The 72089-nt window shown below is 33.8% G+C and overlaps 2 protein-coding genes across 2 annotated transcripts; one reads left to right on the top strand and one right to left on the bottom strand.

The window, feature by feature from the left end:
* The first annotated feature begins 30435 nt into the window (after window positions 1-30435).
* LOC110733449 (probable 2-oxoglutarate-dependent dioxygenase At5g05600) lies at window positions 30436-38151 on the top strand. The gene is made up of 3 exons (XM_021913502.1): window positions 30436-31103; window positions 33928-34258; window positions 37864-38151. Exons 1-3 carry the CDS (start codon window positions 30607-30609, stop codon window positions 38110-38112), a joined length of 1077 nt encoding a protein of 358 aa, XP_021769194.1. The 5' UTR covers window positions 30436-30606; the 3' UTR covers window positions 38113-38151.
* An 18006-nt stretch (window positions 38152-56157) lies between these two features.
* LOC110733448 (protein SMAX1-LIKE 8-like) lies at window positions 56158-65385 on the bottom strand. Its single transcript, XM_021913501.1, has 4 exons — window positions 63768-65385; window positions 62107-62302; window positions 58290-59517; window positions 56158-57026 (listed from the first exon to the last, which is right to left on the bottom strand). Exons 1-4 carry the CDS (start codon window positions 64931-64933, stop codon window positions 56524-56526), a joined length of 3093 nt encoding a protein of 1030 aa, XP_021769193.1. The 5' UTR covers window positions 64934-65385; the 3' UTR covers window positions 56158-56523.
* Window positions 65386-72089: the final 6704 nt, after the last annotated feature.

Here is a 72089-nt window from a genome sequence, read left to right as displayed (position 1 = left end):
AGTTCATCTATATGCACTACCATCTTATAAGTTTTGACATGCTCTCTATTTTAACGCAGTTTCTATTTTATTTTTGTTTTGTTTTTGTTGTATTTCTAAAACTTATTTACTACCTCCGTTAATTATTATGTGCAACAAAGGAATATTTTATATTTCACAAATAATATCCCTTTGTTGCATATAATAATTAACAGAGGTAGTATGTACCTATTGTGCAACTTATAATTTGAGCTTATTATATTTTATTTGAACTTGATATTATATGTGGCTAATTATAATAAGTCAAAACAAGCTAAACATAAATAGCAAAATCTTGTCTAAACATATAATTACCAAAACGCACTTTCTTCAACATATCTTATCAGATACATGTGGTAATTATCTCATGTAACTTCGATCCCCTTCGAGTGATATACTTATCTCATGTACAAAAAAATTTAATTTAGGTAGCTTGCATCGTAATGGTGGAATCTCAAAGGTAAATAACAAAATACGACTTAGTAAAATGTCTATCTACATTAAGTCATAAACATATAATTAAAGACAGTTGGGAATGACATGTGAGATTATGAGGCCTTTCATATAGTCGCATAATACACAAATAGAAGATACCTCAAAAACGAGCAAACAACTCGATCTCGTTATACTAAAAAATGCATGCATGGAAGCCCATGATATTGACAAATGACAATACTAGTGGTACACTAGTACATGCCCAAATAGATGGGTATAAAAAGTTATTGGATACAACTCTTTTTAGAGTTTCAATATGATATTAGGTCACGGAACTAGCCACTTGAAAGTTAGAACGTCTTTTAATTCGGAAAAGATTATTGCTCGATTAATTACATATAGTACGCACTTAGGTACTTGTTAATTACTACCTCCGTTACATATTATTTGAAATGATTTGATATTTTATTTGTTGCAAATAATATGCAACGGAGGTAGTAATAAAGTTCTCAATATTTATTTTTACCAATGCAAATCCCAATAATGGTAACAGCTTCATTGCTAAGGGTTCGTTTGGCATTGCTGTGGTTTTCTGTTTTTTGGTTTTTTGTTTTCCAAAAGTATATGATATGTGTCCCATAATGAATCAAAAATTATATAAACTTATTAAAATTATGATAATTTTGAAAACTGACAACAGAAAAGTGAAAACACCCTTTTCTTGTTTCCTGTTTTTGGTTTTAAAAAAAAGGAAACTGAAAACCAAAACTGATGTCAAACAAACCCTAAACTAATCGATTCCTAATGCGTGATTCGTTACATGCAAACCAGGCCCATTGTCAAAGAAAAAAGAAGATGAGAGTTGAAAAATACACCAGCAAAATTCTTCTTATTGTGGTCTTTCCGATGAATATTGAGGTGATATGGGAGCTTGATGCTCGTACCTACCCACAAAACCGGCATATCGGAGTATCGACTACACACGAAAATGTTGATTTTTAAACAATATGAACATGCCAGCTAAAATTGTTATGTACGACAGTACGACTGTACGAGTACGTACATATAGTTGAGTAAAACTATCAAGTACCAACGAGGCCTAGGTGTATTATCGAAAACTCGAAAACTAAGGGCCTATATACAATCAGTTACAAGTTCGTGATATTTTTTTTTTTTTTACAAAAATAAGTCTAAAATTAAAAAGGTCCCTTGATTTTGGGTTCGGAGACTGCATTTAACAAGTTTGTTGCATTGTAACCCAATAACCGGCCCATTAGTAAAATTCTGGCCCACCCGATAAAAGACATAGTCCTATATTGCCATATTGGGTATGAATTTTTAAAGTACCTTTTGTTTTCAATTGGCCCATTTGTAGAGTTAAGAATACCCAATATGTTGTTTTTAGTTGTGTGATTGGCTAGACTTGAATAATGGAGTAATGGATCAAATTCTTCTGCACTGGACTTATAACAGTCTTTATCAAATGGCTAACAAGCTTCATAAAATGAAAACCATCCTATTTTTGTCAAGAACTCAGTTTTTGTCACTTATGAACTTTGATCTTGTGTGTTGGGTTGGTGACAAATATCACCCCCACGAGGCTACAGAACATAAGTTAGCCTCCGATGTGGAGTTGATGTGGAGGTTCGAGAAAACCCTCGTCAATGTCGTACTAAGGTTATGTTTAGTTTACCTTATTTAAGTACAATAACTTATTTATGATCAAATTTTAAAAAAAGTCACCTCAAATCTACCTTAAAAAAAGGGTTATCTCTATTGTTTATGTGCATTTTTTTTTATTATTTATTTATCTATAGCTATCTTTTGTTCCATGATGAAAAATTATGAAAATTACTTATTAAAAAATGCGCATGTAAACAAAACATAAAGCAAAAATGGAGAAGTCATTTTTGTTCCCAAGTCATTTTTGTTCCCAAACACAAACTTAAAGGGATGAGCTTCCCACTTTGACTAGTAATATATTTATATCACAATATATACACACACTTATAATGATATCCGAAGTATACCACAATCGCCACTAGTTTTATAAAAGCCAAGGACAATTGTTCTAGTTAGAAAGAAGAGTATATCTAATCTAGCTAGAAATTTCATGAGTTTTCCCTATAGTATTATAAGTATATTTTTGAAGGAAATTGAAATATAGGTTTTTCTTCTTAACAATAACATTTCTATGGAGACTTAGATTAAATCAGTAGATTGGATAATTCTTCGAGGCATTGTTTGATCACGTACATACTCAATTACGACTACATTTTAAAACTTTATTAAACTATGAGATATTTTAGTACATATATTTCATACACTACTTATTCATCGCCACTTTCTTAATCACAAGACAACTTACCTATAAAATTTCAACGATTCCTACAGTAAAATTTAAGGTAATAACACACTTGTTCCACCCCACACCCATAATAGAGAGAATGACTGGAATTGATCGACTTGAGAAAAATGTGCGGAACGTTTATGGTTGTAACTTCTCGTCAACATAATTCGTGGCATGCAATGAAATAATTATATATCATTGTCTTAACTTTACCTTTTTTTTTTTTCCCCTCTTCTTTAATTTTTGGCATGATCGATACCACCTTGAGAAAAATATCTGTCATGTGAACGAACAAGTAATAGTGTCATAGTGATACATATATTTGACGGTGTATAATAGAGTCACAACGTAAGATTTAAATCACAAAACAAAATAGATTCATGCCAAAAAATAGCATATTACTAATAGTTGCTTTCCTTATTATGCATTACAAATTTACAATATAATGACTTCGTGAGTAGTTGCAATCGTACAATCTTTTACTAGGACCACCACTTTATGCCAACTCTATGCCTATTCACACTTGATAATAACAGTTTTTTTATTTGATAAGATATGTGGTGTCCCTCGTATCACCTGAGGGATGGGGTGAGGATCGAACTCTGATCACACTAGGGGAAGATGGATGGAATAATCATCCCTCACTACTTGATCCTCAGATAATTATAGAATTGAAACCGTTTAATTTATTAATGCAATTCCAGTAAAAAAAAATAAATCAAAAAAATGTCATAGATGAAGATATTAAACTTCAATTCGTTGAAGAGAGTTTGATCAACTATACTATTAGCATTGTTTTATTAGTAAATCAATTGGTAAGAACATTTATTGACTTTAATATATGGTGGGTTGATTGTATCGTGTGGTCAGTCATCATGAGATTACACAGTTAGTGTTTTCTCCAGGTTTTAGATGAACTTATACGGTTTAATTAGGCTGTTTAGCTCAAAAATAGGTGCAAGTTCGTTGATATCTATTACATTTCATGCTGTCAAAGTATTTGTTCCAAACATATTGATTAGAGCACGGATGGGAGATAAATGAGACACATCTATGCAAAGGAGGCAACATCATCTAACTGATTCGAGATCAAAAAGGAAATTTTCTAACAGAAACGAACATATACACCTACAATAATTTTGATACTTAATTTTTGAACCAATTGTTTTAGGGGAATTTACGTACTGACGTACTAAGCACCGTTCCTTAAAAACAAAAAAATGTACAAAGCACCAAATTTTGGCATATACACACTGTTTGGCAAATAGCTTTTTGTTTGTTTTTTGGCTTTTTAATTTGATCAAGCAATCAAAAAATATGTTTAGTCGTTGGCTTTTCTATTGTTTTTTTTTTTTAAAGGTAAAGTAGTTTTTAGCTAAAAGCCAACAAAATCATACTCGTATTAGCCTTTTCTATTGACTTTTGACTCACCTTTTTTACTAATATAAACAACTAACAATCACAACTAATTTTGCCAAATAAGTAAACACCTTATTTAAAAGTCAGGCAAACTAGTTAACAACTAAAAGTCAATCGCCGATTGCCAAATACCCACATTTACCGTATTAATTTATTATTATGTACTTGTATTACATTACATATGCAGTAACACCAAAATAAATAAATAAATAACAAACAAAACATATACAGTAACAAATTTTACTATATACAAAGTATGCGAATTGATCATTTCTCCACGTGCATATATTTGAATTTCTGCCGACTTGTAGTTTATTTAGTCATAGACTTCGATTAATAATAGTCATATTCAATTATTCAAACTAATAAAAAGAGTTAATTGGAATTTGCTGTACTATAATAAATAATTTTTTGGTACGGAACATTATTTACTTGTTAATAGTAATTGTTTCGGATGAAAACAATCGAATCTCGGAAGATCCTTTTATCTTGAGGGAACTTGGTCTCGGTCCGAACGACGCAGGAGCCGAGGGTTTCCTGCACAACAAATACACGTAAACTAGCCTCGGGGGGGACGCCGAGGAAGGCCCCTCCGATGCTTAAGTCAGTATATTAGAGAGAGAAAGCTGTGCAAGAGTTTAGTTGCTTGAGGCTTTATTGTCTTACCAAGAATTGACCAAATTGTTGGCTTTTATACCTTGGCTAATGAAGGAGGCGGATTGGGCCCGGAAGTCAGTTGGGCTGGGCCAAGCTGATTGGGCCGTTGACTGACCTTGACATGGCTTTGAGGATGTTGATTTTTGACTTTAGCACATTTGGAGAGTTGAACCTTAACCTTGGGCTTTTAATTGGATCATTCAGTGACCAGGCCCAATTGGACTAAATTGGACCCAAACAGTAATAATTTAGTACGGATCATTATTTACTTTTTTTTTTTTTTTTAAACAAATTATCTACTTGTTAATAGTAACATAAAACCCGTTTTCTAGAAAATTACGCGAGATACTCTATTATACAGAACATGTCACTTAGGCAAATAATAAGGGTTTAGAATTAACCGTGCAAGTGTGCTACATTGCATTGTCTAAGTGGCCACTAGCCACAATTAAGTCTTAATTACGTGAAGCTGATCTAGGATTATCATTAGCGAGCTGAACTTATCACATAGTACCGATTAAGGGGAGAAAATCATATGTCCCATATTTTGTGTCCCATTGGTGTTTCACTAAATATGATTGGTTCTTAAAATATTTATTTGCCTTTTAAAATTTGAGAAGTGGGACCTTGTAATTATTACAACTAATAATATTAAGTGGAACACAAATGGAACATAAAAAATGGGACAGAGAATTTAAACCCCCGATTAAGTGTGTGTCTCATTATACTATCTTTTATTTTGTTTTAATCATGTTGCTTCTCTCGGCTACTCTACTCTGACTCACCAAGACATTTATCCTTCTATGGACAACAAATTTTCTTATTTTTACTCCTTGATATAGGACATAGTCTTGTGATGAGAGGACACTCTTTATTTTCACACCATGTATTTTACCTTTTAAGAAAATTATATATATATATATAGGGGAGGGATCCGGTGAGAATAGGTCCATATGTGAGAATTCATACTTATATGAGAACTGATTTTAAATTTAGAACATGTGAGTAAAAGTTTAGAACATGTGTGTAAAAATTTAGAACATGTGGGTTTTAGAAACGGGTTCAGAGTGTGCCGAAGGGTCTGCCTTCATGCTGAGCCGAAGCTGGACTGGTCCAAATGTGCTGAATGGGTCCAAGATCCCGAAGACCCTCACATGAAGTATGCCACTCCAATCGAAGCTGAAATCCTTAAGGCTGAGGAAGCCGAGGAAGAAGCTGAGAGGATGGAGTTGGAGGCTGAGCAGAGGGAAAGGGAGGCTCGGCAGAGTGCAAAGCCTGCTTCTTCTGCTGCTGGAGCTGAGACCACCATTGGGCCCAATGAAGCTGATCAGTCTGATCCTCAGGCTGAAGCATAGGAACTCGGGCAGTCGTCTTCAGAATCTTGCGGTTCATCATGCGCTCAACTTTAGACTTGCCGCTTTCTGAATTTTTGCCTTTTGTTTTTTTTTTTGCTTCAGCTTGCCTTATCGTACAACAGCTTATTATATTTTTATTTTGCCTGTACGTATTTCGGCAGCTGTTACTTTCCGCTTGTGGGCGGCTGCCGACTATTTTTGTAATTCAACATTTTTATTTCAAAGAAGTTCACTTTCTCAGCTTTCTTGTGTATTTTTTTTTCTTCGCTTTACCAGTCTTCGCACTTTACTGCTTTCTTTGAATGATCTTTCAAATATTTGCTAAGTGCAGAACTTCGGCTAGCGAGAATCATTTCTGCTGAGACTTCTTTTTGCCGTTTGTACTCGGATGTTTTCAACTTGTGAAAAAACTGACATAAGTATCAAACTTCGGCTGAGCTGAAGGGTATTAGATCAGTTGTGCCATTTCTCTATTTCCCTCTGCCCCCCAGAAATCTGAAGATGAGGTCTTCTGAATTCTGGAATGGCTGATAATTTTTCTCGGCTAAGCCGAGGATCTTTGAACACTTTGCTTTATTTTCTACATCTGTTTTTAAAGTACTGATTTCCCACCTGAGAGTTTTCACTCTAGAGATGGTACTCTTGTGACACTTTCTTCAATTCATCCAAGGGAACAACTATCCGAAACACCATGCCGGGGCAGCAGTTTATCTGAAGTACGAGGCATCATCATGCAATACTTCAGAGTTGCAACTACCACCCGGAACTGATTCATCCGAAGTACAAGGCATCACTATGCAATACTTCGGGGCTTTATCAGTTCCTATTTTTTAGGCTATGTTTCGGATAAGTCTATGACCTTTTTGCCCAAAGGAACAGATTCTCCGAAGTACAAGGCATCACTATGCAATACTTCGGGCTTGTATCTTTTTTTGGCAGGTTTTACGGCTTGCCGAGGTACAAGGCATCATTATGCAATACCCCGGACAGCGCCGAATGAAACCTTGAATTTTTGAAAAACCGTAGAAAGCATAAAGACTTAAAGAATACACGCAATCTGAATGAATACTGGCTCGATGGCCTTTTTATAAACAAAATCAGTGTACTTACATAGATTGTACTATCCGAAGGATTTACACATAGTATTTTTTGAGCACATCGGCATTCCAATGGTTTTTCAGCTCGGTGCCATCCATTTGTTTGAGTCTGAAGGTACCGGGCTGAAGCTCTTGATAAATTTCATAAGGTCCCTCCCAAGATGCTGAGAGTTTGCCATGAATGCGACTTTTTTGAACAGCTGCAGCATTCCTCAAAACTAAATCCCCAACTCTGAGAGGTCGTTGATAGACTCTTCGGTTGTAGGACTTGCTCATTCTGAGCTTGTGTGCAGCCATCCTTTCTCGGGCTAGATCTCTAATCTCGTCAAGGAAGTCGAGGGACTCTTTCATGAGCTGCTCATTTTCCTCGGCTGAGAAGAGATTCACTCGTAGGCTTTCTGAGCCCACTTCCACTGGAAGCACTGCTTCGGATCCATACACCAGCTGAAAAGGTGAATGCCCCGTTGCCTCCTTCTCGGTTGTCCGGAGTGACCAGAGGGTTCCCGGAAGTTCCTCTACCCACTTGGACTTTTGATCCTCTACTCTTTTTCTGAGAGCGTTAAGGATCTGTTTATTTGCGGCTTCGGCTTGGCCATTACTCTGAGGGTGGCAAACCGCGGAGTAAGCCAATTTTATCCCGAATTGATCAGTGTATCGGCGCAAGGGCAGGTTGTCAAACTGTCTGCCGTGGTCGAACACAAAAACTTTTGGGATGCCGAACCGAGTTATTATGTTCTGCCAGATGAACTGTCTGACAGTTTGCTCAGATATGCCTGAAGCAGCTTCCGCTTCAATCCATTTGCTGAAATAGTCGATTCCGACTATCAGCCACTTTCTTTTGTATGGGGCCTCGGGAAAGGGTCCCAGAATATCCAACCCCCATTGTGCAAATGGAAGAGGATTAAGAATTGGCTGGAGATCTTGGCATGGCCGATGGATTACCGGTGCAAATTTCTGGCATTTCTCGCATTTTCTGACCATGTTCTTTGCATCCGAGATCATTGTAGGCCAAAAATACCCTGCCCTGAGAGCTTTGTGGGCTAAGGTTCTCCCTCCTATGTGGTTTCCGCAGATGCCGAGGTGAATCTCTCGGAGAATATAGTCGGCATCCGTTGGACCCACGCATTTCAATAATGGAGCGGAGAAGGATTTTCTGAGGAGTTGGCCGCCGAAGACGAGGAATCGTGAACTGATCCGCTTTATCTTGGAGGCCGAATTCCTATCCTCGGGGAGCTCGTCCCTGAGTTTATAAGCCAGGATGTCATCCATCCAGCTCGGCTCGAGTGCAGCGCAGCAGATTGATATTGCTTCGGCTACACTCTTTTCTCGGCGCACCTCCACATAGACAGAACGGCTTAACTCAGTCAGAGTTGAGCTTGCAAGTTTGGAGAGTGCGTCCGCTTGAGCATTTTGACCCCTTGGGATCAGCTCTACTTCGAAAGATCTCAGCTTCGCAATTGTCGATTTGATCCTTGTGAGGTAAGCTGCCATTGAAGGCTCTTTAGCCTCATACTCCCCCCGGATCTGATTGGCGACCAGCTGAGAATCTGTCTTGAGGTAGACATGCTCGGCTTCCAACGATATGCACAGGTCTAAGCCAGCAATGGCTGCTTCATATTCGGCCTCGTTGTTAGAGGCTTTGAATGAAAATTTTAGTGCATACTCGAAGGTTTTGCCTTCGGGAGAGGTGATGACGACCCCTGCCCCCGAACCGTTCACGGTGGAGGACCCATCCGTGAAGACGGTCCAGATTTTCCTCCTTGCATCCAGAGTCTCCTGATAGGAGCACTCGGCCAAGAAGTCTGCCAAGGCTTGCGCCTTGATGGCTGTTCTCGGCTGATAACCGATACTGAACTCGGTGAGCTCGAAAGCCCACTTTGCTAGTCTACCGGATTTTTCAACCTTGCCGAGGACTTTCTCTAACAGCTGATCAGTTAGAACCGCTATTTGATGAGAATCAAAATAGGGTCGCAACTTCCGAGCAGCCACCACCACTGCATAAGCCACTTTTTCTAACAATGGGTAGCGCGTCTCGGCATCCGTCAGGGTGTGGCTGACGAAATAGATCGGCTGTTGAACTTTTTCTTCTTCCCTTAGCAGCACCGCGCTTACCGTGGCTGGACTGACCGCCACGTATAAGTATAGGATGTCTCCTACGACTGGCCTTGCCAGTGTTGGGAGTTGAGCCAGGTGTTCACGGAGCTGCTGAAAGGCTGACTTTTGTTCGTCTCCCCATTCAATGCCTTTTGAATTTTGGAGCTTCAACGCCTTGAAGAAAGGGAGCCCTTTGTCTGAGGCTCGTGAGATGAACCTGGACAAGGCAGCCATTCTCCCGGCTAGACGCTGAATATCCCTTTTTGTCTTCGGCTCGGGGAGGTCTAAAGCAGCTTGTACTTTGGCGGGGTTTGCATCAATCCCCCTCTTGCTGACCATGAAGCCGAGGAACTTGCCTGACTTCACGCCGAAGACACATTTCTTCGGATTCAGCTTCATTTTGTATTTTCTGAGGGTGGCGAAGGTTTCGGCTAGGTCCGTGACATGATCTTTTTCTTTTATGCTTTTGACGATTGAGTCGTCAACATAAACCTCCATGTTTCGGCCTTTTTGCTCGGCGAAAACCTGATCAACCAACCTCTGATATGTTGCCCCCGCATTTTTCAATCCGAAGGGCATCATTCTGTAATTGTACAACCCGGAACTTGTTATGAACGCTGTTTTAGCTCGGTCCTCGGGGTGCATGAAGATCTGATGGTATCCCGAGAATGCGTCCATGAAACTGAGCAGAGCATGCCCGCTTGTCGAGTCGACCAGTTGGTCGATCCTCGGCAGCGGATAGGAGTCCTTGGGACATGCCCTATTCAGGTCCGTGAAGTCAACGCACATCCTCCAGTTACCATTTGCCTTCTGAACCATTACAACATTGGCCAGCCACTCCGGATACTGACAGGGTTCAATGAACCCAGCATCTAGGAGCTTATCGACCTCAGCTGCGATGTTCTGGTTCTTTTCGGCGGAGTAGTTCCGCTTTTTCTGCTTAATGGGTCGACTGGAGGGGTCGACATTAAGCCTATGGGAGACGAAGTCCGGATCAATCCCGGGCATTTCTGCGGCTGAGAAGGCGAACACGTCTCCACTGGCCCGTAGGAGTTGGACGAGTGCCGCACGGGTGTTTGGCTCCAGTGACGACCCGATGCTAACACATCTGTTCGGATCTCCTACGGTCAGTTCTATTGACTCGGTCAGGTCATCCGTCTCCATGCTCTTAGAGTTGGATTCCTCGAATTCCGGCCTGCTATCAATATTAGCAGACTTTCCTGACCGCGGCTGGCCATCAGAGTCGTTCGGCTCTGAGGCGGAGTCAGCCTTTTGGCCCCCATCAGATTTCTCGTTGTCTGGGGCTTCATTAGCCGAAACGTCTGAGCCTCTCGGCTTTTTGGCGTTTCGGTCCCGGTGCTTTTCCTCCCCATCGCCACGGTCGCCTCGGCGAGACGTGGATGGCTTGAGGTGATTGCATCGGCGGGCTTCTTTTTGACTGCCCTTTATTTTCTCGGAGCGTCCCTCGTCTGAAACGTATATCATGATTTGATGATACGTGGAGACGACTCCTTGAATGCCGTGAATGAGGGGTCTCCCCATGATCACGTTGTATGCAGATGGAGCATCTACGACCAAAAATTCGGCCATGATATTCCTAGCTGCTCGGCCTTCGCCGATGGTGACAGGAAGTGTAATCTTCCCGTCAGGATACGATGAAGAGCCGTTGAATCCAGACACCGGGTAGGGTGCGGGGGCCAGGTGCTCGGCTCCCATCCTCAGCTGGTCGAACGCTCCTCGGAAGAGGATGTTCGCCCCGCTACCGCCGTCGACGAGGGTCCGCCAGACGTTGCGGTTGGCGATGCCCAGAATGATTACTAGTGGGTCATCGTGGGGGTATACCACCCCCTCACAGTCTTCGGCTGTGAACAGGATGTTCGGCGCCGGTGACTGGGACTGCCGAAGCTCAGCCTGATGAATCTGATGGGTTAGACCCCTCAGTTGGCGTTTGGCTGTGCCTCGCGAGATTCCCCCGGAAATAACTAGGATGTCGAGGGACTCCTTGCCCTGAGGTCCCTTATCCTTCTTCCGAGCGAAGTTGAGGTCCTGCCGAGAATCTTTTTCAGCTTTTTTCTCCTCGCGCCTGTCCGCGAGGTATTGGCTCAGGTACCCCTTGCGGACCAGATCCTCAATCTGGTCCTTCAGCTGGACGCAGTCCTCGGTGCGATGTCCGGGTGAGTCATGGAACTCGCACCACTGGTCCTTTCCCCTCGTCTGATGCCAGGGAGGCAACGGACGAGGTTTTTTGAATCTCCCCTCGTCCTTCGTCGTGCTGAAAATCTTAGCACGGGGAAGGGAGAGTGGAGTGTATGAATCGTACCTTCCCGTGTAGGGAAAGTGTCTTTCCTTCTTCGGCTCGGCAGCAGAGGACGGTTCTGAGGCCTTAGCCTTCCCTTTCCTCTGCGCCGAGACTTCGGGCTGCTGCCCTTTCGGCTTCTCAATTCTCGGACGAGACTGAGACCTGGATCTGTTCCACTCCTCGGCTCGGATGAACCTATCCGATGCTTCCAAGGCTTCCTCCAGGGTCTGCGGGGGATGCATGACCATGAAGTCCAGGAACTTTCCAGCTTGGAGGCCGTTCCGTAGCGCGAACACGGCCAGGCCTTGATCCAGGCTTGTGATTCCGGATGACTCGTTGCTGAAGCGAGTCAGATAGTCGCGGAGGCTCTCGTCCTCCGCCTGCTGCAGACTCATTAGCTCTGCAGTGGTCTTCTCTCGGCGGTTGGCCGTAGAGAATTTGCTCTTGAACTTGTTGGAGAGGTCGTTCCAACCGGTTATGGAGCCTTCCTTGAGCCCTTTGGTGATCCAGGATTGGGCAACACCTTTGAGGGTCGTAGGAAAGTATTTACACCAGGTAGCCTCAGACCTCGGGTTCAGATACATGTGCCCCTCGTAAGAGGCAATGTGATCCTTAGGATCTGAGGTACCATCGTAAGTAATATGTGCCGGGATTTTGACCGTTGGCACATGCTCTTCCAGAATCCACTTCTGGAAGGGCGAGTTCGATGGAACCATGACCGCCTTCCCCTTGTACCCGGCCTCAGGGACCTCGCTCCCTCCTCTCTCAGAGGTGGAAGTGGTTTTCGTCCCCGGCTGAGACAAGGTTGGGTGGGGTCCGGTATCCTCTGGGAAGGTGAGGCGGCTATGCACACTCACCTCCCTCGAACCCAAGCGTTCGTGAACGCTTTGGCGGGCGAATTCCGGGTCCTTGGAGGGCCCCATGGAATTCTGAGCTTCAGAGTGGTCAGAGGGTTGAGGGTTCCTCCTCCTCTCCTTACTGGAGTTTCGGGTGTCCCCTCGCCACCTCTGGCCGAGCTGTCTATGTGGTGGAACTTGTCCACCATCATCCTGACCGATCCTCCTTTTCAGGTTTCTCGGCTGGTGATCATCAGGCATCTGGATTGGAGCCCCTTGAGCTTTAAGGAACTCCATGCAGATGGCCACTGCTCTGGCCACTTCCTCGGTGGAGGGTCCGGAGGGAGGAGTCTCCCGCGGATGTGACCTGGATTGCACGCTATGGCGCGGCGGGGAGTTCCTCGCACCTGAGCCACTCGGTCTCGGGGATGGCCCCGGCTGCCGAGTGTGGTGCGAGGTGTTCTCCTCCTGGAGGCTAGGACCTCTTGAGGCTTCCCTTTCCGGAGAAATGGGGGCCTCCGATTCGGAAGAGGCTTGCTCCGGGGAGGGATAAACCGGCTGGCGTTCCCTCACCGTAATCCGGCCTCCTCCCTTCTTAGCCTTCTTGGAACTCTTTCCACTCTTAGTCATGGCGACTGCCGGAGTGTTTGATGACTGACGCGAAATTTAGTAGCGTTCCCCACAGACGGCGCCAAATTGTTTCGGATGAAAACAATCGAATCTCGGAAGATCCTTTTATCTTGAGGGAACTTGGTCTCGGTCCGAACGACGCAGGAGCCGAGGGTTTCCTGCACAACAAATACACGTAAACTAGCCTCGGGGGGGACGCCGAGGAAGGCCCCTCCGATGCTTAAGTCAGTATATTAGAGAGAGAAAGCTGTGCAAGAGTTTAGTTGCTTGAGGCTTTATTGTCTTACCAAGAATTGACCAAATTGTTGGCTTTTATACCTTGGCTAATGAAGGAGGCGGATTGGGCCCGGAAGTCAGTTGGGCTGGGCCAAGCTGATTGGGCCGTTGACTGACCTTGACATGGCTTTGAGGATGTTGATTTTTGACTTTAGCACATTTGGAGAGTTGAACCTTAACCTTGGGCTTTTAATTGGATCATTCAGTGACCAGGCCCAATTGGACTAAATTGGACCCAAACAGTAATAATTTAGTACGGATCATTATTTACTTTTTTTTTTTTTTTAAACAAATTATCTACTTGTTAATAGTAACATAAAACCCGTTTTCTAGAAAATTACGCGAGATACTCTATTATACAGAACATGTCACTTAGGCAAATAATAAGGGTTTAGAATTAACCGTGCAAGTGTGCTACATTGCATTGTCTAAGTGGCCACTAGCCACAATTAAGTCTTAATTACGTGAAGCTGATCTAGGATTATCATTAGCGAGCTGAACTTATCACATAGTACCGATTAAGGGGAGAAAATCATATGTCCCATATTTTGTGTCCCATTGGTGTTTCACTAAATATGATTGGTTCTTAAAATATTTATTTGCCTTTTAAAATTTGAGAAGTGGGACCTTGTAATTATTACAACTAATAATATTAAGTGGAACACAAATGGAACATAAAAAATGGGACAGAGAATTTAAACCCCCGATTAAGTGTGTGTCTCATTATACTATCTTTTATTTTGTTTTAATCATGTTGCTTCTCTCGGCTACTCTACTCTGACTCACCAAGACATTTATCCTTCTATGGACAACAAATTTTCTTATTTTTACTCCTTGATATAGGACATAGTCTTGTGATGAGAGGACACTCTTTATTTTCACACCATGTATTTTACCTTTTAAGAAAATTATATATATATATATAGGGGAGGGATCCGGTGAGAATAGGTCCATATGTGAGAATTCATACTTATATGAGAACTGATTTTAAATTTAGAACATGTGAGTAAAAGTTTAGAACATGTGTGTAAAAATTTAGAACATGTGGGTTAAAATTTAGATCATGTGACTCAAATTAAAATTCTGAACATATGAGTAATAAATTAGAACATTTGTGTGAGTAATATGTTTAGAACATCTGATTTTAGAATTAGAACAAGTGATTAAAAATTTAAAAAATTTGCTTTATGAAATTTTAAACATATGAGTAAAATTTAGAACACCTGACTTAAGATTATGAACATGTGAATAAAAATTTAGAACAAACTGATATAGAATATAGAAAGTGTGAGTAAAGAATTTAGAACATACGTGTAAAAAAAAAAAATAGAACATACGTTTTAAAATCTGGAACATATAATTAAAAATCTTAGAACACACGTTTTAAAATTTAGAACATATAAGTTAGAATTTTGGAACAAGTTATTTAAAATTTATGACATCAAACTTAACTAATTTATGGTTTAGAACATGTGAGTACTAAATTAGAACATTTGATTTAATTTAGAACACCTAAGGAAAAGTTTAGAACATCAGATTTAAAATTTAGAACATACGAGTAAAAATTTAGAACATAAAGAGTGTTTTCACATAAGAAAAATTCTCATATAAGAAAAATTTTCACGAGAGCCTTCCCCTATATATATATATATATATATATATATATATATATATATATATATTATCAATAGGTTGGTTGAACCATTGAGAGCATGAGACTTGATTTGTATATATATATATATATATATATATATATATATATATATATATATATATATATATATATATATATATATATATTATCAATAGGTTGGTTGAACCATTGAGAGCATGAGACTTGATTTGATCTATGAAACAATTCCCTTTTCTTCATAAAATTTACTTATAAGCTAGTAATTGTAGTCGTCATATAAAAGCATTCCTAATACTTGCAAATGTAGTTATCACAAAATTATCTCATGATGCAAAAATTGTAACATACTAACGGATAAAGTTTCTTATGCACTAATACTCTATAATATATTGAGAGTGATCGATGAATAACTCATGTAGTGGTTAGAGCTTTTCTTTCAATTTTAGAAGATCTTGAGATCAATTTTTATCACCTGCCCTTGTGATGACTCTCTAAACACAAAAAAAAAAAAAAAAAAAAAAAAAACAAACAAAAAACTCCATAATATAATTCGTATGCATGAACTATGATTTTAAAACGAAAGGGGTATCTATTAGAAAGACAATTTTTTTTTTTTTTTTTTGGAAAGGTAAGAAAAATTAATCATTAGAAAACCCTATTCATAAGGGGAATTCTAATGCAAGTAGAAAGACGGATATATTATGAGGAATTTGCTCAATCTCATGAATTGGTTTTATAATGCAAATCAAATGCTCATTAAGCGTTGTCAATTTGAAAATAAAAATGGTAGATTAGGGGTGGTGGATTGGTGGGAGGGGACGCTAGTGACTTCGAAAAGATTTTGTGTTAAAAAAAAAAATCAACTTTTCTGCTCTAATATTTTAGCTAGGTTCATTTATTGCTTTACTATCTTATCTCTTTTATCCTAAGAATCTAGCCAACTAGGATATGTAAACATTTTCACTCGTTTTATAAATGTGTATTCTATTCGCCTCATTGTCTTTGTGCCCGTAAGGCCGTAATATAAGAAATACATAAACTTCATTCTTCATTTTATTTTAATAAAAAAAAATATAAGTGGGTTAAAATTAAAAGTTGTTAAAAAAAATAACTATTAATAAAAAAAAGTTATAAAATTTAAAAGTGTTATTAAACAAAATAAAACATTTGATGAAATTAGAGTATACTATATACCTTTTTTTAAGTTATTTAAAATAAAAAAATAAAAAAACTTTTTTAAGTAACTAAAAAAAATGGTTGATTTGTGCGTGTCATCCTTGCGCAGGGGCTATGCTAATCTTCTCTGTATCGTTCCAATTTTATCAGATGTCTCCGAAGAGACAAAAAAAAATGGTTGATAAGTACTTGTATATTTTGTATTCCGTATTATCTTAGAAAGTTAATGTAGTGTTGTAAAAAAAAAAGGTTAGAATAGGATGGTGGTTTTTTTGTTTTTTTTTTTTTTAATTATTATTTATTTATTTATCTATTTAGGATGTAATTTTTTTTTTTAAAAAGTAAAAAATAAGTTGAGAGGAGTAATTTGAAAAAGTAAAATTTATCGTCCAAAAACCCTCTTCACTTTATGTATAAGATAACAACTCACCTTTAATATATTCTCTCCTATATTGTTCTATTAAGTAACTAAATAGAATATAAAATAATAGAGGATCTACTCACGCGCGTACATATATATAATTTTATTTTTTATTTTTAAGAAAAAGTACATATAATTACGTATGATATTATTGACATGGATTTGTTTTATTTAATGAGTAATTTTTCATATTTTTTATAATACATAATTAAAGAATCTAATAATTAAATTAAGTCTTGAAGATCATGCAAAGTGAAATACAAAGTAAATCCATTATACTCAAGGACCACTAAAGATCGTGCAAAGTATTTTCTGACAAAAAAAAAAAAATAAATATATATATATATATATATATATATATATATATATATATATATATATATATATATATATATATATATGATAAGAAGTTTTGATCATACCTCAATCTTGGTGATTTTTTGGTCTACTATGTATCTGTGCAGATACTTAGAAGTAGAGTTGATCATACTGAGGCCGGCTCGATTTGAGTGGGTTTTGGGCAGAATTTTCCAGCCCAATTTTTTAAAAAGTTTGGACGGATTTGGGAAATGGATTTTTTTTGCATTGTTAGTTAATTTTTTTTTCCCGGCCCGAAATTGGCCCAAAAGCCCATATGGCCCAACTAGTTTGGGCGGATTTGAGCACACACTTTCTGACCCGAAGCTTGGCCCAACCCGCCCCGAGAAATGGGCAACTTTTTTTACTTCAGCCCGCCCCAGCCATTGATCACCTATATTAGTAGGATTCAAATCCTATACCATTAGACTTTTAGATAAGAAACTTATCAAGTGAGTCAACACTTTTGTCAATTAAAAAAAAAAACTCTTCTATATTTGCGTTTTGCTTATAATTAAGGACCACTATAAGCTATAGAATATGCAGCACGTGTAAAAAAAAAAAAAAAAAGAAATACCGTACCAGCCATGAGCCCAAAAAGAGAGTGGGGGTTGTGAAAATGGCTATTGTAACGAAAATGGGGGGCACAAAAGTGAAGATTGTACTGGATTACGTACAGATAAATTTTTTCACATATTTACAATATGCTAATACGGAGTAATAATGATGATATATGACACAATCACACACATTAGAAGTTCTTGTGAGAAGGGTCTTCTATTTCCTAACGTAATAATATTACGTTCTTAGGCTCTTAGCTTTACATAAACTTTAAAAAATAAAAAATAAAAACTGCGTATTACTATTACTCTTACAATTTACAGCGGCTATTTTAGTTTAGTAAATTAATTTATTGGAGAAGTATTTTGTTGGCTATTGTAAACAAAGAAATTGTTGGAGACTTGGAGATGATACTGATACAGTGATACCCAATAATTGGTAACTCCATAAATCCGTATTAAATTTTGTTGATATACAATTGTATTTCAATTATTAGGTTAAACCTCGTGCAATGCACAGATGTTGAATAGTTATAATAAAAAAAATATACAGAGTAATAATTATATAAATAATAGTGAATCGATTGACCAAGTATTAAAACGCAAGAAATATACAAGTATTAAAACTCTACAAACATGTGATGAAAAATATTTAAATACGAAGTATGTAATAATTATAAAATGCAAGTTGATATTTTAGAGAGTTTACTTTAGATTTTATATAATTATGTAAAATAAAAACCTTATTTTAATACAAAAATAATTTTTTATTTTTTTTAATTATCTAGATGTAAACCTTATTTTTATACATCAATGATTTTTTTTTTAGAAGATAATTTTAACGGGCATTTTTTTAATAATATATTATCAAGTATCCCATTTGAAACTCTTTTTGAAAAAATACCGTCATGCACTCATGCATCCATAATCCTAATGTCGCAGTGTCGCACTACACGTCCACAGTACACATACAACACATTTTGTAAATGTGTTTGAATTTATCCCTTTTTTTTTTTACACCTTTGTTGTTTTCATAACCTTTTCATCCCTTCAATAATTGAGCTATCCGAATGTTATGGAATGTAGTAAGTTAGAACTAAGCATATTTTTTGAAAAAAAAAAAAGAACTAGCCGTCTCGACGTCTCCTCTCTACATCATCTCTCTAGGGTTATTTATAGGCCGGAAACAGTTAAATTTCTTCGAAAATTTGGCTATTTCCGACCCTTTTTCTTTAGAGGGCATTCCGTTCGAAAAATGGAAACAGAATAGAAAGCAAACAAATAAGAGAGGGGAAAGGAATCATTTAGCTATTACTTTTTCATTTGTTTGGTTTAACCTTTCCAAGAGGAAGGTAAAGACATTTGTTGCCACAAATTTTTGAGAGGTAACAAATGAGGGCTGAGGTAATGGTAATTGTTACGGTGTTACCATGCCTTCAAACCTAACACACGGTAACAATATTGGTTTAATCGAATCTGTTTTCAATCTAAAAAATACACTAACCAAACGCCCATTAGTTATTTTATGTTTTTGTTATTAAATTCAATAAATCTACACTCTTTGAAGGTAGTAAGTACTAAGTACCCCTATATTGGGTTTAATTTGAGTGTAGAAGCACCCATATAGTGGGCTTTGTTCGCTTTAGTTTTGTTTTTATTTTGTTTTCGGAGTTTAGTATGGTATAAATGTTTCATGGGTAAAAATTTGTGCGGCATCGAAAAAGAGGCAATGATTTTTGATAATGTTACACAACCGTTATATAAGGAACATGAATGCATTTCTCACTGAACAAGTCACTTGTATGATAAGTGGAAGAAAAGATTCAACTTACCAAAATTGAAGATGGCAACCTAAAGATTGCATTTGTCAAAAATAAAATAAAATAAAACCTAAAGATTGCAATTTTCCAAAGTAAGAATTACTTTTCTTAATTACTCAATTAATTATATGATCTTTGTATTATTTTTGGTATGTTTATATTACAATGATATGAATATGGCATGTTTGTATTTAAATAATTAAATTTATGATCATTTATTGAATTTTTATGGCCGGTGGATTGTGAGAGATTCAAGCCAATCAAGATACCCAAAATAATATGAAACGAAGGTAGTAGAAAATTAGTATGAAAATGACTAATTGATACCCAATGCGAACTATTCCACTTTGGGTTTGAAATGTAGATGAGACATGTAAATTTTAAGGTACAACCACATGTATCTTGCTAGGTACAGAAAAAAATTCACGGAAAAAAACATGTAGTTGTTTTGTAAAAAACATACCGTTGTTTCGTAAAGAACGTATAACTAACATTCAATCTATATTTTTTTTAATATCTAAAGAACATAAGTAATATTAATTAAAAAAAATGATAATATTATGTTATGAACATTATTTATATATATATACCTACCATAATTTAAAGATAAAATTCAAAAAACATTTCACAATAAGCAATTAATATTACATTGAAAATCAAAAAACAAAACATGGACATATGTTCTTTTCACTCTTTTTGGTGCAAATATGTTCTTTTTAATCTAGGTATATGTTCATTACATTTGAATAGTCGTATGTTTCTTTCACTACAATTGTATGTTCTTTACATTTGTATAATATGTTCTTTTTGCAAATTGTCATCATCCTGTTTTTAGTACCAGTATATATATATATATATATATATATATATATATATATATTTATATATATATATATATATTTATATATTTATCTATTATTGTAGGAAATTTATGAAAGAGTTGAGGAATTTGTCATCTTAATTAATGACCATTTTTAGGGGTGTAATAAGAAGGTAGTTACGGAAAAATAGGAAAGAAAACATCGAAAGGGTGAGTATTGTTCTAAACAACAAGAAGAAAATAGGAAAAATTTCAAATCAACGATGCTAATAATAGTCAAAAGTATGTTGTCCCTACATACAACACCATTAAAAATTTGACAAAAGAGCTGATACACATACAACCATTGTATATTTGTATGTTGTCCCTACATACAACACCATTAAAAATTTGACACATCAACAAAAAATGGGAGAAAGTTAAGAGTCAAATATAAATTGAATTGAATGAAACTAGTGCCTATTATTTTAGCCCATAGAAACATGACAAATGAGAATTATATGTAGGGACCACATACAACAATTGTATATGTAGCATTTATACAAAAGTATGAAAGTATGTACAATCAAGAAGTTCTCAAACTATTAGTATTAAATATCACTAATAACACACAAGATCAAGTGACCAGCAACAAATTACAAACCTCATCAATCCCGCATGTTTATTTATAAATTTTAAAGTTAATTATGGACGTGTTCGGCGTTATAGTAAGTTTTACGTGTGAGTGGTTGACAAAGTAGTGGTTAGGGTACCTTTTATAAAAAGTCAGAAATCTTAGCTTTTGAAATTAGAGGTAGCTTTTAAGATAGCGGTTGTAAATTTCATTTATAATTTTAAAAATAAAATATTAATTTTTATATGTAACAGCTAGTCAACCGCTACGTTACAGAACACTCATACCGACCTAAATTATCTATCTTCATAGCTAATAGCTTGTTCACAGCTAAAAGCTACCTACACACCTAAAATCTACATTCACAGTTATGTTTTGTTGAACACACCTTATATGCTCCACTTTAGTGAATAATAAATTAATAATGATATGCAATAAAATTCTGTACAATAAATTATGATAATTTATAATTACTAATCTATTCTATTCATATCAAATCCAACTACCAATCTCCATGAATTAGTGTTTCAATAAAGCAATAATGATTCTGTTCATACTACATTTATAAAAATAATATTTTCTTTTGTATTTAGGATTTATTTATTCCTTTATTTGCCATTTCATATTCCACTATAATTAAAATTTGTAAGGTCAGTAAGGTAAACAGCAAAAGCCCAATGCAATATTAACATATATAGTGGAATTTTGATTATAGCATAAGGTGACTGCACACTTTCAGCTGAACATCACGTGCTTAAATACTCTTTATTATCATTATACATTTATACTTTTTGTTATTTTTGGACCACAATGCATTATTAATATTGGTGCTACCTAATACTTATATTGTGAAAAAAAGATCATGAGGATCACAAATTCCCAATTGACATTTGACAAACCAAAAAAAAAAAAAAAAAAAAAAAACCGACTTTGCAATAATGCCTAGTGTTTTTTCAAACAATTGAAAATATATCTACACTTTGAAAATAAATGCAAAGTATATTTCTATTCACCTTGCTAAAGTATAGTCTCCACATAAATGAATATTGAAAATTTGTTAAGAATGTGACATACTGACATTCATGTTAGATTAGCTATTTAGCTCACTTATTTCAGTTCAATTCATTATTATTATCAATTTTTATTGTAATTATTGTATATAAAAAATCTATATATACGAAGTATAGTATATCAATTTAATTCAGTTGAGCCCAATTTAACTCAAAAAAACAAGTCTAATTTAACCAAAATGCTAAACTGATGATTGAAGCACATATATAATTAGTTTTTATTCTTTATCACGCCATATTTAATCTATTCATCTATTTTTGTTACATGCATGTACTATCAAATTAATATGAAATTTATAAACTACAATCTACGTGATATTGACAAATCAAGAATGCTAAATCTTTGCAACAAAATTAATTGAACCATAGCCGCTTGAAAAAAAAATGAGACCACGACGTTTAGATGATTTTGAACGAATGACGAACCTTTCGGAGCCAAGTTCTACATTAGTAGATTTGAGTTACCTCCAAGTGGTCAAGTCAAGACATCATTCATTTTCCATATGCTTGAAATTGAAATCTTTTTCTTTAGTGCAATATATACTTTGTTAATGTGTCAAGAAATTTCGAAAGTATGATGATGAAAAACTAAAGTGAAACAATCAACATGTTCAATTCCAACATATTAAAAACACGAGGAATTTGAAGTCCGATAATTTGACCTATTTGAGATCACGTACGATCTCTTGCACATACTCATTATCTAGACTTTTAAAACAGTAGACAATCTAATTACTCATACATTATGTCTTTATAGATGATTCGTTTTCTTTTCAATTGAACAATTTCATGCAGACACTCTAGCTTGTCAGTTGCACTACGACTTTATATAAGATTTTTTCACTGTACTTTCTCGGCACTCAAATATTATTATTATTTTTTTTTTTGAAAGGGCGCTCAAGAAGCATTATTATTAATAAACAACAAATTGTATACAATATCAAGTTCTACCAAGGTAGTGATATACCTTGATGAAAATCACTAAAAAAAACACTAGCTCTACCCCATTAGCCGGATCTTGATACTTAAAATTGTTTATGCATAAGTTTAATAATTAATATATTTATTTATCAATAAACAAACCTTATAAAAACATAAATATTTTTGAAATATACATTAAAGTAAATCTTAATTACAAGATGGCACATAGCTATACATTTTGTATTATAACTTTTAAAATCTAAATACTACCTCCGTTCCATATTATTCGCAACGATTTGACATAAAGTAGAGAGGAAAAATGTCTAATCGTTGCAAATAATGTGTAACGGAGGTAGTATATAAGATAGTTAAAGTAAAGTAAGCAGACAATACAAAAGTCAAAACTTTATTTGCAACTTAATTAACCAAAAAAACCAAAGTAATGAATATATATTGCAAAATTTATGATGCATATATACGTATTATGAAAAGTCCGAAGTGTCCTTTAGTTCGGGGGTGAGTCAGGAGCAAAGAGAAGAGTTGATGAGCGTTTTAAAAATGCGACAAGTGGACAGACATGAAAAATACCTTGGTATCCCTACCATCATTGGCATATCGAAGAAAACCATCTTTGAAGCTGTTATTGATAGAATTTGGAAGAAACTCCAAGGTTGGAAGGAAAAGCTACTCTCTCGGGCTGGAAAGGAAATTCTCCTAAAATCTGTTATTCAAGCTATTCCTTCATATTTGATGGGTGTTTACAAGTTTCCGGCTTTAGTTATCCAACGTATTCACTCGATCATGGCAAGATTTTTTTGGGGATCCTCGGATGGAAAACGGAAAATTCATTGGAAAAATTGGGATTCATTGTGTACCTTGAAGTGTTTGGGTGGCATGGGTTTTCGTGACCTAAGTGTCTTCAATGATGCACTCTTGGGCCGTCAAGCTTGGAGATTATCTAAGGCTCCGGACTCTCTTCTTAGCCGGGTCATGAAGGCAAAATACTACCCAAATAGTGATTTTCTTGATTCATCTTTGGGGCTTGCTGGCAGCTTTTCTTGGAGAAGCATTAGGTCATCAAAAGCTCTCATTAAAGAGTGTATGCTGTGGCGCATTGGGGATGGGAGAAGGGTGAATATATGGCACGACCCTTGGGTGGTTGATGGAGAAGGCATGTTCATTTCAAGCACTGTCAGAGAAGATTTGCAAAGGGTTGATGATCTTATTGATGCGGACAACATGGAATGGCGCACTGAGAAGATTGATGAGGTGTTTAATGAGAGGGATGTGCGTTGTATCCTTGCAATTCCTCTTAGTGAACAGGGGATTAAGGATGAGTTATGTTGGGCTTTCTCTAAAGGTGGCGATTACAAAGTCAAATCAGCTTACTTACTGGGGAAGGGATGTGATTTTGACAAATTCCACCATGCTTGGGTGGAAATTTGGAAAGCCGAAGTTATCCCCAAGGTGAAGCACTTCTTTTGGAGACTTTGTACTGGCACTCTTCCAACCCGAAGTCTTCTTCTCTACAGACACTTAATTGAGGACGCTTCCTGCCCATGGTGTGGCGTGGAGCTAGAGACTGTTGAGCATGCCTTTGTAGGCTGCAACCGGGTTAAGGACCTCTGGGTGGACAGTCAATGTGAGCAAATGGCTGTGTGGGGGGTTGCTACCTCTCTCTGTGACTTAGTAACTAGCTGGAAAACACTTGATGCGAAAGTGGTACAACGTGGTATGTTCTTGGCTTGGTGTATATGGGGGGAACGAAACCTCAAAATTTATCAGAACAAAGACACTCCCAATGAGATCATCACCCAACGTGTAGCTCACTATGTTGAAGAGTTTGGGAGCTATACCACTCGTATCTACAGCTCTGTTATCTCTCACCCTGTGCGAACTAGAACAACTTGGTTAGCTCCTCCTGAACACCTTGTTAAAATTAATACAGATGCGTCTCTTGTTGATGAGGGATGGATTGGATTGGGTGTGGCTGCCAGGGCACCATTCTGTGGGCTGTTACCCGTAGAGTAAAAGCTTTCTGGCCCCCTGAAGTGGCTGAAGCGAAAGCGATTATGTTCGCACTCAAAACTGGTAGGAAGTTCGGGGTGCAGGACATCATTCTGGAGTCCGATTGTAAGCTGGTGATTGACCGTTTGTCAAAGAGTGCCATTAGCTCCATGGAGTTGGATACGGTATTAGGTGATATCCTTTATTTTTGTACTTTCTTCCGGTCTGTCATTTGGTCCCATGTTAAACGTGATGGCAATAGTGTCGCTCACTCTCTAGCTAAGCTTATTCCTCTCGGAGTTGAACAAATTTGGGAAAATCATTGTCCCCAAGATGTAGCTCCGTATGTACTTATGGATCGCCTTTCTTCTAATTAATGAATGGCTTAGCTTTCTTTCAAAAAAAAATATATATATACATTCATTTTCCTCTTCAATGTTTCATCACGTCGTGTGTGCTTTGCATTATTTGATATTCTATGAATCTATGTATGTAGGTCACATATCAAACATACATATAATATTAAAAGGATAAGAGCTATATATAAGCAATAAATTCATTCTTGGAAATTGTATTAAATTAGGAATTCATGACAAAAACACTCGTAAATCAGTGTAATTAGTGTTTATATTTTTATAATTTCTCAACTTTTTACGATTTTCAAGTGTAAATTTAATGATTATATATAGCCCTAAGTGCTATGTATTAAATTAGGAAATTGTATTCATTCTTGGAAATTGTATTAAATTAGGAATTCATGACAAAAACACTCGTAAATCAGTGTAATTAGTGTTTATATTTTTATAATTTCTCAACTTTTTACGATTTTCAAGTGTAAATTTAATGATTATATATAGCCCTAAGTGCTATGTATTAAATTAGGAAATTGTATTCATTCTTGGAAATTGTATTAAATTAGGAATTCATGACAAAAACACTCGTAAATCAGTGTAATTAGTGTTTATATTTTTATAATTTCTCAACTTTTTACGATTTTCAAGTGTAAATTTAATGATTATATATAGCCCTAAGTGCTATGTATAACATTTTCCATATTAAAATAACAACTCGTACAAATAATGATAATAATCTCCTAAGCCAACATTTTGGTGACTCGTAAGTTTTTTTTTTTTTTTTTTTTTTTTTGGGTGTTTAGAGAGCCACAAGAACGGATGGTGAGAATCGATCCAGGATCACCTGAAACCGAAAGGAAAGCTCTAACCACTTGAGCTATCCCTCGTTCTCTAACTCATAGGTTTATTGATCGAGGAAAGTTTAATTTTCGTTGGAGTTGTACATAACATGGTGCGCAAACAATATCTTACCAAAAATAGATCAACTACTTTTATTTAGTTTTCCAAGTGAACTACTGTTAGATTATTAGATCATAAATTCTGTGATAAGAATATGTCACACCCATGTGAACTTCACGTGCATAAACTTGTCATACACAAAATACTGGATTTTATTTGTCGGCAAAAAGCTTTCAACTTGTATTATAATTTATAATTGTTCCCCAAATTAATCAATTGTTCATCCACATCCTTTGGATTTGGAACACTAGCCGAAATTTTTATATATCACACCTTGATTATTCATAGTTCTTTGTTTTCTTATGCTTTCTAATTTAATTATGGGACTATGAATCATTATTGAATTGCCTCAAATCAGTAATTTCAATTCAGTGCATTTATGCCTACCATAAAAATGCTATTTTTATCTCATATACAAAACTTGTTTGAGTTTTTTCCACTGAAATTAAAGTTGTAAATTACTTAAAACTAATGATTAAAAGTACATATATACATGTGGGGTTAGAAAGAAATAGAGATAAATTAAAAATAGTTGGAAATACTTAAAGAGATAGATAGCGAAAAAATTGTTGAAAATTGATATCAAAAGTATATATATATATATATATATATATATATATATATATATATATATATATATATATATATATATATATATATATATATATATATATATATAAGATGACAATTCATCAAAAAGAAGGTAATAATGTCAAACAATTCAACCTTTAAATAGAAACGTGCATTGTAATTTGGTTTACCAAAGAGGAAAACAAGCATTGCAGTATGAGATAGAGGGAGGAATAATAATAATAATAATAATAATAATAATAATAATAATAATAATAATAATAATAATAATAATAATAATAATAATAATAATAAATAAACAAATGTATTTTGGTTTACCCAGGAAAAAATGTTACAAAAGTTATCGTTCATTAGGTGTCAATTCGGGTCACTGAGTTGGGTTTGGTTGGGCCTAATTGGATTAGATCTAGTTTGAGTTTAAGTTACGGTAAATCAAACTATTATGTCCACATAAGACAATTTAAATTAACATATATCTAAATTAGATCGGATCAAATCAGGCGAGTTGAATTTATTTGAGCTAGACGTTGATTTCTTAAGCGTGGAGGTGTTTGGTTGGATATTGTATTGAATAAGTGTGGCTTAGAATAAGATGTAAAATGAAATGTGTTTGTTTGTGTGTAATAAGTATGAATTATGAATAATGCATCATTGCATCAACGTCACATTGCACTCTTCTCTGCTTGTTGCCGTTTTCTTAGTTAATTATCTCAACTTCCGTGATCGGCATGAATTTCGGCTGCTACTATTTAACTGTTTTTATACCTTTTTATTTAATATTTCGGCTGCCGGTTTTCATATACTTTAATACACTTAAATACATTGTATTGATGGTTTTGTAAGAGTTACCCTAGCCAGCACATTTAAGTAATCGTGTCATGATCGAATTAGATACTCTCTTCGTTTTCTTACTTAAGTTAGTTTACTTTAAAATTGTCAATTCGAGTTGAGAAAAAATCAGTACTTTGTAAGAGTAGCATCTAATTATCTTTAATTGATGCTTAAATGTATGTACATTTAAAATTATGCAAAATGAAAACATGAACAAATAAGGAATAGGAGTTTTGATTGTTGCATGTTAGAGCACAAATAAAGGAACAGGAGCTGAGTATGAGGGATAACTCAAGTTATTAGAGCTCCCTTTCTAATTTCAGAAGATTCCAAGATTGATTCTCATCTTGCCTTTTGTAATTCATAAAAAAATGTTTGAGGACGAATTCAACTAAAACTGTTAGTTGTTAAAGACTTCTAAAGGTCCAATTCAATAAAAAAATTTAAGTCGATAGTTAAAACTTAAAACCCATGATTAATTTATATAAACTATATCACGTCCATTATATGAAAACCCGTAGGATTTGAAATGTGGATGCAACATTAAGAAATTTTTAATTTTGAAATTAAATTAAAAATATATTATAATAGTTAATTAAAACAAAATTTTACATTTTTGAATAATCATGGAACGAGAAAAGCTAATATTCATAGAATGGAAAGATCGGCATACTCATACACTCGCACACATGTTTATTTTGTATGCTTTTTAGTATTAAAATTGATTAATGGAAGATATCAAATGGTTCACGACTTCATTTGGCTGATAGTGAAATGATCTCCACTTGAGCTTCTTTGAATCTTCACCAAATAAAGAAATAAATAATTCCATTTCAGCATACATAAGTGTAGTTTCGAACCAATCATGTATTGCCATTTTGGACCATTAATCCTAACTTTTTTTTTTCATTTGGCGGGCATTAATCCTATCTTAACAAATTACATCATCTTGAAATTTCTTTACACGAATATTCTTGAGTTTCACTCAGTTTATCTTTCTTATTTTGGCGTTTGTGGATGTAGAGGCCGTTAGTTGTTTACAGGTTATCGTTAAAAGAATTTGTTTATCCATGTTTTTCTAACAAGTATAAAGAATAATTAAAGAGGATGGGAAGCTAATAATTAAGTTGTGCATGGGCCGAGCCGGCAAGAAAATGGCCCGAGCCCAGTACAAGCTTAGAGGAAGGCATTCATCAGGTTGGCACAAGGGTAGGCACGGCACGAAAATGATCCGACACAGCTTGACACGAGGCCAACATGTCGCTAGAGATACACTAGTTCGTGGGTCATGGATTGTACATGAACGTCATTTTCAAAGGTTGGCACGAACACAACGGGTCAGCCCGTATATCGACTTACCTTTTTTTAAATAAATAAAAAAACTATTTCACCAAATATATAAATATAACCGATCCGAGGAGCCCCGCTTGCATGGCATGTGAGTCAGATAGTACATGCATTCCGCTTTAGAATGATTGGTATGAGCCCATCATGACACGACTTTTTCTTGGTTTGTTTAGGTACGACCTGCTTGAGCACAAGGCGCACCGGCACAATATGTGGACCTACACCAACCAGCCAGTACCCACCTTTACACGATATAACATGAGAGATACAATGGTGGCTCATAGACTGTGCATGAATATCAATTTGAAAATTTGGCATTAGCCAAACAGTATAGTCTATGTCGTATGTGTCTAAGACCTATTTCTTACTAATAGGTCACTAATTTACGAAATATGCTAGCATGATATATGCGCCTACACGTTCAAACTAGAGGTGGTCAACATTGGCACGGCCTGCTAGCTTGCAATATAATGTTTGGAAAATTGCACGATTCATGCCTCCCATTTGACCACCTTATTTAAATTAAATGTTGGGCAAAATAAGTCATGTGGGATATTGTTATGAATTAGGTTTATTTCGATTTATATTTTCACAAAATTAAACTTTCATATATTTTTTACTTGCTTATAATTAAAGATATAAGAATGAAATTATGTATTGATAAACGTAAAAGTCTAAACATTGCAATTTAAAAAAATGCCCGCATAAAGAAAGAGTGAGTATATATGGATGAGGGGTTCATCACAAAGGAGTGAAGAAAGTTTGTAAATAATATCAGTGGAGAAGGAGATAGACAATAAGAAGTAAAATACAGAAAAACAATTCTATATATGTAAGAGATAAGTATATTTATTAAGTGTGTAGTTATTCAAATATACACTATTATATTTTTAAAAAAAAAATAAAAACAAAGGATGAAGTATGTACTTCATTTGTTTTTTATTTAAACGAATCAGTTTTGATCGACACATACATTTGCCAAAACGTAACTTTGATAATTAATATCTTTAATTTTCTACTAGTAAAATTTGTAACAAAATTATATTATGAAAGTAAACGTTGTGATGAATCTAATGGTATATTATATAATAAATTAATTTATTTTTATAATAACAAAAAAATTAAGTCAACCATGAGCCATAACATATAAATAGTGCAAAATTCAAAATGATGCATTTAACAAAAACGAAAGAGAAACAAAAGCTTAGCCAAGTAGCCAATGCATGATCGAGTGTGGTAGCTTAAGTAGGCTCTCTTTATCTCCAATGTCGGCCTGTCATGGTCAAGTAAAGAAACTCCCACAAGGCCACAAGCACATCCATCCTAACCCAAACCCAATTGTCCCTTTCTTAGTTAGTAGGCAGTACTACCTTCTATCACACTACTCTCACTAACTCGGACGTTTTATATTATTTTTTACCCTATTTATCCCACGTTCCTCTTTCCTTTCTATCACCTCATCATTTCTTTCCTCTCTTCCTTTAACTCCCTCTTCCCCCCTTTGACTCTCCCCCCCCCCCTCTCCTACAACACCACTATAAATTCCAAACTAATTCCTTCTCTTTTTTCCATCATCATCTTAAACAAATTACCAAGCAACATAGCTAGAGATTTCGTACTTTTGCGAAGAAAAAAAAAAAATATATATATATATAAGATCATGAGTTGTGTTCAGGATTGGCCTGAGCCGATAATCCGAGTCCAATCCCTATCAGATAACGGATTGGACCGGATACCGGACCGCTACGTCAAACCAGAGACGGAGCGGCCGGTAGTGGAACCCGTGGTTATGGACGGGGTGGACATCCCCTTAATAGACCTTTCAGGCCTCTTCTCTGGTGACCCAGATAAAGTCCGGGTCACCAGAGAAAAAGTAGGCGAGGCCTGCAGGGTCTGGGGATTCTTCCAAGCCGTTAACCACGGGGTCCCCCCTGATCTCATGGATCAGGCGCGCCAAGTTTGGCGCGAGTTCTTCTACCAACCCATGGAAGAGAAACAAAAGTATGCCAACGACCCTAAAACTTATGAAGGGTATGGAAGTAGACTTGGGGTTGAGAAAGGCGCTGTTCTTGATTGGAGTGATTATTACTTCCTTCATTATCTTCCTTCTAACTTGAAGGATCACTGCAAATGGCCTGCTCAACCTCCTCATCACAGGTACCTACCATTAATATTTTACTTTTTTTTTTTTTTAATATCAAAATCAACTCATTAGTTTAATTAGCAAGGACATAACAAATAATTGTTTTAAAACTTTTAGTACCATATATAAGTTTTAGTAGAAAGATAATATAATAATTTTTAAAAAAATGTGAAAAATCTCCATATTGGAAGATAATGGGGTTCATTCTTGTCCTTGATATTATACGTTTTTATTCTCCTTATTTTTTTTTATTATGAGGCACATAGTTATTGACTTATTGTCCAATAAAGAATCATAGAATTTATCTTTAAAAGTTGCTACCAGATTTTTGGGATCAGATCAAGTAGGGACGAAGTTTATAGAGAGTAATATTTATAGAAGAACAAACACGTTTTTAAAATGTTGTTCTAACTAGAATTTATTCAAAAAGGTATTACCTAAAACTTGAGATAAAAGTAGGGACAAAGTTTATACAAGATGATTCTATACAGTGGTACCTGGTGGAGACCGGACACACGTACATATGAAAAAGCGAGGTAGGATTTACCTATGAAAAGTGTTAAGGACTACGTAATATTCGAGTTCATAGTAGTGCCGAAGCTTTAAAAAAAAATGGTTCTTACAAAATTGATTTCAAAGCATTGACAAAGTCAAATCATACATTTAAGAGGAGCCGAAGGTTTCTCAAGAGATAGAGCGAAGAAAGAGGATCTCAATTGTGTAAAAAAAAATTAAATTAAATAAAATCTCATGATTAAATTGTTGTTAACGAAGAAGTCTTGCTTACATTTTCAAACTTGTTTACATTTGTATAATACTCTTCTCATTAAGTTGCTAATTTCTATATTAGTAAACAATCTTAGCTTAGCTTGCTAATTAAGTAAATAACTTCTAAAATGATTTACGTAATAAAAAAGGCAGCAAATTTAAAGGTATCCCCTTATTTATTTTTATTTATTAAGTCACATGGGTAAGATTAAATTTCCCTTTTCCACAATATTTTTAGTTGGCAGGTGTTCATTGTTTTTTTTTAATTCAATTAACTTGTCCCCCTTTTCGTGACACTATCGCTAACTCGAGTTTGATTATATAATTTATCAAAAGAGTTTTTCAAAGCATAAGAATAATTTAAATAATTTCCAAAATAAAAAAGAGGAAAAGTTTGTTCGGTCAAACATTGTCCAATTGCTATAACACTATAATATTGTTTTTAGTTTGAGATAAATATCATTTCATGATAATTTGCATTCAACATGATTTTAATATATTACTATATTAGTCATGCAATTGTCTTACACTCAAAGATCAAATTCAAATTTAATGACATTGCAAAGTATTCTAGATGAAAAATACATATAACAAAGAATTTATTTTAGTAAATTATGTAATGAATTACTGTTTATATATGATATTTGTTTGTAAGATAACTTTGTGTCTGCTGTGTATAGTTACGTGCCTGCACTGCTTATTATAATGTCTATATTAATATTGATCACGACCAGTGGCGTATCCAGGATTTCCGAGATAGTGTGTCATCATCAATTATTGATCATTTGTAAAAGTACAAATTTTTTTTCCATGTCTTGTTCATAATTAATTTCAATCCAAAAATTATATATATATATATATATATATATATATATATATATATATATATATATATATATATATATATATATATATATATATATATATTTCACCAAATTGATTTCAATCCAAAAATAGGACACAAAAATTCATACCACAACCTAATACATTACTTAAGAATTCAATTTTACAAGTCGAAAATACTACAAATAACATGTTATAAACAAATTGTACAATAAAATTATTATATTGAATTAACTTTATGATTTTTTAGTTAATTGATAAGCTTTATGGGGAAATATTAAAATTGGTTGTACAAATATAAGATATAAAAAGGGAAAAAAATTATTAAAAAATTATACAAATAAAAGTGAGATAACTTAAGAGACCAGTTATTAAATATATATATATAACTGCGAAAAAAAATTGCGAAATGCAATAGCAGCATCAAAGAGACCTCTTATATAAATAACAGGTCTCTTTAATATTTAAAAAAACCACAGCAAGTCTTTTGTAGCAATAGCAGCATTAAAGAGATCGCCTATCTTAATAAGAGGTCTCTTTGATATTGTTTGTTGTTACCAAAAGCAGCATCAAAGAGACCACCTATCTATAATAAAGGGTCTTCTTTGATATTTTATTTTTAAAAAAAATACTGTGTCACCGGACCCACTATGACTAAAGGTGGGTCCGCCCCTGATCACGACGTGTTAATATAATAAAAGAATTTGTGGATAATACAACACAATAATTTTAAGGATCAAAAACATGTTAACGTGCTAACTTTTTTTTTCTACTAGATTTAGCATGAATTTTGGTCCATAATAATAAGATCATCTTTCATTATAATGGATACTCGTGGTGCTAAATTAACACTACTATGTACTTGGTTTACCATCAACTATGAACCACGTTATCCAATTTCTTTATCCTTAATTAAGGGCCACTCTTTGTGCTTTCTTAATTGTCATCCAACGTTAGACAATCATATGCTATGAATCCTATGATCTTTAATAAGTAAGCATCAAAAGTCCTAAGATTTTGTTAATCATTAAATTAGTGTTTTGTTACCTTTTTATGAATTTTGCATGTACGAGCCTAGATCCCTTAATTATCTTTGAAATAAAGTTTATTAATTTTTACCCTTAATTACATGCTAAATTGCTAATATAATCCTTATTTTTGTACGTGTGACTTATTAATGCTATTCGACCATATGACTAGTATATTAATATAATCCGTAAAATGCAGGGAGGTGGTCGAAGAATACTTAGGTGAAGTGGTGAAATTAGGTCAAAGATTAATGAAAATTTTTTCGACTAATCTTGGATTAGAGGAGAATTATCTTCAAAATGCATTTGGAGGGGAGGAAAATGGAGCTTGCTTAAGGGTGAATTATTACCCAAAATGCCCACAACCTGACTTGACCCTTGGACTGTCCTCTCATTCGGATCCGGGTGGGTTAACCATTTTGCTGCCGGATCACGATGTACCGGGTCTTCAAGTCCGTAGAGATGACAAATGGATAACCGTTAAACCCGCTCAACATGCTTTCATCATCAACGTTGGTGACCAAATTCAGGTACGTAATTCTCTATAATAGTAATGTGCTTATGTGTTAAATGTCTAAGGCATAACTTTGGAAGATTTTTTAAAAAAAAAAAAAAAAAAAATTGTCAACTTTTATAAAATAATACTATAATAAATTAAGCATGTTATATATAGTACACATATAAGATTAGTCAATCATTTGAGTTCAAACATCTTTTTTATGGTTGAAAAGACGGTAATCTTTGATTTAATTACTATATAATCATTTCACTAACATGATTGATAAATTTTTTAACGCGAATTTTACTCATGACTGAAAGCGTGGATTATGGTAGTAGTTATATTGCAGCACTTTTTTAACTAATCTGTTTTGACTCGAGAAAATATGATATATGCATAAATAATATTATTAGAATGCCCCCTTAAATTTACTTGTTAGCTTAGTCACATTTGTAAAACGTGTTACTTGGTGTTTACTTTTTCATATATTTGTGTACTCTTATATGTTACTCCATAGTAAATTGTTATTCTTATTCATACTCTTATGACATAATATGCATTTAAATTAAAATATTTCTTCATTCATTTTATATGAATTCTCGATTATATTATATTTATTCGAAGCAAACAACAAGTAGGGTGTGTCTACATGCGGTGAATGTTTTAGGAAGTGTGGTGGGGAGGAGAATATTACAAAAAGTAAGATAGAGATAAACACACTAAAGAGAAGGCCATAATGAACAAAAAACGGGTTAAAAAGGGACAATATCCTTTTAAGATTATCATAAAATCTTGGTTTCTTTTTTTGTTTTTCTATTTGAGCTAGGAATTCGAATGTATTGTCATTGTGTAATTAAAACTCATAAGTAAGACCTTGTTGAACTAATTTAAATTGCTTTTTTTTTGTTGCAAATATAATTAATAATTTACACTTATCAAAACTTACTTTAGCTTCTTTTTTTGATTGAATGACGTTTCATGATATTTTTTTTTTTTGCAAATATAATTAATAATTAATATAGATCAAAATTGGTTTTTATCATACAAAATAGCCTAAATTAAGTTAATAAACTTAGAATTTTTTTTTTAATTAGCTGCTAAACAACCTCATTAAACAACCTAATCGGCTAATAAATTTGCTATCAAATCCACAGAGGAGGGCTTGCCAATCAACACTAAGTAAGAAATGCAATGTGGAGGTTTTCTAGTGGACTCTATGATGCCCTTAATCTTTAATTTTTAATATGTATTTAACTTTTACAAAACATCAATAGAGTTCATCTTATTGGTCGATAACACCTTCTCTAGATATAAAGATAACCTGATTTATTGCTCACTTTTTTGGTCTTGTAACGTGGAATCTAACTAGACAAAACAAAAATTGTCTTATAAAATTGGAATGTGGAATCTAAGTAGTAGACATGAATGCTATATACTTTATTTTATTCTAATTTAATTTCATAGTTGAATATAGATTATAGAATGTTTTTCCTATCATTGGTTGGGACAAACAAGTCAATATACGTGTTAGTGTTTCATTATTCCAACATGAATACATCTTTTGCTATAATTATAATCAATATTACTAAAAATAATAGGGAAAAACAGAGCATCATGCAAAAAATAACTATAGATGGTATGATGAATGAGGGGGTGAAAAAGATACCATCATGTGAAATGACTGTATTATCCTACTTTCTCAATTTTGTCCTGTCAAAAAAAAAAATCACAATCTTGTAACACTATATAATAATCATTTTCATTTTGATAATTTTATAAGACAAACTATAGACATTTATAGTAAAATAATTCTCTCCTTATGTATTGCGACAAATTTTATATGTCGCGTGTCAATACATAGATCAATCATTTAAAAATATATATTCTATATATGTTGGTATTGTTATATTTATTAGGATCAACCACCTGTCCTGCATTATAAACCTTTATCTATATGAATTAATGGATAAGAAATGTACAACGATATTTTGAATTGCAATCACATCTTATGAATTGAACTTGAAGTACTTTATGGATTAACTAACCTCATTTTTGTCGTTTTTAAAGCAAGAAAGGCTATTAGTCAAGTGATTTATTTTTATAAATAATTTGTAATGTACATCACCTACTCAATGAAAAAGACTTAATTTGCCATCTTTAAAATGTACTAAGCATTTTGCTTAGGGTCCACTATGGTTCAGGTTGGCCCTATCTTTGTTGTCTTTATTTAGATTGGTAAAACTAAATATCAAAAATGAAAATATGAACGTAATAAATTGTTTTTAGTAAAATAATATCTTTAAAAAGACCAACACACCAATTTATTCTTTTTTGGTGCAAATAAATCAGGTTGCTTATTCCATATAATTACGTGATGGATTAGATCATCATACATCTAATATGAAATGATTGATAATAATTTTTCCAGTGGTTGTATAAAATTATTAATTCCATCATTCTTAATAACATGGTCACCAAAATTCTGTCAATAATAGAGCTGGGGAAGTAGTTAAGTAGTTTTATATAGTTTGAAGTGCTAAGCTAGACAAGCTAGTTGACAAGAAACTAATTAATTTATTAGATTTCTTTTATAAAACGATTAAATGATAAATCATTTCTAGATATTAGATTTTTTTTCACCAAACGAAAATACATTTTTTGGTCCAATCAAGTCTAATAAGTTATTTATGTCAAAACAACGCACCATTAGTATAATAGGAAGTACTCCGATATTAGGATTTTCTCAATAAAGTCACCATTTGGTGTAATGTACAATCACTTTTGCTGGCCAGTTCCTCTGGTGTACCCCAATCTTCATCCCATGTGCAAGATTTCATAACTCTTATATGGACCAAATATATTTAGAAAGATTTATGATATCATATCATATAAATAAATATGGAGTATGATAACTCATTCGAATTTCGGAGTATTTGACATCAAAATTAATTAAACGTGCATAAAAAAATTAAATAAAGGTATCAACTTGAACCATATTTATTTGATAAATAGCAACTTGAAGTTGAACAACTTGTTCCATTGTTCATTTGTTCCATTGTTTGTTAACCATGCAATTGAAAGTTGAAATTTTTTTTATTCACGCCTTTCTATTTTTAGTTGCACACTTGCACTAGTTGGCATTCTTATCTTTCTTTATTTAAATAATGTCATTTTACGTGGAATTTGTACCTCCTCACATGGTTGATGGCACACCATTTTCACCCTTCAAATTAGTGTTCATACTATTTGAAAAACTATGGGTAGAATTTTCAATTAAATTTTTTTTTAGTAGTTTTAATGCCATAAATTTTCAAATACGAAAATTATGGATCTTCTCAAAATAACAAAAAGGGCTTGATTTATATGTATCAATGTAAATGCAATTGAGCCATTAAAAAGACGTAAATACTACTACGTACAAAGTAACAATTAGGCAGAGGTGGTTTCTCAGTAATTAGTAAACCTCTAATTTTATTCCACTGATTCAAATATTCTTACTTTTATTAGATTTAATTGAATATTGTATAATTTTCATATGCATACTAGGTACATTATGAGTTAATTCAGTGTTCGTTGAATGGTATTTTTAAATTTATATGGTCATTAATTAACAATTTTCTTGATTAATTGTTGTAGGTGCTAAGCAATGCTATATACAAAAGCGTAGAGCATAGGGTAATTGTAAACCCTAATATAGAGAGAATTTCGTTGGCATTCTTCTACAATCCAAGGGGTGAATTGTTAATTGAACCAGCAAAGGAACTTGTTAGTTCTGAGAATCCAGCATTGTATCCATCTATGACGTTTAATGAATATCGTCTCTACATAAGGTTAAAGGGTCCTCGTGGAAAATCTCAAGTGGAATCATTGAAATCTCCTAGGTAAAAAAAAAAAAAAAAAAAAAAAAAAAAAAAAAAAAAAAAACCATCAAATATATACTTCTTATAAGTTATTATCTAAGCATGAATTAGTTTATTGTATATGTATGTATTTGCCTTTTGTGGCTATCAAATGTAATTTCATGGAAATAAATCAAGTTAGTCGTCAACTCTACTTTTCTTGTTTCTTCTGTTACGCTTTGTTTGGATAGCAAAGAATGAAGGAAAAGAAGGGAAGGGAAAAGAAAGGGAGGAGGAGGTGAGCTCCATTTTCCCTCCAAATCTCTCCAATTTTGGAGAGATTATGGTCATTATAGAGTAAGAGAAAATGGATCCCTCCCTCTCCTTCCCCTTCCTTCCCCTAATCTTTTACCCAAACAAAAGATTTTGTCCCCCTCCATTTCTCTTCTCTTCTCTTCTTTTCCTTCCATTTCTTCCTATCCAAACAAAGTGTTAGAAATTATATAGTGGTTCCGTGAGAATATAGACTTATTTCAATCTTCCATGGTATTATAATTATCGAATAAGTGTACTCAATTTTATATTGGTATGTAACGAAGACCTTGATGGAGTAGACTACTTACGAGTCAATCAACTTAGCTCGTATACGTGCACAAGCTTACACCCTTAATGAAAGTTTGACCTACAAAGCTAAATTAACTTAACCTAGAAAAGGTATCGTTTTATTAGAATCCTTCATTTTATTACCAAAAAAAAGGAGAACAAGGACTTACTATGACAACTTAAAAGAAAATAAAGTCAATTTTAATGTATGTACCGTAGTAATGGTACAACCACATAATATATAAAAAAATGTTGTCACTACCTTTACCTTGTAAATAAATACTAGCCTTCTGGCCCAAGCAATGCACGAGTTATTCATAAAAAATTGCATTGAGAGACAAGTGAGGAAATATCAATAAGTATATATGTAATTGAAAACATGATTAAAGAAAATTTTGGAACTAAAGTGGCGAATAGAAGGTGTTGGGGTGGGGTGGGGGGCGAAAATTAAAGAGAAAAGAGGAATTGAGGATTGAATTGAAGAGGGGAGATGATGATGAAGGATTGAAGTGTGCGTGGAAGATGAAGCATAGGTTTAATGAAAGAATTAAAGAGAGATAGTGTAATAAAAAATTAATAATGTAAGAAGACATGTGACACTTTAGTTAGAAAAGAAGATAGAGAAGTGTAATAAGATGGGGACATGTATCTTTTTTAGTTAGAGTTTTCAATTTCTAAATACTAAGGATAGATAAATTATTATAGAGTACTATTAATTTTATTAGTAGACCATCTCAACCAAAAACTTAATCTCGATTTTCTACTTGAGGTCCAAGATTATGTTTATACTCTATCACATCCCCTCATACAAGAGCTTGTTGGGCTTAAAGTGTGGGTGCAACATAGACTCTCCTCATACTTGGTGTTTGAAATTTCTCTTAAAGGCGGAGATGGATAATTTGAACCCGTGACCTCTATGTCGTGTGGGCTCTGATACCATGTTAGTGGACCATTTTAACCAAAAGTTTAAGCTTCTGGTTGAGATCCAGGATTGTTTTATACTCTATCAGCTTTTAGTTGAGGACCTTGAGGTCCAGAATTATGTTTTATACTCTATTAATATTGATAAAAAAAAAAAAAAATTGTCCTAACCTTATTTAAATGTATTTTTTCTTCTCGAAAAAATTACAACTTCTAAGGATTGATAGATCAACCATCGTTCCACTTAATCTTAATGATCAAATTAATTGCACATTCGGTGGGATGTCACTTAATTGCACTAATTAATCACAAGCTTTAACTTGATTAAAACTAATTGACATATTGGTGTTACATACTTGTATATAGCACTCTTGTTATGATTTGAACCTGGTCAAATATTGAAAGAAAACCTGTAATTTGCAATTCTTATTCACATGGCCTGTCTCATTCATTGGCTTTAACTTTTAGTCCTCTGCATCAAGAAATGATCTTTAGTGGTTGTTGGTCTAGCTTGTTACATATCAATTTCAATACCACTTTACATTTAAATGGCAAATATCGCGATTGCAACAGGATTGGAAGTGGCTTGCAAAGGATTGGATAAATACATCTATCTTATGGTCCAAATTATTGGGTTCGGACCTATCTTGTCGGGCCACATTCCATTTTGCAATAGTATAATATTGTTGTATTGGAATTAGCCTGTACGATTTTGTTATTTTTAGCATCTTTTTAAAAAGTCTCATATTAATAATGTGTGCTTTCACCAGGAAAATAAATTAAAATAAGTTCAGATATTTTAGTTAAGTTCAAATAAATTCAGATAATTGAAAATCAGGTGAATAAAACACATCCTTTTAAAGAAGTTATCACTTCCTTATTTAATTTCTTCCATATAGAACTTGCGATAACCCAACGCAAAGGAATAATCAAACGTGGATAAGGCGAGCTAGCATCGGTGCTTTCCTTTATTTTTTTGGGTATCTTGAATGGCGGTCATCAAAAGCAATTATCAGCTTTATTGAGGCGATTGTGTTTATCTAGTTTTACCTTTTTTTTTTTTTTTAGAATAGTTAGTTTTATTTGAGCTATATGTATTTGGTACAATGTAGTTAAGGTTACTTTTTCTAATTATGTGCTTGTAAAGTTGTAACTTCATTCTGTAATTTGTATTTTGTCGTACCTAATAAACTTGTTGTAATTTCATTCTGTAATTTGTTTATAGTCGTATCTAACAAACTACAACCAAATGTACAATGAATATTATTTCATAATAAATACACCAAATCTTAGTGATGCGCATCTTGCAAAAAGTTTTCTAGGACGATTTATATGAAATGGAAATGAGAAATAATGAAGTGTTAGTTGAAGACAAGTAGCTAAAAACAAAAGTTCTCCAAGTTTTTGTTTCTCAGCCGAAAATGTGTGTACTACAACAGTCAACAGTTGAGGTACAAATGCGGCGCATGCAAATCGGGAAATTATGTAATGCAAGTCGGCAGAAAATAAAACTCAACATTTTAATTTTAAATGAAAATGAGAATTGTACTCCGTATATGTTGTATTACTATAGTTGGTCTTGTATGGACCTGGTATACAATAAATTATTTTAGACCTAAAATTTGACACTTTCAAATTATATAATCGCATTTTGGATGATATAATCACATTTTTAGATGATATAATTATTTTTTTTGTGAGTCATATTTTGAATTATATAATCTCATAGTAAATCATTTAACGAGATTATATAATTATCTTTAGGATGATAAAAATTTAAAAATCATCTTTTGACTGATGTAATTTACTATTTGATACTTTTTATAATGATAAATTCACTTTTTGAGTGGTACATTTACATAACAGTTTCATGATGATATTATCACTTTTGTAGTAATATAATCACATTCGTATGGTATACTAGAAGATTGGGTCTACAATAAGTTATTGTAGACCGAGTCTATTCTAGTCTTTACCGTATTTCTATATTACGGTAAAATAATGTAATCTATACACCAAGCTATGCTTGGCTTAATGGTAATGTTTGTATCTCACAATCATGAGGTTGTGGGATTAAACCTTACTCATCCCCTCTATTTCTAAAGTATCTAATCCGCTAATTCAAGTGGGGAGGACTTATGAGAGATTCTGGTTTGATAAAACCCGTCTCTTTACCATTTTTTTAATTATTATTATATTCACCCATTAACTTTGATCCGTGTTTATTTATTGGTTAGTAAGGAGAATAGTCCTATTGGATCGAAACCTCTCACAAGTTTTCCTGATATGAGTTAACGAGTTAGACACTTTGAGAGGGGGATGAAGGGTGGTAAGGGAATCCCCAATTCCCCACCCTAAATGCATGCCTCTAGTATCCCACAACCTCATGGTTGATCAATATTTATTACAAATTTATAATTCTAACATATATATATACACTAGTATAAAATTTAAATGTCATTGTGTAGTACGAAGAAGTATGTTGTTAGATTAATCCCATGTCTCAATGTATTTTTCATTGTTATTAAATTTTACTAATAAGCATTACATTATTGTATACTTCAGTTTATGATAATTATTTATGGTCAACCTATGTATTGACAAGTGAGTTAGTTAAACTCTTTAAACTCAAAACATATAAACTACCATTAATAAGCATCATTAACAGTTTACCAATGTACAACAATTATGCGTTAATTGATGTAATTAATTTACGGAGTATATACTTTGATATATTTTTTTAATAAGGGATATATTAAAATTTAAGAGATGGCTCAAGTGTTTAGAGTTCATCTCCCGGTTCCAGATCATCATGTGATCGATTTTCATCACACGCCCTTGTGGCTCTCTAATAAACACCAAAAAAATAAGAATATATTAATTGTCTAAGGGTCTCTACTACTATTTATTAAAATACAAAGTATAAGTTTAAATAAGAATTAATACGCTTAATAAATTTTAAATACATAATACTTTATATGATTACTCCATATAAAATTTCTCACTTTGAGCAATGTCTAATACTGTGAGTATATTAACATTAATTTCACACACATACATATATATTTCACTTTGTTGGTGCTAATTAATACGGAGTATTATGCAAGATCTCCTATACTCGTACTTGACAGTATAGAATAATTTCACTACAATCTATAACTTAATAAAAATTGAAACATACTCGTACTTGACAGTATAGAATAATTTCATTTGATTGGGTGGTTGTATGATTTAGGGTCTGTTTTCTTCAGCTTAATTTCAATTCAGTTCAGTTCAGTTTAGCTCCAATTAGTTCAGTTCAGTTTCTAATTTTCTTCTCTCATAAAATATTTATTTTAGCTTTCAGTTCAGTTCAGCTCATTATTTCAATAAATCAGAAGAGACCCTTAGATCTTGTACCAACAAAGTTAGTAGTTGAGATTCACACAAGTTAACAGGTTAAAGATTGAGTTACGTTCGTCTTTATTAACCACAAAAAATGTGTTTCAATAGCACAACACAAAAGCATGTTGCCAAATATATCTATATAATGAGTATCAATTATCCAAATCATGGAATTGTCGTAAGCAAGTACGTCAAAAACAAGAAGAATTGGAGTGTTCAAGCCTTATATTAGTGCTGATATTGGACTGTCCTTCCATTTCAATTCAATTTAATCATGAACCTCACATTTTCGACCAATAGACGATAAAGTTACGGACTTTTTCAAATCAAGAAAGAGAGCAAGTATTATTATATCTACACCAACTCTTGTTGGCAAAAAAAAACTTATGTACAAAGTATTAGCTTTTAATTTGTTCGTAAGCTATCTAAATTTGCTTACAATATATGAAGTATTTTTTTTTAATACTCCATAGTACTCTAGAAGTATATACTACGTATATAATACTAATTCCAAATTGTGTCAGTTCATCATCGTTTAGTATAGAATTCAAGATTATATTCTTTAATTTGATTTGGGATGTGATATTTAATAATAAGATATTAAATATTTATAGTTTTTTTTTTTTTTTTTTTTGAGAGAAGATATTCATAGCTAATTACGCTAGGGCATGTAAACCATGATGTAGCCACTTAATTCAGTTAATGCAACTAATGATGAGAATGATAATGGTCCATGATATTTTTCCACTTGAAATAAGGAACATTTGAGAATTTTCTCAATGCACAAATTAAGTCAAATCTAGATTTATGGGTCCATAACTCTTAACATGTCATTTGACAAAGTTTTTCTTGGAGACCTTAATTCTTTCACGAGGGAATAGATTTAAGATTCAAGTATCCAGTTGTTGTTTTAGATTTTTGCTCTCCAAACCAAAGTCATGCTAATATGCACTAATAGACAAATTAAAGTAGAAACTATAAATCAAAAGTGGAAAAGAGTATGTCATGATAAGATCAACTTCACTTGTCTTTTGAGTTCAAGCTAATCACTTTCTCACATCTGTATATTTCAGAAACTTACACAGTTTACACTTATATTGTTATATTTAGTGATTTGTGCTTGTATCTAAAAAGACTAGCATAGAATTTAGAATTGATTAGCCCTTTGATTTATTGCCATGTTACTAGAGTTGGCATATATATTTAAAAACATTTGTATGGATTTAACTTCAACATAAATATTGATTAAGACATTATTTAAGAAAATAAATATGTACTCGTAGTATATATTATATTATATTTAAACATAAGGCTATGAATGCATATTTAATTTATATCAACCCTTTTTATTACATTTTGTCTCTTGCATAGATTATATCTCAATTTATATGCTAAAACTCGTTGACTATTCCTTTTATATACTACGTATATATTCCGGGTAATGTTATCTTTACCTTTAGCGCAATCTAGAATTCTCTTTTCTATAGCCACATTGAGCTTAATAATAACAATATTTTAATAAGATTTTTTTCTTTCAAAGTACACATGTCTCCATATAATTAATTTGAAGAGATAATATACATCAATTTTAAACGTACATAGTCCCTTTCTTGGCCATCTTTAGAGGTTGTGGCCTTGTGGGCAATGGGCAATCATGTTGTTAACGTCATTGCCAATTGGAGTAGTCATATCATTTTATACAACAATAAAGAAAAAAAAAGTTGGTCATAGTTGAGACTTATTTTCCAAACAGCACAAGGAGTAAACAATAAAATCACATGCAAATAGTAGTACTTTCTCTGTTTTTTTTTACTTGACCTGTTTCTTTTATCATGCTTGCCAATGCAAAACTTTAACGGTCAATAACTTTAATTCTTCATAATTAAAAAATATAAAAGTTATATATTATGATACTACTTATTGAGACAAATTCAAAATGATCCAACATAAATATGTTTTTCTTTACATATTATTCACAAAATACGGTCAAAAAAGGGGTGGTGAATAGTGTAAAAGTCAAAGCAAGTCAAGTAAAAAAAACTGAGGGAGTTTGATGTACTCTAGTAGTCCAGTTGCATTGCTAATTAGTGGGTTTAAGTCAGGCAAAAAGAGTTGAGTTTAGGGATATGGTGGTCCCTCAAATGTCAGCCACTCGAAAGTCCTATCAACAACAACAAAGTTCCAAAACACACATGCTTAAAATACATTAAAATATTACTTCTCATTTGACAGAATAAAAAACCAAAAAAAATAGGGTTAATCACTTCTCAATTCAAATTTTGTAGGTATATTTCCACAAGGGTTTGATTGGACTAGCTAGGTTTAATGCTTAGATTTAATACTTCGCAATTAAGGGTCTGTTTTGATGTACTGAACTGAGTTGAATTGAACTGAAGTGAGGTATACTGAATTATTTATGAAAGAAGGAAATTAGAAATTGAACTGAAAAAAACAGATCCTAAGAGTATTATTTGCACAATAAACCTAATTCAATGAAGCTCAAACTGTACTTCTTCGAGATACTTGATTCTCTATTCTAGTAACAAGATATTCATTTCATTTCTACAATTTCTAGGTGAAAATATAAAACTTGTCTACTCACAAAGGAAGAGTAAAATTCAATATAAATGAAAATATTGGAATCACTATCTAAAACAAACTGATTCACATATAATGTCAAACAAAGAAAAGGATTAAATACATTGAATACATAAATATACCTAATACAAGTTTAGTCAATTTTTCATACCTAACTCATCTCAACATAAGATTAATCAAAATATATATAGAATGTAACGATTTAAGACCTCCAATTTGACCTACATCTATCACGATTCACCTTAGCTTGTGGTACGAGATCGAATCTCATTAATCACATGGCCAACAAGTACCTTCATGCTTAACCACCACCCACACACACAATGCCTATCAACATAGGCACATTGCTTTCACAAACAAGGCATTCCATCCAAAATGTGCAATAATACAAATTGATAACAGGAGTGACTCACCAAGTTAGGTGGATAAATGGATCGGACAAGCCCAACCATTTTCCTTTGTAAAAGGCATTGATAACAATTTTGTTGGTGGATAAAGAAAGCTTTGCTCCCCTCAATTCACAAACTTTTCCAAATTCCATTAAAAACAAATTAAAGCATGAGCTAAAGAATACACTAATTGGTCGCCATTATTTCTAGCCAGAAATAATAGGTGCTATAGAAGACATTAGACACGAGTCAAAAAGAAAAAAAAAAAAAAAAAAAAAAAAAGAAGCAAAGTTCATTATAACTTCTACTCCGTACGACGTGCACATTTGCCCATATGTGTGATTTTTGCACGTTTACTATTCACTTCTCACACGAGAGCCCATTTGGGCTAGAAGTGTACAAATTTTTACCTACACCCCATGGCAGGGAAAACTACTTGCACCCCCCCTACCCTCCGCACGTGCTCCGCCCTCGCCCCTTTTCATTTATGTATTTCCTGCAAATTTTTATAACATGTTCATTTTTAAATTGGTAAATGTTCATTTATGTATCATTAGATGTTCATGTTTAACAAGGAGTTTTTGTTCAAATTAATATATTTTCTGAATTGAATTCTAAGATTTTTCTATAAAAAAAAAAGGAGAGAAAATTTATTTATAAGGATTATTGCGTTCAAATCATTTTATTGTAAGAAGCATTGCATCATCTAATGTTCATTTTTGTTTATTCGTGTTTCAACAAGTGTTCATTTTTGTATCATCAAATGTGCATTTTTGTATTATCAAATGTTCATTTCAAGAGCTATGTGTAAGTTTCATAGTAAGATGTATAATACGGAGTATACAAATACATACGTCTTAGAGTTCTACTTATTTAAATAAAACGTTGTTAAAAAATAATTTCCAATATAAAATAAATTTAATTTAATTACAATAATAACACATTTCTATATAACTACACTATTACATATAATAATTGTTTCATAAACATGAAAGTGAACCAAATGTACATATGTGTCTTGTTAAATTAACATTTTTTGTTACATTTGATATAATAAAGTGTATATATGTATATCCTCCTTGTTGCACCTCTAATATGTGTGTGTGTATGTGTGTGTGTGTTTCATGATTTATATAATATGAGCACAATATATTTATCGCCTTCAACTTCCTTACTGGATTATCCTGAAAACACTATAAATATATAAAAATATTTCAACATGAAAATGAAAACGTATAAAATCTAATGAACATGTATTAAATTCTAAATGAGCATTTATTAATATGAAAAAGAACATATATAAAAAAAATAAAAAAATTCAAAAGAATATCTATAAATGTAAATGACCATTAAAAATAACCCAATATATCAAAATACAACTTAATGTGTATTGATATTAAATGTGAATAAAATACCATAAAATTAAATTATATTTTAAAATAAAATCACCAAAGGTTTATGATGAATGAACAATATGTGATTTATTTTTGAATATTTTTTGACATGTGAATGAACATACATTAATATACGTGTGAATATACACATATCCAAATGAACATCTATGTATCAAATTCGAATAAGCATCTATCAATATTAGAGCTAAAATGTATGTAATATAATATTCAAATGACGCTCATGAGCATATAATTTAATATGAAGTTAAATGTGTATTATTATAGTCTATGTGGATATTTTCAATGAGAATGAACATGTACATATTTACATTAAATAAACATATGTTTAAATACCAGTAAACATTCATTAATATGCAAAGATCATAAACAAAATTAGGGTAATCTTTTCTCAAGAATGAACCCTAGTAGATGTAAGGTGAGAATGTAAATGAACATATACTGCTATCATAATGAACATCTATCAAAATAAAAATGAACATTTACTGAAAATGAACATTTGTTCAGCAACCGTCTTCCCCGACGGAACCTTCGAAGTGTTCTTCTCTGTTTCGTTTCTACAAAAATACCACCAAATATAGTAGATTTTAGTCTATTTTGCACAAAAATAAGTGTATTTATAGTAGATTTTGTTTTAGAATATCAAAATACAAAATATATATATATATATATATATATATATATATATATATATATATATATATATATATATATATATATATATATATATATATATAATGTAGGGTTTACACTCAAAATTCTACTTAAATTAACAAATTCTTACTCTTCTTTTTCAGAATTTAGTGGCGATTGACAAACTTCATTTCTAATGTTAGACATTTTTAGATGTTTTGATATAATTTGCTGTAATTTTGAAGCAATTTGTAGTGAGTTTCATGCAAAATTTTGGTTTTGATGAGAGAGAATTTCATGAAAATGGGTTTGAAATGAAGGTTTTGATTTTTTTTTTTCTTTTTTGTGTATAAATGTGAGGAATGGACAGTTACTTGCATTTACTTTGATTAGTGGATGATAATTGTATGGTTAGTGGGGTGTGGGTAAGGGTTTTATTGTAATTTGGGGGGGGGGGTAGGTAGTTATGGCTACAAGGGGGTGTAGCCATTAGGAATTACTAGAAGTGTAGATGTAGTATGGGCCCTCCTCATACCAATCACTTAATATTCTACTTGAAAGTGGGGGGAGGATGAGATTTGAACCCGTAATCTTTATGTCACGCTGACTCCGATACCGTGTTAGTGGACCAACTCAACCAAAAACTTAATTTGATGATTTAGGCCTAGAATTATGTTTTCTATTCTATCAGTTCATTAATAGAGTCGATTGTAATTTAAAATAATTCTGTGATTATAGAAAAAACATTATACTTTGTATTAATTAACTAAGCTCAATACTTGTTTAAATGTGTTTTAATATACAATTTGTATAATTATATCACTGTAATTGGAAAATAATTAAAGATATTAACATATTACAGATATAACATGCTTTGGGGACCAAATGGGAAAAAAAAAATAATAAATAAAAATAAAAACATAGCGAGTGTATATACTACCTCTGTTACATATTACTCCCTCCGTTTTTAAATATTTGCTCCATTTATCCATGCACGGAGTTTTAGGAGAAATTGGAGAAAGTAATAAAATATGGAGGTAGTAGGGTATGAGGAAGAGTTAGAAAATTGTAAAAAGCAAAAGTAATTGAGAGAATTAGAGGAGAGATAATATAAAATTAATAAAATATGATTTATGTTGGGTCGACTAGTTGAGATAAATGAATTGATATTGTAAAAGATTTCAAAATAAAGAAATAAAGCAAGTATTTAAAAACGAGCGGAAAAGAAAAGTGGAGCAAGTATTTAAAAACGAAAGAAGTATATGCAATTTTAGGTATTATTTTTGAGATATAAAATATTCAAAAGTTGCACATAATATGTAACAGAGGTAGTATATAATTAAGACCATTTGATTATATTTTATTATTGGATATCCAAAATTATAAAAGTAAAGTTCTATAAAACATAAAATAGGATAAATGAGCATAGCATTAGAGCTGTCAATTCGGTTAAACGGGTCGGGTTTGGGTCGGGTAAGAGTGGGTCGGTCAACTTAGGTCAGGTTAATTCGGATTAATTCCATAACCTATGTGGGTCGGGTTTGGGTTGGGTCATGCTTGAGTCAGGTCACGTCGGGTCGTACTTTGATCTTATCGGGTCGGGTTTGGGTCGGGTTAATAACAGACCGAGTTACATTCGAGTCGGGTAAATAATAGGTCGGGTTTAATTCGAGTTTTCACGGGTTAAAAAACGAGTTAGGGTAATTCTCGGGTTCGAGCCGGGTTCGGTTCAATTCAATAATTTGCGGGTTAGAATCAGGTCGGGTCATTCACGAGTTTGAGTCGGGTTCGGTTCAAGTCAATAATTTGCGGATTATAATAAGGTCGGGTCATTCTCGGGTTCAAGTCGGGTTCGGTTCAAGTCAATAATTTGCGAGTTATAATCAGGTTGGGTAATTTCCAAGTCGGGTCATTCTGGGATTCAAGTTAGTTTATGTTCAAATCAATAATTTGCAGGTTACAATCAGGTCGGGTCATTTCCAAGTCAAGTCATATTCAGGGTCAACTAACTATAAATAGATAATTATCATTTTTATCAAGCTAATTATTTCCTTTGACTATAATATATATAACAATATACTAGGGAACTATTATTTATAATTTACGAAGATAATTATCTCCTTTGACCATACAACAAATATATACTATATTTAACTCTTAAATTTGAGGATGATGCTCCTTTCTTTTGCTGGCCTGGACCGACTTGGTCTCCCTAGACAAAATGCTTTGATCAACAATAATAAGGTGATCTAAATTGCATTTAAGGTGATTTGAAATCGGGTCAGAACAATTTGGGTTGAATTTAGGTCGGGTTAATAACAAGTCGTGTTAAATTCAAGTCGGGTTAGTAACAGATCGGGTTGAATTTTTGGGTCGGGTAAGTAATAGATCTGGTAAAATTCGGGTCGGGTCAATAACAAGTCGGGTTGAATTTGGGTCAGGTCAATAACAAGCCGGGTTGATTTCGAGTCGGGTTTGTAACAGGTTCGGATGAATTCGGGTCGGGTTAGGAACGGGTCGGGCTGAATTCAAGTCAGGTTAAATTCGGGTTTTGACGGGTTAATATTGTAACACCCCATTAATTCTCTCTTTTAATCTGTGAGGACTCTGAACAATATTCAAGAGAATTACTGGCGTGCTACTGCCACGTGTTCAAACGTTAAGGCTTTATCAGAAAATAGCAGCGGAAAAAACAAATTCAGTTATAAATAAGTTTCAAAACCAATAACCAAAACCAAATTAAATCATACAACTTGGAACCATTAAGGCCCTCATTCAAAACCCCACAAAAGTAGTAAATAAATAAAACCAGAGTTTAAATAAATTCAAACTTATGAAAAGAAATAAACTGCGAATAATAACCAACTCTCTACTCAAAATCCCACAACCCTGATGCGAATGCTGCGTATGTAAGAACCTGTGGTTAATCTGCTCCCCAATATTACAAATGTAAAAATTGGATCGTCACAGGGTCATTGAAAGGCAAAGGCCATGACAAAAAAAAGACACACACAAAAGCACGCAATCAGCAAAGCTGAGTACATACAAGCTGCGAAACAAATAAGAAATCCATAACATGCTACTAATAATCAATCATCATGCATCATTAAATTATAGACTCAACACACAACTCAATTATCAATTTTATTAAGACTTCACAAGTTAATAGTGGCAAACTCATTTTATTTAATTCTTTGGATTTAGCAATATACAAGGTTGTCCAAGCCATGTCCCATTTGGAACATCAACACAAGAAAACCCCATGCCTCCTTTTGGAAACATCAATAAACATCCAACGACCACGGGCGCGACTCCGTGACCGTAGTTAGTATGAGATCTCACCTAACTCTTAGTTTTTTTAAAAAATATTTGAAATAGGAGACTCGTAGATCAGACGACCTCGATAAAAGTACACGGCTAATACCCCATGTACCCCAACCCCTGATTGTCATTACTCCAGAAGTGCACCAATCCAGAGTTTTATTGCTCATCCATCTTGCACTTTACGTGATTTACAGGTTTAGACTTGGTGATGACTCATATGCATAACAATACAAACATTCTAAACACAATTCAACCAAACAAGGCAAGTTTCCAATTTCAATTCTTGATTTATTAGTGACAAACAACATTTATTATTTATTCCTTTACTACCTCAGTGTATAAACACCTTGAGTGCATAAGGCACCCCAAAACCTTAACCTCGTCTTATAAGACTTGAATTCCTCCTTTACTCATCTTGTTTGCATAATCATGAATGAGTAATAATTTAATCTTTACACCAATCACATGCCTTTGCCTTTAAGCGCACCTTGCATAATTAGAGCACAAATAATACTTGCATTATAAACTAGTGCACATCATTTGAAATTCACAATGTATAACCAAACAATTTAACCCATTCAATCCTATACATGATACTAAGTTCTCGATCCTTTCTTAAACATGCACCTAAAAGAAAGGTTTCGTAACTTGTATGTACCTTGAATAAACGAATTGGTATGCCACTTTACTAACTAGAAATCACCTTCAATAAACTCCTCTCCTAAACCAAATAATAACATCTCAATCAATACCCAATCAATCAATTTTACAGCAATACTAACTTACTTTAAAGCCTTCAAAATCCAAATCAAACAACACTTTAATTAAAACCACCCCTTTAGTTAAACTTAAAGGTTTATATATAGTTCTTTAAATTTTCTTCATAAAAACCTTAAAATACACTCTTATACATGAAATTACAGCAAGTTTAAAGGTTAATAAAAATCTTAAAATTATTTAAAAACCCCTAATAATCTCCCTTTTAATCGGGTGATTAAACCCTCTTTATAAAACATCAAAAGTAGTACTTAGAAACTATTTCCAGCACTTAAAACTTCAATAAAAACATATATTAATGCTTAATTAACTTTAAACATAATTAATTTTATCAATCAAACTCAAGGATAATATTTAAGTATAAAAAACTTCGTTAAAATAAAAAACTGCCCGAAAATCATATTTATAGGCTGAATTTGGCCACGAGAGGGTGGTACACACTACCAAAGGTAGTGATTCTTTCTTAAAACGTTGTTTTCACATGAAAAACACTACTTTTTCATCAAAATCGGATGAGTTCAGAACCTGATCGGAATTAAAACGGGATTAATATTAACGAACGGAAATCTAAAAATTAAAACACGAATTTAAGTGTTCAAAATAATCTGGAATTAAGTTATACTAATCACTAGTTATAATCACCAAAATTTCAAAATATCATTACTATAAAAGCCCTAAATCAATTGTTCATAAAAACCCTAAAATCATGATTTTCAATAAATTGAAACCCTAGGTTTATAATTCATAAAATGTAAAAATTTATAACATAAATATAATCTGAAATATTGAAACCATCAAAATATAATTTGATACTAAAAATATAATATTTATACTAAAATCAAAACCCGAAACAATTAAATTAACATTAAGCAAAATAATGAAACAAAGGAGGATGAAAATAAGACTAACCTTTTTGTGTAGGAAATTTTTGGAGATTCATGGGGTATTTATAGGAGAGAATTATTGTAGGGTAAAAAGGAAGATTGGGCCTCATAAAAATAATGGGTCAATTAAGTAAACAAATGGGTTAGGCTTGTTTGATTGGACATAAATTGTAGAATAAAGGTGCATAAAAAATTTGTTCAAATAATTTTCGACCCAGATTAATAATTTGAAACTTTTAAAATTAAATTTCGGAAAATAACAAATAAAGATTATAAATAAAATAAAATTTCATTTATAAAATATTTTTAAAATACGAGGGATTACAAATACGGGTTAGGGTCAATTTCGGTTCAAGTCGGGTTCAGTGCAAGTTAATTAAATTGGTCGTTGTATACTTGTAAATCGGTGCAAGTTGTAAACCGGTAAATTGGTCATTTAACAGCAAATCGGAGGGTTCCACACATCCAATTGGACTCTCGTAGGGTATTAAGGACCATGGTAAACATTTCGGAAATTTTTATTTCCGGAGAAAAAAAGTCAAAAAATTCCAAAATTAAATACTAATATCCATGCTTTTTGAGAAAATTTGGAGGTTTCGAGCTTAGTTTCGAAAAGTCTTGAAATTATATGAAATACATTTCGGGGTCATATAATGCTGTTTGGAACCATATATGATCATTATTTGTTGTCATAAATGTTTGTGGTAGGCTTGAATTAATGAAATCGGTGCAAGTAGTAAACCGGTAAATTGGTCGTTTAACAGCAAATTGTATGGTTCCACACACCCAATTGGACTCTCGGAATGTATTAGGGACCATGGTAAACATTTCAAAAAAATTTATTTCCCGGCGAAAAAAAAGTCAAAAAATTCCAAAATTAAAGGCTAATATCCACGTTTATTTAAAAAATTTAGAAGTTTCGAGGCCCAGTGTAGAAAAGTCTTGATATTTTAGGGGATATATCTTGGGGTCATATAATACCGTTTGGAACCATATTTGATCTATGTTGTCATAAATGTTCGTAGTATGCCTGAGTTAATGAAATCCGTGCAAGTTGTAAACCGGTATATTGGCCATTTAGGCAAATTGGATGGTTCCACCAACCCAATTGGACTCCCGCAGGGTATTAGGGACCATGGCAAACATTTCGACAATTTTTATTTTCGGGCGAAAAAAAGTCAAAAAAATTCCAAAATTGAAGACTAATATCCACGTTTTTTGAGAAAATTTGGAGGTTTCGGGGTTCGGTGTCGAAAAGTCTTGAAATTCTAAGGGATATATCTCAGGGTCATATAATGTCGTTTGGAACCATATATGATCATTATTTGTTGTCATAAATTTTCGTGGTAGACTTGAGTTAATGAAATCAGTACAAGTTGTAAACCGGTAAATTGGTCGTTTAAAGGCAAATTGGATGGTTCACCCACCAAATGGGACTCCCAGACGGTATTAGGGATCATGATAAACATTTCGGCAATTTTTATTTCTGGGCAAAAAAAGTAAAAATTACAAAATTGAAGGTTAATATATCCACGCTTTTTGAGAAAATTTGGAGGATTCGGGGCGCGGTGTCGAAAAGACTTGAAATTCTAGGGGATACATCTCGGGGTCATATAATTCCATTTGGAGCCATTTATGATCATTATATGTTGTCATAAATGTTCGTGGTAGGCTTGATTTAATGAAATCGGTGCAAGTTGTAAACCGGTAAATTGGTCATTTAAAGGTAAATTGGATAGTTCAACCCACCCAATTGGACTACCGGAGGGTACTACGGACCATTGTAAAAATTTCGGCAATTTTTATTTCCGGACGAAAAAAAGTCAAAAAATTCCAAATTTGAAGGCTTATATCCACACTTTTTGAGAAATTTTGGAGGTTTCGAGGCACGGTGTCGAAAAGCTTTGAGATTTTAGGGAATACATCTAGGGGATCATATATTGACGTTTGGAACCATATATGATCATTATATGTTGTTATAAATGTTCGTGGTAGGCTTGATTTAATGAAATCGATGCAAGTTATAAACCGGTAAATAGACCGTTAAAGGCAAATTGGATGGTTCTACCAACCCAATTAGACTCCCGAAGGGTATTAGGGACCATGATGGTAAACATTTTGGCAATTATTATTTCCGGGTGAAAAAAATCTAAAAATTCCAAAAATAAAGGTTAAAATCCACGCTTTTTGTGAAATTTTGGAGGTTTCGGAGCCCAGTATCGAAAAGCCTTAAGATTATAGGGGATACATCTCGGGGTCATATAATGCCGTTTGGAACTATATATGATCATTATATGTTGTCATAAATGTTTGTGGTAGATTTGAGTTAATGAAATCGGTGAAAGTTGTAAACCGGTGAATTGGCCGTTTAAAGGCAAATTGGATGGTTCCACCCACCCAATTGGACTCCCGAAGGGTATTAGAGACCATGGTAAACATTTCGGCAATTTTTATTTTCGGGCCAAAAAAAGTCAAAAAATTCATAAATTGAAGGCTATATCTACGCTTTTTGAGAAATTTTGGATTCATATATAATGTCGTTTGGAGTCATATATGATCATTATTTATTGTCATAAATGTTCGTGGTAGGCTTGAATTATTGAAATCGGTGCAAGTTGTAAACCGGTAAATTGGTCGTTTAAAAGCAAATTGGATGGTTCCACCCACCCAATTGGACTCCCGGAGGGTATTAGGGACCGTGGTAAACATTTCGGCAATTTTTATATCTGGGTGAAAAAAATTCAAAAAATTCCAAAATTGAAGACTAATATCCACGCTTTTTGAGATATTTTGGAGGTTTCGAGTAAGGCAGTCAACTCGGTTAAACGGGTCGGGTTTGGTTCGGTATCTGTGGGTCTGGTCAATTCGGATTAATTCCATAACCTATGCGAGTCGAGTTTGAGTTGGGTCATGCTTTAGTCATGTCCACATTTTAATTCAAGTATCTATCAACATTTGCTCGGTGTGACAGACTACCATGTAAAAGGTATACCAAGATGTATAATATGACATACTATATATGTTAATCGAGGCATATGCCGCATATCCATAATTAAAAACTAAAAAATAAAATAAAATAAAATAAAAAAAAAGTACTTAGTATTTCAAAACTACTATAGATAGGGTTTAGACTAGTAAGATGCATGAGGAAACCCAAGAAAGCATATATACAGATTCACAACTTCTCAAGTTTCAATTCAACATTGGGCCTAATATCAGCATGTAAAAGATCAATGTTTTATCTATGCGTATTATAGAAACCTACGTATAATACAACAGTCCATTGAAAAAAGATATACAGCTTAGTGCATAACTAAACTTGTTACTACATACTGTACTATATTATACTTCGTACTTCATATATTACATATAAAATGCATTAGTATAGCGTGTGAAAACACAAAGCTATACGAACATATAGTTATATACTAAGGTATTATACAAGATATATACTAAGAACTACAAGTCTACAATCTATACATTATACTACGTACTATTTTAGCATAACGGTACCAGTATTCCTAAAGTTGTTTCAAGTCAAAATTATTTTCGAGGGAAGGCAAGCTTCTTGTACCTGCTGTTCTACATACAGCACCTCACAGGCAGCAATCATAACAATAGAATGACCAGTCGGTTGATATCTACTTTGAGCTTCAACAAACCCTTTGCTAAGAACCCGGCCAATCCAATCCTCAACCTCTTTATCACTGTCACATAAGCAGGCAGCTGCGATTATCTGATCCATGACTTTAGGCTCAATCTCCAGCAAGCACTTCGACTTGATTACTTCATTGAAGCTTGCATGAATCATTTTAGATATTTTTGTAGCCAATGTATCATAATCAAAAGGGTTAAATTCTAATTTGACCAAAATCTTACTTAACTGGCCTGAGAAATCCTCCAACCAAGAATCAGATCTTTCAGACAAACACCCTGCAGCATCGTTTTCTTCAATGTTGGTGTCATTAACTTCACTAGTTTCAGCTGGAAGGTTCAAGTCAAGGGACATAATAGATCTCCTGTGAGGTCGTTTGAGTCCTAGGGGTGAAACAAATTTGGGTTAAAACCGAACCAAACCGAAAACCGAACCGAATAAGAAATATGGTTCGGTTTTTTTTCGAAAGTGGTTCGGTTTGGTTTTGAAAAAAAAAATATTTCGGTTTTCGGTTTGGTTTCGGTTTTAGAAATTGAAAAACCGAAAAACCGAACAAAACCGAACAGAACCGAAATTTCAGGCCCAAAAGCCCCCTAGCCCAACACTTTTACCCTAAGTATATAAAGGAAAAAAAAAAACCCTAATCCCTCACTTCCTCATCTGACTCTCAGTCTCTCACCTCTCCTTTCCTCTTCTTCTCCTGATCTCACCTCTCCGCCCTTTCTCTCCTCTCTTCTCTTCTCAGAATCTTAGTTCTTCCTCTCCCTCCTTTCCTCTTCTCAACTCCGTCCTTTCTTTCTCCTCTTTGATCTCTTCTCCATCACTCTGTTCTCCTCTTTTCCCCACCAGCCCACAGCGAATAAGTTTATTTACAACGTTATTAAGCCATCAACTGAGTAGCTAAGGTTTTTCATGTCAAATTCATCCATGAAAACACTAGATCTAGTGTTTTCATGGTCGAACTTGACCTTTAAAACCCAAATTCGAGGTTTTTCGGTGGAATGTGAGGTATGTCCTCTTTTTCTTAATTTTAATTTGATTTGAATTTTTTTTCCTACTTTATTTTTATGGTGGCGTAGCCGTGTAGATTGAATTGCGGTGGTGATAGGTAGTTGTGGGTCGATCTAGGGTTAGTGTTTGGGTGGAAAGGATGAAGGGTGGTGAAATAAGGTGGGTTGTGGGTTGTGGTGGGTGCGGATCTGGGTTAGGGGTGGTGATAAGGTGGTTTTTGGTGGTTGTTGTGGGTGGTAGTGGTGATAGTTTCTATGGGTGGTTAGTGGTGGTTAGTGGGCATTGTTGTGGGTGGTTAGTGGTGGTAGTTTCGGTGTTTTTTGGTAGGTTAGGGTGGGTGGTAGGTGGGTTTTAGGTGGGATGTTTGTATGGTTTGGTTTGGTTCAATTTTAATTGGTGTGGTTTGGTTCGGTTTTTTTGCAAAATGTGATGTTTAGGATGCTTGAGAGGAAAATTCGGTGCGGTTTGGTTTTTTTTAGGAAAACCGAAATTTAGGTGGTTTGGTTTGGTTCGGTTTCAAAGCTAAAGTGGTGCGGTGTGGTTTGCAAAATCAAGAAACCGAAATTTGGTGGTTTGGTTTCGGTTTGGGCAAAAAACCAAACCGAAAACCGAACTTTCACCCCTACGTTTGACTTCCATACAAATAAATTGGTCAGTTTTTACATCTGTTCCATTGAGCTTCCTCTTGTTTAAGAAGGTTTCACAGGCCAACTTATCTCCTGTTTCATGTGAAATACCTTTAACTACAATTTGAAGTGGCCAGCCTTTTGCCCTTCCAATTCTCTCCTCCGGAAAGTTTGACGGCTTCCCCCTCAAAGGGAGTGTGGAGCTTTTCTCTTTAGAAATCGAAGTTAAAACGAAGATTCTATTGTTAGTAGCAACTTCCCTCCCGTATGAGTCTGAAAATTTACCATCTTTCATGGCCTGCAACAAGCTGCATTGAAGTACTGGGTCCGCAGAGTGGACATTTTCAAAGAGAACAACACAGGATGGTGTCTTCCGCAACTCCTCAGCAATGTAATCAACTATAGTCTTGCCTCGAGACCTTGCCTCAGACCCTTGGCAGAATATCATATCTCTAGAGCTTAAATCTACATGGATGAAGCTCTTCTTGCTTCCATATAAAATCTCAGCAAGGGCCACAGCAGTTTTTCTCTTGGCAAAAATGTCAGGTCCACTAAAGTTTAGCCAAATATCTCCTCTGATACCAGATTTTTGGTGGCTTCCACTAACTGTCCAGGAATGAGAGACTATCTGGCTGATCATTCTGAGAGCTTCACATTGCCGACCAACCCTTTCAAAAAGAGTTTTAAAAAGTGCCTTAGAATTATTCTCAGGCCGCTCATCTGCTTTCTTTTGTTGCTTCGAAGCTTGAGGAAACAATCCCAACCCCAAATCTGTGGCTACCGAAACAACAGATGAGGGAGATGTTTGACCATCATCCACACCTGATATGCAGAAACTGTAAGGAGAAGAGCCAACATCAACAGGATGCCCTGTTCTTGGAGGACTTTCTGATAGTTTAGTAGGGAAAATACCACTCTTTAGTGACCTTAAAAGAACTGACTTGCTTGATGAAGACAACGAATGTTTCTGTACATCCATGGAGGTGCATGAATTGATCTGTCCATAATCACATTCCTTGCAAGACCCGCTGGTAGTGCAACTGCTCTCATTGTCAACTTTTATGACCTTTTCGTCAGGACTATGGAAGCCTACATCAGTTGGAAGTTGAGAAGATTCTTGACAAACTTCTGGCTTGGATGATGGTTGAGTATGGTTCTGACATTGACATAAATTGCAATGCTTTTTCTGCAAAACTGCTACTGGAGCACTTAACAGCACTTTCCCACCTTTAGCCTGCACTGAAGAGATAAAATATGGTTAACTCAAAACAAAAAAAAATACAACACGAGCATGTATTCAAACATGACTTAAATGAGCAACAAGAACCTTTGGTTTTTCTAATAAAAAATGTACAGGAAGTACGTCACAAATGCACAATATTAATCAGATTCATACTACATGAGTACCATATTCATTCTGTAATATATACTCTGTAGCAATAAGACCAATAACCGTATAGTAAACCTAAAGCAAGAAGCCTGAACTAGAAATAGGACCCTTATAAATTTGTTAGTTTGTCTGTTCATTGTATGGACTATGGAGTACTATATCTTGCATTCTTGCTCTATATTTTTATTTTATACTAAGTTATAATTATGCTGAATTGTAAAATTTCAGTTTATTGAGAGAAAAATTATTCAATTTTGCTAATTGTATCCGAACTAGATTACAAAAAATAACATAAAAGATGCACTCTAAATCTTTAATTCTATTTGAAGTGGTAAAGTATCCAAGATAATCTTTTAGAGAACTACCACCCTATTTCATACTTGCGAACTACTCACTCCGTCCCTAGATGTTGTGCTCAACTGCTCATTTCTCACATTTCACGGTAATTAAGAAGAATGGAGTACATAAATATTCTTGAAAGTAGAAGAATATTATATGCGAAAGACAAAAAGTAAGTAATGATATTTTGGAAAAATGTGTATTACATGGGAAATGTTAAAAGCCATTAATAGCACGGAAATTTATGGATGTGTAGCAGAATTTTACAAGGGAAAGGTAAAAAAGTTGTGTGGAATATGATAGAATTATGTGATACTTATTTTTAAAAAGAGACACAATTTGGGACACCATTTACAGACACATCATTTAGAGATGGAGGGAGTTGAAGAGAGTATTTAGAATAAATAGTTTTTATTGTATTGGAGAATCCATTACCCTAAGAGGTTCCAGCATGTCAGCAGTCAACCTAATAAAGATATTATGATGTACGAGTATTTTGAAATCAGAATTCTGTAGGTAGCTTGACGTTCTATACTTAGCTTAGTTAGCTAGATTAGATCACTTCATCATTGTATCCAGAAAAGTTGCAATAATAACAAGTTATATTTCCTGCTTCTTCTGAGTACACAGAAGTTCTACACTAATATACTAAACCTGTGCTGCTGTAAGAATGCTGGATTTTTTGTCCTGCAGAGTGTGCAGAAACATTCAGTTCTAGTTAAATAAAGGTAAGAACAAAATTACCCAAGATTTCCTATGTAGGTAGCAAGTAGCAACCTAATTTACTTGGCTCAAGCAGGCTGGCAAACAGGTCATTCAGGTCGGGTTCGGGTCGGGTCAATTCAGGTCGGGTCAGCAAATGTTCGGGTCGGGTTGATTCGGGTTTCGGGTCAAAATCGAGTCAGCACTTTGGGTCAAGTTCAGGTTGGGTCAAGTTCGGGTCAGGTCAAGTTCAAGTCGTGTCAATTCGGGTCGGGTCAATTTTTAAGATCAATTTTCGGGTTAGGTCAAATTCGGGTCGGGTCTATTCGGGTCAAGTTTGTGTCGGGTCACCAAAATAAATTCACTTAAAAAAAATAGTTGGAAAAATAAAGTAAAATCGTTAAAAAAAAAATCATGAGTACCTATTACGTAGGAAATAAAGAAGCCCTAAACTAAGTAATTCACTATTTCACCCTATTCACTTAGGATTCGGGTCAATTCGGGTCAAGTCGATTCGGGTCAATCAATTTGGGTTACAATCGGGTCGGGTCACTTCGGGTTTCGGGTCAATTTCGGGTCGGGTCACCCCGGGTTATCGGGTCAACTCTATTTCGGACCGGGTTTGGGTCGGGTCGGGTTAGTTCGAGTCAGGATCATTTTCGGGTTACGGGTCGGGTCAATCAGGTTGGGTCAGGATTGTCAGGTCCGCGTCAAGTAGTACAGGGGCATAGTGATTCCCCTTTAAGTACCAGGTTTTTACCGATTTCACAAAATTAAATCCTTCTATTATGAGGTTACAAAGCAGCAATGCCTCTTGAAATGGTAATCTAGTCTCTTTACCATAACTTTTGTTTAACTTTTCACTAAATTTTAAATTTTCCACTGTACCTTAAGGATAGGATACATTTACATATGTCTAAAAACACATCCAGTGGATGCTTGTCCCTCTTGAGATTATTCCAATTCCCATCTTTTTCTTTTTCTTTTTCTTTTTTTTTTTCAAGGAAGGAGTTAGGAAGGGTATTAAGTATATGGATTTGCATGAGAATGAGGCATTTGATCATCGGAGATGGAGGAAGAAGATTTTTGTGAATGACTATACGGAATAATCACTTTTGGTTCAACTTATCACTGCACCTAAGAGCATATTTAGTATGCTTGGAATACTAATAGGTCAATATGCTTAGTACTGTATGATGGGCACAAATAAAGGCAAGAATCAGATACAATGGTACACCCAATTACAGGTTGTTATTCTTGTTAAAAAGTTGGAGGCTTCATCATGAATATGACTCTTTTCCTATATTCCTTGTTTTTGACCCATACAAGAGAAAATCTTGGTTTGAATCTCTTGTGAAAATTTAAAACAAAGATTAGAAATATAATGCATACCTTTATGTTATCAAGTGTATCATTTGATCCACATTTATCAGCCATTAAAGTCATGCATCCTCTACTTGAAATTTCTTCCACGATTTTTTCATTGCTCATGCTACAGGGAGTGACACATTGATATGAGCTGCCGAATGGACCTTTGACTTCAGGAGATGAAAAAAACCCACCAAGGGGAACAAATGATCCCATCAAGCTGTTAAACATGATATGGACATGCGACTATGAGAAACTGAAGTTAAGATGTCAGAGCAGAAAGCAAATTCAAAAGTAGCTGGCATTACAGAAAGTTCAAACACAGATGTCTATGGGACTGAACAATGCTAATCAACACACAGGCTATTTGAGTAGAAAATGAACCGAATCCAAAGCAGAACCTTGAAAAGTTAATCAACAACAAAGTATACAGTTAAAATCTTGTCAAAAGACTCTAGTTTAGAATGAATGAATTCAAAACAAAAAAATCTATGAGAAGCAAAGGAGGTAACCCATGTCTGGCAGATTAAATCACAATTCACCAGATTCTTTTACAATAATGTGTGGTTTGTCTTTGCCAAAAAAAAAATGTATGGTTTGTCTCCTTGTCTGTCAAATAGATCCTGAGACCAACAATCTGGGCATTCAACATTAATTTGCATAGCTATCGTGTTACTCCAACGTTACTTTAGCATAGAGGCATAGAGCTGCTACACTTCACTTGCTCTGATGCTCTCTAGCAATTAAATTTCTCATGAATGAAATTTACCATCACAACACCCCATCACAATTAAGGTAAGTGTAGTATAAACATGCAGAAATGCATGCTACTGGTCCTGAAGTCCCTGAATTGTCTAAGGGTTAGATTTTTCTTTAAGGGTTCAGAACTAGACTGAGGAAACATCACTACATATATCAATTTTAGTTCCTCGAAAACCACAAGCACCATGAAGCCATGGAAAATGTTTTGTTTCAAATGCTACAATTTAACTGCAAATTATATGCTCATCGCTGTAACTTTTAACCATCAAGAGAGATTGACTGCCCACGTGCAAAAGCTAGAAGAACTAACATGTAAGCTTGCAAAGTAAATCTATGAGCTTCAGTAGATTTGGAGCCGTAGGTGTATAAACATCCTAAAGAAGCCATGCAAATCACATAATTTAATTTTTTTTTTCAAGGAAATGTTAGAAACTATGCATGGATCAAACTCTTCACTGAACTATCATGACAATTTTTGTGTGCAAACTGACTTAGGCAACAACCAATATTGATAATAAAACAGAACCTCAAGAAACTATGCATTGTTTTGTTCACATAGTCCAAAATCCAATGCCAGGTAAGAGGATAAACATAACATACAAACGGAGTATATACAAGGTCATAGTCCTCATAGAAATCCTATAGATGTAAAAAACATAGCACAAGTTCCTACTCAAGAACATTGGAAGAAAAAATGATCAAACTTAATTTTATGCAAGAAATAACCTATGATCACAAGTTTTAATTCTCACTGCTTTAGAAGTTAGGTTATCAAATACACTGTAAGCCTAGAGCATGCATCATTCTATTCTAAATAATGAAACAAAAGCTGAAGGTTTTATAAATCCTGAAACTAGCAGCAGTCATACTAAGTACCATAATTTATAATCCGTATAAATACTAAGATCAGAGTAGTAAGTCACCTCGACTTAAAGCATGATTCTCCCACCGGAGGCCTGACCGATGTGATCGGTAGAGGCTGCAAATCCCAGTCCTTGTCTATAGATGGAAATCTACGTAAGAACTCCATACACATCTGATCATTTGCAGCAGAACCAATTAGCCATATTTTGGTATCATGAACCTCTAATAGCTTAGTCAATCTTTTAACAACACTATTTATCACATCCTTCACATATTCATTATTACCTCCAAGAAAACACTTGACATTACCAAAACTAACCATCAACCCAGGCCCCAAGCATTGTTGCACCATCAAATCCATTTCCCTAAATCTCAAATTCACAGCCTCATAACTCCAACTCTCGGTCACAATTTTCGACACATCTTTCTCAATTGAAACCACTTTGATCCCATGTATCTCTAAAGGCAAATAACCACTCTCCCTTCTTTTCTCTAAAACCTCTACAAAACCCTTAAGAACATCATTTGCACAAACCCCAACAAGCAATGGATTTCTACCCTTATGCCTTACAAGAACCTCCCCAATTCTCCTATAATCACCCTCTTCATCCCCAAAACCCGAAAACGGAAACCGAAATCGACAACTACCCGGCTCCGAAAACCCACCAAAAACACTTGGCGGGTACCTAAAATAACCCTGTAATGGCCTCAAAAGAGCCAACTTTACATCAAAACTACAAAACCCTGCATCACTAAACACCCTACTAACAATTGGATCATCAAGAATTGATATAATCAAGTGTGGCAACTCCACTTTAACAACCCCAGATGAACAACTCCCTAACTGTTCTTGATGATTTTTAACGGTCATTAAGCTATCAGGGTGTCTCCTCTGATTAGCTTGTGATCGTTTGATTGCAGCCATCAAAGAATTTGAAATTTTGGGTTCATCAACACTAGGTTGTGAGATGGGTAACCTATCTAATGACACAGAAAGGCAAAAGTCCAAAGCTTTCAACTGAACTTTAGGGTAAAACGCAGCGTTTTTTGCTCTTACACAGGCTTCCCGGAGTTGGGAAGGTGATAGAGAAAGAAAGGCGTAAACAGCATGAAGCGACGTCGTTTGAGCATGCCCACGGCGGCGCGTAACTAACACTGCCTTATCAAGCGCGTGGGAAGCTTCAGTATTAAGACATTGCTTTGCTGTGTTCACCGGAGTTGGCATACTGTTGCCTCCCTGAAAGGGAACACCCCAAATAAATAAAAATCAAATCTTGGGTGTTTTTTATTTTTTCTTTTTGAAAATGGGAAATTTAAAAATCAAAAATTTGATTGAAATGAAAAAAAGGGGGTGGAAAATTTGATTAATTTATTGTGAAGAAAAGGTGGAGGGAAATGGTGAAGGTGGAGAATGATGGTGAAGAGGGTGGTGGAAAGTGGGACCTTCATTGAGGCATTTAGTCGAACACATGGTATGCATTATATTCGAGTATGATTTCATTTGAGATTTGGGATTCCTGTTTTTTGATTGAAACACTGTTGGATTTTGGAATTATGGATGATAAAAGGAGTCAATTCTAACATGGAGTAGTATCTTCTCAAAATTTATAAATTGAAGGGTTTTTTAAATTTTTCTCCTCAATTGGAATCCCACTTTATTTGATGACTTGTTGTTGTATCTCGATTGGAATTGGACCAATTTGATAAATTTAGTCAATGATTCACTATCATCAAGTGAAGTAGTCAACTAGCCATTGGGTGGAGTAATGAGTTGAGTGATGAGGTTACTTTTAGCTTATCATTACAATTCAACGGCCAAATATGAGTCGTACATAGAGTGGTCATAGACTAGAGTGATTCGAGTGAATTCATTTGGATCGTGTTATATTCGGAATGAAAATATTTGATTTTATTTCTCTCTATTCAATTCTAATCATGTACGAGCGAGGAGTTTTAAATTTTTAGTCAAGTTAGTTTTAGATCAATTATTGAAGAGTTTGTAATTTTGAGTCAAGTTAATTTTGGTTTATTATGGGAAAAAGATTAACTTAAGTTGTGTTCGATTTTGGACCAAAACGTTTTGGTTTGAATTTGTTCAACTCATCCACTTATGGATGTGCATGCGCTAGCTGGCCGTTGGGCCTCCATATTTTTCCATCCTAATCTTTAAATTCATGTTATCCTTTTACATCTATGTTTAATCCTCTATTGTCTTAGTTTTCCAACCTAATCTTTAAATTCATGGTGTTGCCCTTTTACATCTATTTTTAACCTTTTGTTATCTTATAATTTAGGTGAACATTGATCCTTTTTTACTTATCCTAAACATACATGATAAATCTCATTATATGTGGTGAATAGTGATAGTCTAACATGCGATAAGGAAGTAAACAAGCAAATAAAAGATAACAAAATTCTCATGTGACGAGTGAACAAGTTGTAAAACAATATATACTTGTATATTGTCATACACCAAAAAGAATACATATCAATAGGCTTACACTTTCATAGGACAAACCTTGGCTCATAAAATTCGCTATTCGTAATGACGTAATGTTATGTCATAAAATAGACTAGCATTAGCAAATAAAAATAAATTGACTAAAATTTAGCAATCACGATCCTTCATTTTCTTCCTTTTTAAATGCGATTAAAGTGGGATTACAATTGACAGGAGGATGGAACTAGCTAGGATTTTTTGGTTCATAAATTTTGGTTCGTGGCAAAATTATAAGCAAACCTTTTACTAAGGAACAAAAACATTGCTTTCATTTGTACATTTATCAGAAAAAAGAAGGGCACCCTAATTTTCTAGGAACCTTTTATTTGAAGGTGACTTTTAAGACGTGAGAAGAATGAGACATTATATTAATTGTACATCTTTTTTATTTTTAGGGAAAAGGCATTTTATTACATCTAAGTAATGCAATTATTCCAAAAAGTAAGAGCGACATCTACAATTATGAGGAAGAACGATTGGTCTGTTTCAGGACCAACATCTACAATGATAGTGAACAAAAGAAGGTTTTCTGACAAGGCACTAAACATGAGGAAAAAGAGCATAAATTATGAGGAAAGAGAGCATAAATTATGAGGAAATAGTACTGAGTAACTAAACTTGATTCAGAGAATAATATAAACTTGATTAAAAAATTACTTAATTTGAAAAGAAAAAAAAATGTATACAAAAAATAGTCGTGAAGGAGAGAGTGGGGGATAGCTCAAGTGATTAGAGCTCCCCACCGGTTTCAGGTGATTCTGAGATCGATTCTCATCACCCCACCCTTGTGGTTCTCTAAACACCAAAAAAAAAAAAAAAAAAAAATCGTGAATAAGTATTTGTATACTAGATAATTCCTGAGTCATGCTTACAACCTCTATTTTTTTTTAATAAGCATGAAAAACATGCATGGACAAGCATGATAATAGAAATGGAGGAAATACAAGTTGATATCCTATATCAACATAACTTGTTGATATAAGGGCATCAGTGTCTTTTCAGTCATTAAATAAGGGGCAAAATCGTCGACACAAGGACTACCCACACATCCCGTTGAACAATACCCCGTTTCGAGGACAGACGACGTTGGAGAGCTGTCAACTATTGCTCTCTGCAATTCACCATCTCTGAAATTGCTCCAGCTCACCCACCATCAATAACTCAGCAATTTCGCAGCCTTCAATCCTTTAATCACTCAGTAGTTTCACTTTGTTCAGCCCATTTCACCATCTTCAATTACGAACAACTTCAATTCAGCTCCGATAGGTCGATTTCACGAACCCAGACCACACAATAATCAGTTAAAGGAGGGATTCGGATACCGAGGTCGAACTTTGCAAACGAGCGACCAGAAAATCAAACCAGATCTATCGGAAAATCGCCATGAAAGTACCCCTTCTATCTTTGTATATTTGTTTCTCTATCTTCTTTTCTTTCAAGCAAAGGATTGGCCACAATAAACACTTGACGGCGTTAACTTCACCGTGACACATTTGACTCATAAAACGGGGTCCAGCTCACCAATAGTATTAAACAATGAATAAATTACAAAAAGTAGGTATCATAATTGCAGAAATGTCATTATATCAACAAAACTTGTTGATATAGGATATCAATGGGGTTTGGCTCAATAGAAATATGTCAACTAAAAAAAACTGGATGTAATATAAGTTTCTAGAGAAATACTTCGTATAATAGAACAATCAATTCTAAATTTATAATAACAATCTTAAAAAATAATAATAATAATAATAATGACAGATAAATATAATGAATTTTCTAGGCAATTTATCTATAAAAAAAATAAAAAAAAAATCCCTTCAAAAAAACTCCAATTTTGTATCGAGTAATAGATTTATTTTAGCTCATAGTCTATAGAAAATTATTTCTTTAGATTATGTATTGCCAAAATAATTGTTTATACGTACTTCATAAATATAGCTTGACAAAAGGCATCTAAAATACAAGTAAAAAAATCTAGCTAGTCGACACATATTATATATTTTTTTAATATTTTTATTTTATTATCTACTTAACCAATTGCAATTTGTATTATTGATGTCAGTGACAATTATCTAATAAAAAAATGAAGTAAATAGGAAAAAAATTGAAGCACAAATATTCAAGTACCCCCTATGGAAAAGCATGGGTCACATTATAGGAGTGAATAAGAAACGAGCACATTTGACAATTTATTACAGGCAAGTGTCAACATAGTACACCTTTTGTGTTGTCGAATGCCAATTGACCCTAAGATGTCAAACAGTAGTTTTTCTTATCTGATGTACGGAGTACTACCTAGGATTAGTATTTAGTACGGAGTAGATACTAGTACAGACTACATACCCGAATTATTAAATATACTTACGCCAAATAAAGCTTGATTTAGTGAAAAGATTTGTCATTCGAGATCAAATTCTACTAGAGTTACTTTGACTTTTTTGAGGATGGAGATTCCTTTATCTTTCCTTCTCCAATCTCAAAGGGCTTATTCCATTGCCTTGTGAGAGATTTCGGTCTAATAAAACCTTTCTTCTTACCTACCAAGAAATTTTGTTGACATACTTGCTGCAATACATTACACTGCTAGTTTAACATGATTAAATTAGTCAAAGAGCATGAAATTTTTTTCCTCAAAAAAAAAAAAAAAGCATGAAATTTTAATAAAGAAAATATTCAATTTCTTGATTTTTTTTAAAAAAAAGAAATTTATAAGAATTTACGACTTAAACTTCTTCGCACATAATTTTGTGAATAATTACACAATATCATATACTTCGTATATCTTCCTTTTCAAACTTGAATGAATCATAGAACAATCACCCTCAATTATTATGGTGTATATGAGAGAAAACATTTTGTGATAATAACAATCCTACTACAACAATTAACTTGTTCTTTATAAGAATCACTAAAAAAAAATCATTAATGTGAATTTTTACCTCACACTCGATTCATCTCTATTCTTTAATACGAAGTATAAAACAACACATAATATATACGTAGTAATTTTCTTAGTTAAAGTTGAAATCCAGTACAAATACATATTTTTTTGTCACCATTATAACTTTATTCACAAACCAAACAACACCTATTATTTTCTTACTTTTTAAATAAAGTTAAAATTGAGTTTCTTGTCACTAAATTTGATTGAGCACTTGCACTATTGGAAAGAAAAAAGAGAAAAGTACCTTAAGAAAATTATTTGATCGACATGTGCTTAAAGAGAACAACAATGGACATGACTCCAATTCCTAACTCATAATTTTTATTCCACTCCATGTAAAAAGAGTTAAAGACTAATCATTTCATGTATAGTGCTACAAATAAGAGAAAATTTAATTGTTTACTATACTCTTGTACGAGTAGTAATATTACTAGCATGTGAAGAGATATTTATTATTTCGTCCATCAAAGCAACGTTTATTTCCTTTAATTTTAGCTAACGAACGTCTTCCTTTGATTTTTCTTACAAATATATCATAGTGATTATTTTTAGAAGGTAAAAGCTAACGAACGCCTTTGGTGTGTTGGATAAGCTAACTAAAAGTAGAAAGATTAAATTAAAAATTAACATTAATTTCACCGATCGACGCGTGATTTTGTCATGTTTTTCCATATTAATACCACTTTAGGTGATATTTTAAATGTTTATCCAACACCGTGGGGCGTTCGTTAGCAAGATCCTTTTTAGAAAAAGAATAATGATATATGTAATATGTATTTTTAAGAGAGTACATTTTTGTAAATATTTGAAGTTTATGATAAAATCACGTGTAGATTGATGATATATATATTTTAAAAAAAACCAGATTGATGATGTAATTCATGTTCAATTTTTATTACTATTTTTTTTAATGAAATATAGCTTCTTTTTTTTTTCTTTTTAACAAGGATCCATTCATTTTTTTTTTTTTTTTAAAAGGATCCATTCATTTTGAAGGTCTTACTCTTTAGTCTTTAGCTTTGAATTGGAGTAGGACGCATCAATTCCTAGTAATAATCAAAGATTGAAGGTCGAAAATCCTATTTAGTGTATAGTTGGTTGTGTGATTGTGCCCTAGTTGGGTGTGACATGATGTATAGCACAATACCGGTTCCCTTCCACAAAGGCCATGACAAGACCTCCCACCAAAAAAGCTTGATTTCACTTTAAGATGTCATTATTCATTCTTGTCAAAATTACATAGAATTGAATGAAAGAAGAAAATGCGCATATGCTATAACTGTTTTATCTAGGACTAATTGGTCAAGTTTCTATTAAAAGGTCTAGTCGATGATGTCCATCAAATGCCCACCATTGATGTGCTTGTTTGTTGTGGCGGATCTAAATACATTGTTGTAGATGTTTTGTTTTAAAATACGAAATAGTGGTTATATGTTTCTTTTTAATTTATGAAATTTAAGGTGATATTGATAATCTGAAAACCAAGAGAGTGTGAAAAAGTTGAAATATTATATGTTTTAATCTCTAATAATGAGGTCTAGTGTCAGCTCGAATCACATATTTGTCGAATCAAGTGAAATCAATTGTCGGGTTAATATTGAGTGCATATTTGGGTTTAGTATCAAGTCAAATCAATAATATTATGCCGTGTTCAATTTTCGTAAGTCACTAAGTTCGTCCATTATTTGGGTACATATTGAATTTCTGGATATGAGTAATTATCGGTTTAGATTGATTTCCCAGATCAAGTCAGTGTTCAACCAACTTTGATTACATGCAATATGAACATCAAATTTCTTAGGGATTCCTCTTCACCCTCAAGTGAATCCCTTAATTAGAATAATATACTTGCATTTTTAATATCTAGCTAGTGTGAATCAATGTGTGATGAACTTCTTAGGGGTTGTTTGGTTGAACTTCTTGGAACGGGTTGGAATGAAATCTCATATCATGAGGATTCTAACTCCACCCCATTCCCTTAATTAGGGTATTATATTTGTATTTTTATTTCTTTGGTTTGGCATTTTAAGTATGGAATCTCATACCTGGGGGATTCTAACTCCACCCCATTCCCTTGGAATCTCATACCCACCTCCCCCCTAAGGATTCATAATCCATACTATTAGTAGAATATGACAATCCATTCCATGATTAAACCAAACAACTTTAAATTTATATGTGATATAGAATACATACCACCCAAGTATGAGAATCCATACCAATCCATTTCATTTTAGTGAACCAAACGACCCCTTAGTATATACAATATGAGCTCTTTACTTCTTTAGGCTTTTCATTAGAAGTATCATGTAAATTAAGCACTAGATGGGCCTTATAAAACCCTCTTCCTCTAGATGAGTGGGCTGGGTGGGCCTGGTATCAAAATCAGATAGGCCAGCCTTGTAGCAGCTTTACAGGCCTGATCACTTTAATTATAACGGATCTTTATAAATGTATATCTACATTTTCATAACTATCAATACTAAAATTTAGTGTACTCTTCCATAAATGACCCAAACACAACCAATTACCAAGTATTTACGCATATATGTCTTACATGGTCATTAAGTGTTTCTAAAAATTTATTTTCTTTACCTTGCTTTGTTTTAAAAAAACTGACGTTTTCAAATTCATTGAAAAAGTATTGTCATAAACATTTTTAGTTAAAAGATTTAGACATTTCAAATTTATAAACATTAAGTGATAATATGTTTAATGCTTATAACGCAAGTTTTATACTCCGTATAAAAATGAAATTAGCTCCTTATAATATAATACAAGTATTATATAAAATTGAAATTAGCTCCATATAAAGATTTAAAGAATTCATCAACCAATATTTAATTTGTAACATCGGACAATATAAAAGAAAGTAAATATTTAAATGGTTTCCCCGCTCAACTAATTCAATATGCTTCGGAGAATCGACCAAAT

Source organism: Chenopodium quinoa, unplaced genomic scaffold (genome assembly GCF_001683475.1).
Source record: "Chenopodium quinoa cultivar QQ74 unplaced genomic scaffold, ASM168347v1, whole genome shotgun sequence".
NCBI classification, from domain to species: domain Eukaryota; kingdom Viridiplantae; phylum Streptophyta; class Magnoliopsida; order Caryophyllales; family Amaranthaceae; genus Chenopodium; species Chenopodium quinoa.
The sequence above is the reverse complement of the archived record's forward strand: the minus strand, read 5'-3'. Positions and strand labels throughout refer to the sequence as shown.

Coding starts and splice junctions, on each gene's coding strand:
- LOC110733448 (XM_021913501.1), bottom strand. CDS start 64,933: ATGCCAACTCCGGTGAACACAGCAAAGCAATGTCTTAATACTGAAGCT. Junction 59,518..62,106: donor ATACACTTGATAACATAAAG/GTATGCATTATA, acceptor TCTTCAGTGCAG/GCTAAAGGTGGGAAAGTGCT. Junction 57,027..58,289: donor CCAATTTATTTGTATGGAAG/TCAAACGTAGGG, acceptor CACCCCTAGGAC/TCAAACGACCTCACAGGAGA.
- LOC110733449 (XM_021913502.1), top strand. CDS start 30,607: ATGAGTTGTGTTCAGGATTGGCCTGAGCCGATAATCCGAGTCCAATCC. Junction 31,104..33,927: donor GCTCAACCTCCTCATCACAG/GTACCTACCATT, acceptor CGTAAAATGCAG/GGAGGTGGTCGAAGAATACT. Junction 34,259..37,863: donor ACGTTGGTGACCAAATTCAG/GTACGTAATTCT, acceptor TAATTGTTGTAG/GTGCTAAGCAATGCTATATA.